The following is a 72,089-nucleotide window of genomic DNA, read 5'->3' as shown; positions in this document are numbered from 1 at the left end:
CGAACGCTTTCTCCAAGTCCACAAAACACATGTAGACTGGTTGGGCGAACTCCCATGCACCCTCCAGGATCCTGCCGAGGGTATAGAGCTGGTCCACTGTTCCACGGCCAGGACGAAAGCCACACTGCATCTCCTGAATCCGAGGCTCGATTATCCGACGGATCCTCCTCTCCAATACCCCCGAATAGACCTTACCAGGGAGGCTGAGGTGTGTGATACCCCTATAGTTGGAACACACCCTCCGGTCCCCCTTTTTAAAGAGGGGGACCACCACCCCAATCTGCCAGTCCAGAGGCACTGTCCCCGATGTCCACGCGATGCTGCAGAGGCGTGTCAGCCAAGACAGCCCTACAACATCCAGAGCCTTGAGAAACTCAGGACGGACCTCATCCACCCCCGGGGCCTTGCCACCGAGGAGCTTTTTGACCACCTCGGCAACCTCAGCCCCAGAAATGGGAGGCCCCGTCTCCGAGCTCTCCGACTCTGCCTCTTCCGAGCACGTGTTGGTAGGATTGAGGAGTTCCTCGAAGTACTCCCCCCACCGACTCACAACATCCCTAGTTGAGGTCAGCAAAGCCCCGTCCCCACTGTAAACAGTGTTGACTGTGAGCCGCTTCCCCCCCCTGAGACGCCGGATGGTGGACCAGAATCTCTTCGAGGCCGTCCGGAAATCGTTCTCCATGGTCTCACCGAACTCCTCCCAGGCCCGAGTTTTTGCCTCAGCAACCGCCGAAGCCGCGGCCCGTCTGGCCTGTCGGTACCTATCAGCTGCTTCCAGGGTCCCACTGGCCAAAAAGGCCCGATAGGACTCCTTCTTCAGCTTGACGGCTTCCCTCACCACTGGTGTCCACCAGCAGGTTCGAGGGTTGCCGCCACGACAGGCACTGACCACCTTACGGCCACAACTCCGATCAGCTGCCTCGGCAATGGAGTCACGGAACATGGCCCATTCGGACTCAATGTCCCCCACCTCCCCCGGGATATGGTTGAAGCTCTGCCGGAGGTGGGAGTTAAAGCTCCTTCTGACGGGGGATTCTGACAAACGCTCCCAGCAGACCCTCACAATACGTTTGGGCCTGCCAGGTCTGATCGGCATCCTCCCCCACCAGCGGAGCCAACTCACCACCAGGTGGTGATCAGTTGACAGCTCCGCCCCTCTCTTCACCCGAGTGTCCAGGACATACGGCCGCAAGTCCGATGATACAACCACAAAGTCGATCATCGAACTGCGGCCAAGGGTGTCCTGGTGCCAAGTGCACATATGGACACCCTTATGTCTGAACATGGTGTTCGTTATGGACAGTCCATGACCAGCACAGAAGTCCAACAACATAACACCACTCTGGTTCAGATCGGGGGGGCCGTTCCTCTCAATCACACCCCTCCAGGTCTCACTGTCATTGCCCACGTGAGCATTGAAGTCCCCCAGCAGAACGAGGGAGTCTCCGGTAGGAGCATTCTCCAGTGCCTCCCCCAGAGACTCCAAAAAGGGTGGGTACTCTGAACTGCTGTTTGGCGCATAGGCACAAACAACAGTCAGGACTCGTCCCCCCACCCGAAGGCGGAGGGAGGCTACCCTCTCGTTCACTGGGGTAAACCCCAATGTACTGGCACACAGCCGGGGGGCAATAAGTATGCCCACACCTGCTCTGCGCCTCTCACCACGGGCAACTCCAGAGTGGAAGAGAGTCCAACCCCTCTCAAGAGGACTGGTTCCAGAGCCCGAGCCGTGCGTCGAGGTGAGTCCGACTATATCTAGCCGGAACCGCTCAGCCTCGCGCACCAGCTCTGGCTCCTTCCCCAACAGAGAGGTGACATTCTAAAAAATAATTTGCTTTCTCAATTCAGAAATTTGTGTGTGTAAGTCACAACACCCGTGACACCAAAACGGCTTTCTTTTCTCTCTTTTCTCTACACTCTACACTGTGAGCACACACACCAAATCAGAAAGGCTTTTTTCTCTCTTTTCTACATTATGGACTGGGGGGACACAAAACCGCTCTCTCTTTTTTTTTTTGATTGTGTGCCAGGGCGTTGTCTCACGTATTAGATTATGCTTAAGATACGAATGGGTTTATCAGTCACATCAGAATCCATACATACTGATCCTCCCGTAATAAAATGGTCGGATCTTATCAAACACACTTTGTTTCTTGTGACAATCAAGTCAGCGAAACAGCGTATACACGTCAAGACCCTGAATCAAGTTTGCCACAAGAACTCATAAGTTTGGCAGTATTGCTCTGCCGTCAGCAATCATATACCCATTTTATTTTCGTGAGACATGTGCAGGCACCTGTTCATCTACTGTTCTATCACTATGAATTAGTTTATCTATTATCAATAAGGATACTTCTACAACTACTATCAAAGTATGTCCGGACTTCTTATGTTGTCAGTTGCTATATATGAATAAGTGGGTAGCTACTGACAAGCATTAAGCATGTCACACAGCCCAAACATATAACATTTCAGGACACACCACACAGTTAACAACCACAGTGAAGCGTGTCAAAGCCCAAACATGTAACATTCAACAGGACACTTACACAACACATTCAAATCAAACAGTCAGACAACATACAAGAACATATACCCCAGCCAGCATTGCTCCTTGCCTATTTTCCTACAGCTCACTATGTGTGTGCACACCTTTATTCACAAACTCTTCAACTTATACTCTTTTACCGAAGCTGCTACAGCTCGATTGGCCGAATACCCTTAGATCCTATTTCGGTGAATTTGACATCTGCCTTACATGTAACAGATTAGCGGTTTAGCAGTTTTAATTTAGTTTGAGTGAAGGAATTCATTTTATAGCAAAATCCGAAATCGTGAAGAACTCATGAAAGTAAGCTTATTCTCGGATTCCTGAAACTTTAGATTTGCTCTTTCTTTTACTGCAAAGTACAACGTTGTTTTTTTTTTTGACAGTTTTAACATAGTTTGAGTGAAGGAATTCATTTTATAGATAAAATCCCAAGAGTCTGCTGAGAAAAGAGAGTGAATGCGAAGTAGACTTTAACACGGCTCTGGGAGCGAGCAGAGTGTGGGCTAAGCGGGAGAATTGCTTGAAAGAAACGCGACACCGAATGAGCGGTCAGAACAAAGCCTCAATACGGTGTTCCCGTGGTGTTTTTGTTGCTGCCTTGTCTTTTGCACAGAGTAAAAGACAAGGCAACCATCGAATAGGGCCCGATTGTTCCTACTTGGTCAGCCGAGGAGCAAGGGGGGGGAGAAAGCGTCTCAATCAAGCAAAGCTCACCATGGGGAAGGTGGCTATGCCAACTAGCCTGATGCCCTGCTCCCGAAGTGACGGATAATCGTACTCTGGTTCCTCTTCATAACGTACAACTCTTTCGCCTTTTATTAAAGACTTCCGTGGAGAGCAGCACTAATGAGTTGTTTCTATTTTTGGCAGGATTAACCTGCGGGTGAAGCCCTTTCTGTCTGTGCAAAAAAAATCTTGTTACTGTGCAGAGTGACTTCTCTGAGTAGAGTCGCCTTACCTGTTGCGACTGTGCCGATGTTTGAAGCTGGAGTGCAAAGGTGTTGCTTGAATGGTGCTTGCTGGAGCGTGCGGGAGTGCAAAGTTATACCATTTAAAAGGGCTGAAGAGTGCTCATTGCAGCGGGTGGGCCATAGTAAAAAGCGGTTGAGAAAAGGTGCGAATGTCAAACAATACATGATCAAAATAGGGAGCGGAGGTGTTTGGCCGCGACAAGGTGTGAATGTCCACCCATAATTAATGAAAAGCGGGCAACAAGTAGGTTCGACTGCCCAACCATACATCATCAAAAGCAGGAGTGGATGTGTTCGGCTTCAAGAAGGTTTGAATGTCTGACCATAGTTTGTAAATGTGAGTAAGAAAAGGTTCGAATGCCCGAACATACACCATCAAAGGAGGGGGCGGAGGTGTTCCGCTGTAAGAAGGTGTGAATGTCCGACCATAGTTGGTAGAAAGCGGGTAAGAAAACGTTAAAATACCCGACTGTACACAATCAATAGCGGGAGCGGAGTTGTTCGGCTACTAACATGTGTGAAAGTCCGACCATGGTTTGTAAAAAGCGAGTAAGAAAAGGTGCGAATGCCCGACAATGTATGATCAAAAGCGGAAGCGGAGGTGTTCGGCTGGAAGAAGGTGTGAACGTCAGATCATAATTTGAAAAAAACTGATGAGAAAGGGTGAGAATGCCCGACTATAAACCATCAAATGCAGGAGCGGAGTTGTTCGGCTGTGAGTAGGTGTGAATCTCCGACCATAATTGCTGAAAAATGTGTTAGAAAAGGTAAGAATGCCGGTCCATACATCTGGCTGCAAAAAGGTTCGAATGTTCGACTAAAGTTTGTAAAAAGCTGGTAAGACAAGGTGCGAATGCCTGACAATGTATGATCAAAAGCAGGAGCGGAGGTGTTCAGCTGCAAGAAGGTCTAAATGTCCATCAATAATTGCTAGAAAACATGAAAGAAAATTTTCCAAAATCAAACCGCACATGATGATAAGTGGGAGAGGAGGTTTTCAGCTGCAAGAAGGTGTGAATGTCCACCTATAATTCCTGAAAAATGTGTAAAAAAAAGGTGCGAATGCCCAACCATACATCATCAAAAGTAGGAGTGGATGTGTTCGGCTACAAGAAGGTGTGAACGTCCAACCAAAGTTTGTAAAAAGTAGTTAAGAAAAGGTTAGAATATCCAGCCAAACTGTTTGACTGCAAGTAGGTGTGAATGTCAGATCATAATTTGCAAAAAGCTGATGAGAAAAGGTGAGAATGCCCGACTATACACCATCAAATGCGGGAGCGGAGTTGTTCGGCTGTGCGTAGGTGTGAATCTCCAACCATAATTGCTGAAAAATGTGTTAGAAAAGGTAAGAAATCCGGTCCATACATCATCAAAAGCGAGAGAGGTGGTGTTCGGCTGCAAGTAGGTGTGATTGTCCAGCCATACAAGTATGTTGGAGAGGAAGCTGTGAATAGCCGACCATAGTTTGCAAAAAGCGGGTGAGAAAAGGTGCGAATGTCCAGCCATACATGATCAAAACAGGGAGCGGAGGTGTTTGGCTGCGACAAGGTGTGAATGTCCACCCATAATTAATGAAAAGCGGGCAACAAGTAGGTTCGAATGCCCAACCATACATCATCAAAAGCAGGAGTGGATGTGTTCGGCTACAAGAAGGTTTGAATGTCCCAGCATAGATTGTAAAAAGCGGGTAAGAAAAGGTTTGAATGCCCAAACATACACCATCAAAAGAGGAAACGGAGGTGTTCCGCTGTAAGAAGGTGTGAATAGCCGACCATAGTTGGTAAAAAGCGGGTAAGAAAAGGTTAAAATACCCGAATGTACACAATCAATAGCGGGAGCGGATGTGTTCGGCTACAAGAAGGTGTGAAACTCCGAAAATGGTTTGTAAAAAGCGGGTAAGAAAAGGTGCGAATGCCCTACAATGTATGATCAAAAGAGGGAGCGGAGGTTTTCGGCTACAAGAAGGTGTGAAAGTCCACCCATGGTTTGTAAAAAGCGGGTAACAAAAGATTCGAATGCCCGACTATACACCATCAAAAACGGGAGCGGAGGTGTTCAGCTACAAGAAGGTGTGAAAGTCCACCCATGGTTTGTAAAAAGCGGGTAAGAAAAGGTTCGAATGCCCGAATATACACCATCAAAAGCGGAAGCGGAGATGTTCGGCTGCAAGAAGGTGTTAACGTCCAACCAAAGTTTGTAAAAAGCAGGGAAAAGCGATAAAAAGCTTTTCGTGAGTTCATGCATTTTATTTTGCTTATAAAATGCATTCCTTCACTCAAACTATGTTAAAACTTATTTGTCCTTCATATTTACCATGTCTAGAAAGATTTAAACAAAAAAACAACGTAGTACTTTGCAGTAAAAGAAAGAGCAAATCTAAAGTTTCAGGAATCCGAGTATAAGCTTGCTTTCATGAGTTCTGCAAGATTTCGGATTTTGCTGTGAAATTAATTGCTTTGCTCAAACCAAGTTAAAACTGCTTTGTACTTCCATATTTATCAATATCGAGATAGAGGAGTGGATGTGTTCGGCTACAAGAAGGTTTGAATGTCCGAGCATAGTTTGCAAAAAGCGGGTAAGAAAAGGTTCGAATGCCCGAACATACACCATCAAAAGAGGGAGCGGAGGTGTTCCACTGTAAGAAGATGTGGATGTCCAACCATAGTTGGTAAAAAGCGGGTAAGAAAAGGTTAAAATACCCGACTGTACACAATCAATAGCGGGAGCGGATGTGTTCGGCTACAAGAAGGTGTGAAAGTCCGACCATGGTTTGTAAAAAGCGGGTAAGAAAAGTTGCGAATGACCGACAATGTATGATCAAAAGAGGGAGCGGTGGTTTTTGGCTACAAGAAGGTTTGAATGTCCGACCATAGTTTGTAAAAAGTGGGTAAGAAAAGGGTGAGAATGCCCGAACATACACCATCAAAAGAGGGAGCGGAGGTGTTCCGCTCTAAGACGGTGTTAATGTCCGACCATAGTTGGTCAAAAGCGGGTAAGAAAAGGTTAAAATACACGACTGTACACAATCAATAGCGGGATTGGAGTTGTTCGGCTACAAGAAGGTGTGAAAGTCCGACCATGGTTTGTAAAAAGCGGGTAAGAAAAGGTTCGAATGCCCAAGTATATACCATCAAAAGCGGAAACGGAGGTGTTCGGCTGCAAGAAGGTGTGAACCTCCGACCAAAGTTTGTAAAAAGCAGTTAAGAAAAGGTTCGAATATCCAACCAAACATAATCAAAAAAGGGAGCAGAGCTGTTCGACTGCAAGTAGGTGTGAATGTCCAGCCATAATTACTCACAAACGGGTAAGAAAAGGTAGCATTGCCAGACCATACATGATCAAAACAGGGAGCGGAGGTGGTTCAGCTGCAAGAAGGTGTGAATGTCCGACTACAGTTTAAATATATTAACAAAAGCGGGAGGAGAGGTCTTCGGATTAGAGTGGTTGAGAATTTCCAACCATAATCTATAAAATGCGGTGAAAAAAAAGGTGTGATAGAACACTAAAAGGTGGAGTGGAAGTGTTCGGCTGCAAGAAGGTGTGAATGTCCGACCATAATTGCTGAAAAATGTGTTAGAAAAGGTAAGAATGCCGGACCATACATCATCAAAAGCGGGAGAGGTGGTGTTCGGCTGCAAAAAGGTGTGAATGTTCGACTAAAGTTTGTAAAAAGCGGGTAAGACAAGGTGCGAATGCCTGACAATGTATGATCAAAAGCAGGAGCGGAGGTGTTCAGCTGCAAGAAGGTCTAAATGTCCATCAATAATTGCTAGAAAACATGAAAGAAAATTTTCGAAAATCAAACCGCAAATGATCATAAGTGGGAGAGGAGGTGTTCAGCTGCAAAAAGGTGTGAATGTCCACCCATAATTCCTGAAAAATGGGTAAAAAAAAGGTGCGAATGCCCAACCATACATCATCAAAAGCAGGAGTGGATGTGTTCGGCTACAAGAAGGTGTGAAAGTCCGACCGTGGTTTGTAAAAAGCGGGTAAGAAAAGGTGCGAATGCCCGACAATGTATGATCAAAAGAGGGAGCGGAGGTGTTCGGCTGCAAGAAGGTGTGAACGTCCGACCAAAGTTTGTAAAAAGCAGTTAAGAAAAGGTTTGAATATCCAACCAAACATAATCAAAAGCGGGAGCAGAGCTGTTCGACTGCAAGTAGGTGTGAATGTCCTCCCGTAATTTCTGAAAAATGCGTAAAAAAAGGTGCGAATGCCCAACCATACATTATCAAAACAGGGAGCGGAGATGGTTCAGCTGCAAGGTGTAAATTTCTGACTAAAGTTTTTAAAAAGCGGTTTAAAAACTGATTTGTCCTTCATAGTTATCCATGTCTAAAAATGTTTGAAGCATAAACTTCCTCATATTACCCTGAATGAGAAAGAACCACACTTGTGATTAAGCCATACGTTCCTTTTGAGGAGTTCTGCATGATTTGGGATTTTGCTATTAAATAAATTCCTTCACTCAAACCGAGTGAAAACTGCTTTTACCTTCATATTTATGAATGTCTAGATCGACTTCAACAAAGAACAACATTGTATTTTGCAGTAGAAGAAGTTGAAATTGATCTAGACATTGATAAATATGAAGTTCAAAGCAGTTTCCACTTGGTTTGAGTGAAGGAATGAATTTTATAGCAAAATCGGAAATCCTGCACTCCTCAAAAGGAACGTATTGCTCAACCAAAGGGATGCTTCTTTCTCATTCAGGGTAATATGAGGAACTTTATGCTTGATACATTTTTAGACATGGATAATTATGAAGGACAAAGCAATTTTAACTTGGTTTGAGCAAAGCAATTCATTTACAGGAAAATCCGAAATCGTGCAGAACTCATGAAAGCAAGCTTTTTCTCGGATTCCTGATCCTCCAGTGTTGCTCTTTCCTATACTGTAAAATACAACGTTATTCTTTGTTGAAATTGATCTAGACATTGATAAATATGTAGGACAAAGCAGTTTTCACTTGGTTTGAGTGAAGGAATTAATTTTATACATAAAATCCCAAATCATGCAGAACGTATGAAAGCAAGCTTATTCTCGGATTCCTGATCCTTCAGTGCTGCTCTTTCTTCTACTGCAAAATACAACGTTGTTCTTTGTTTAAGTCGATGTAGACATTGATAAATATGAAGGACAAAGCAGTTTTAATTTGGTTTGAGTGAAGGAATTCATTTTATAGTAAAATCCCAAATCGTGCAGAACTCATGAAAATAAGCTTATTCTCGGATTCCTAAAACTTTTGATCTGCTCTTTCTTTTACTGCAAATTACAACGGTTTTTTTTTTTTAGATTTATCTAGACATTGATAAATATTAAGGTAATAGCCGTTTTAACATAGTTTGAGTGAAGGAATTAATTTTATAGATAAAATCCCAAATCATGCAGAACTCCTCAAAAGGGGCGTATGGCTTAATCACAAGTGTGGTTCTTTCTCATTCAGGGTAATATGAGAAAGTTTATGCTTGAAATATATGTAAAAATGGGTACATATGAAGGACAAAGCAGTTTTAACTTAGTTTGAGTGAAGGAATTTATTTTATAGCAAAATCCGAAATCGAGCAGAACTCATGAAAGCAAGCTTATACTCGGATTCCTGAAACTTTAGATTTGTTCTTTCTTTTACTGCAAAGTACAACGTTGTTTTTTGTGGAAATCTATCTAGACATTGATAAATACCAGCCGAACATCTCTGCTGTCGCTTTTGATAATTTATGGTTGGGCATTCTTACCTTTTCTTACCCGCATTTTATAAATTATGATCCGACATTCACACCTACTTGCAGTCGAACACCTTCTCTCCCGCTTTTGATGATGTATGGTTGGGCATTCGCACCTTTTTTTACCCATTTTTCAGTAATTATGGATGGACATTCAGCCCTTCTTACAGCCGAAAACCTCCGCTGCCGCTTTTGATGGTTTATAGTCTGGCTTTCGAGCCTTTTCTTCCCCAGTTTTTACAAATTATGGTTGGACATTCAGACCTTGCAGCCGAAAACCTCCGCTCCCACTCTTGATCATACATTGTCGGGCATTCGCACCTTGTCTTACCCGCTTTTTACAAACTTTAGTCGGACATTCACACCTTCTTGCAGCTGAACCACCTCCGCTCCCTGTTTTGATCATGTTTGGTCTGGCAATACTTCCTTTTCTTACCCGTTTGTGAGTAATTATGGCTGGACATTCACATCTTCTTGCAGCGGAACACCTCTCCCGCTTTTGATGATGAATGGTCCGGCATTCTTACCTTTTCTAACACATTTTTCAGCAATTATGGTCGGAGATTCACACCTACTCACAGCCGACCAACTCCGCTCCCGCATTTGATGGTGTATAGTCGGGTATTCTCACCCTTTCTCATCAGCTTTTTGCAAATTATGATCTGACATTCACACCTACTTTCAGTCGAACAGCTCTGCTCCCACTTTTGATTATGTTTTGTTGGATATTCGAACATTTTCTTAACTGCTTTTTACAAACTTTGGTCGGACGTTCACACCTTCTTGCAGCTGAACACCACCGCTTCCACTTTTGATGGTGTATATTCGGGCATACAAACCTTTTCTTACCCGCTTTTTGCAAAACTTGGTCAGACTTTCACACTTTGTTGCTGAACAACTCCGCTCCTTCTTTTGATTGTGTACAGTCGGGTATTTTCACCTTTTCTTACCCGCTTTTTACCAACTATGGTCCGGCATTCAAACCTTCTTGTAGCCGAACACCTCCACTCCTGCTTTTGATGATGTATAGTTGGGCATTCGCACCTTTTTTTACCCATTTTTCAGGAATTATGGGTGGACATTCAAACCTTCTTGCCGCTGAACCCCTCCTCTCCCACTTATGATCATTTGCGGTTTGATTTTCGAAAATTTTCTTTCATGTTTTCTAGCAATTATTGATGGACATTTAGACCTTCTTGCAGCTGAACACCTCCGCTCCTGCTTTTGATCATACATTGTCAGGCATTCGCACCTTTTCTAACACATTCTTCAGCAATTATGGTCGGACATTCACACCTTCTTGCAGCCGAACACTTCCGCTCCACCTTTTAGTGTTCTATCACACCTTTTTTTTCACCGCATTTTATAGATTATGGTTGGAAATTCTCAAGCACTCTCATCCGAAGACCTCTCCTCCCGCTTTTGTTAATATATTTAAACTTTAGTCGGACATTCACACCTTCTTGAAGCTGAACCACCTCCGCTCCCTGTTTTGATCATGTATGGTCTGGCAATGCTACCTTTTCTTACCCGTTTGTGAGTAATTATGGCTGGACATTCACACCTACTTGCAGCCGAACACCACCTCTCTCGCTTTTGATGATGTATGGACCGGCATTCTTACCTTTTCTAACACATTTTTCAGCAATTATGGTCGGAGATTCACACCTACTCACAGCCGAAACACTCCGCTCCCGCATTTGATGGTGTATAGTCGGGCATTCTCACCCTTTCTCATCAGCTTTTTGCAAATTATGATCTGACATTCACACCTACTTGCAGTCGAACAGCTCTGCTCCCGCTTTTGATGTTTAGTTGGATATTCGAACCTTTTCTTAATACACCTTTTCTTAGCCTAACACATCCGCTCCCGTAATTGATTGTGTACAGTCGGGTATTTTAACCTTTTCTTACCCGCTTTTTACCAACTATGGTCGGACATTCAAACCTTCTTGTAGCCGAACACATCCACTCCTGCTTTTGATGATGTGTGGTTGGGCATTCAAACCTACTTGTTTCCCACTTTTCATTAATTATGGGTGGACATTCACACCTTGTCGCATCCAAACACCTCCGCTCCCTGTTTTGATCATGTATGGTTTGACATTTGCAACTTTTCTCACCGGCTTTTTGCAAACTATGGTCGGCTATTCACAGATTCCTCTCTACCATACTTGTATGGTGGGATATTCACACCCACTTGCATCCGAAGACCTCCACCCCCACTTTTGTTAATATTTAGTCGGTCATTCGCACCTTACCCGCTTTTGGCAAACTATGGCCTTCTTGCAGCCAAACACCTCTGATCTCGCTTTTGATGATGTAAGGTTGGGCATTCAGACCTTGCTTCACCTGCTTTTCACCAAATATTGTCGGACATTCACACCTTCTTGCAGCCGAACACTTCCGCTCCACCTTTTAGTGTTCTATCACACCTTTTTTTTCACCGCATTTTATAGATTATGGTTTGAAATTCTCAACCACTCTCATCCGAAGACCTCTCCTCCCGCTTTTGTTAATATATTTGAACTTTAGTCGGACATTCACACCTTCTTGCAGCTGAACCACCTCTGCTCCCTGTTTTGATCATGTATGGTCTGGCAATGCTACCTTTTCTTACCCGTTTGTGAGTAATTATGGCTGGACATTCACACCTTTTTGCAGCCGAACACCACCTCTCCCGCTTTTGATGATGTATGGTCCGGCATTCTTACCTTTTCTAACACATTTTTCAGCAATTATGGTCGGACATTCACACCTTCTTGCAGCCGAACACTTCCGCTCCACCTTTTAGTGTTCTATCACACCTTTTTTTTCACCGCATTTTATAGATTATTGTTGGAAATTCTCATACACTCTCATCCGAAGACCTCTCCTCCTGCTTTTGTTAATATATTTGAACTTTAGTTGGACATTCACACCTTCTTGCAGCTGAACCACCTCCGCTCCCTGTTTTGATCATGTATGGTCTGGCAATGCTACCTTTTCTTACCCGTTTGTGAGTAATAATGACTGGACATTCACACCTACTTGCAGCCGAACACCACCTCTCTCGCTTTTGATGATGTATGGACCGGCATTCTTACCTTTTCTAACACATTTTTCAGCAATTATGGTCGGACATTCACACCTATTCAGAGCCGAACACCTCCGCTCCAGCATTTGATGGTGTATACTATACACTGTATAGTAAGGCATTCTCACCTTTTCTCATCAGCTTTTTGCAAATTATGATCTGACATTCACACCTGCTTTTGATAATGTATGGTTTGTCATTCGCACCTTTTTTTACCCATTTTTCATGAATTATGGGAGGACATTCACACCTTCTTGCAGCCGAACACCTCCTCTCCCGCTTATGATCATGTGCGGTTTGATATTCGAAAATTTTCTTTCATGTTTTCTAGCAATTATTGATGGACATTCAGACCTTCTTGCAGCTGAACACCTCCGCTCCCGCTTTTGATGGTGTATGTTCGGGCATTCAAACCTTTTCTTACCCACTTTTTACAAACTATGGTCGGATATTCAAACCTTCTTGTAGCCGAACACATCCACTCCTGCTTTTGATGATGTATGGTTGGGCATTCAAACCTACTTGTTGCCCGCTTTTTACTATGGTTGGCCATTCACAGCTTCCTCTCCACCATACTTGTATGATGGGATGTTCACACCCACTTGCATCCACTTTTGTTGATATTTAGTCGGTCATTCGCACCTTACCCGCTTTTGGCAAACTATGGCCTTCTTGCAGCCAAACACCTCTGATCTCGCTTTTGATGATGTAAGGTTGGGCATTCAGACCTTGCTTCACCTGCTTTTCACCAAATATAGTCGGACATTCACACCTTCTTGCAGCCGAACACTTCCGCTCCACCTTTTAGTGTTCTATGGGGCATTCACACCTTTTTTTTCACCGCATTTTATAGATTACGGTTGGAAATTCTCACCCACTCTCCTCCCGCTTTTTTTAATATACAGTCAGGCATTCGAACCTTTTCTTACCCGCTTTTTACAAATTATGGTCGGACATTCACACCTACTTGCAGCCGAATATTTCCGCTCCACCTTTTAGTGATGTATGGTTGGCATTTGCACCTTTTCTTACCCTCTTTTTATACTGATTGCTGAAGATTAAGTTGTTCTTTCTCAAACTACAAAATTTTTTTTATTGTTGAAACTTGATTTGAAGTGGATAAATAAAGAGGACAAACAGTTTTAAGTCAGGCTGATAGAAGGAATTAAATTTTTAGCAAAATCTGTACTTCGTCATATGTCGAGAGATGCTTATTGCTGAAGAAGTTCTTTCTCATTCTACAAAGTACAACGTTGTTTATCGTTGAAACTTGATTAGACATGAATAAATATGAAGGACAAAGCAGTCTTAACTTGGTTTAAGTTAAGGAATTCGTTTTATAGGAGAATCCGAATTCGTGCATAACTCGTAAAATAGAGCTTATTTTCGGATTCCTGAAGAATGAGTCTGGTTCTTTCTCATAATACAAAGTTTGTTGTTTATTGTTAAAACTTCATCAGAAGTGAAGAAATAAATGAATGCCTATCAACAAATGTGGGATCTAAACTCTAGTGCTTCCTCTAAAATAATTTCCATCCATCCATCATCTGCCGCTTATCCGGGGGTCGGGTCGCGGGGGCAGCAGCTTGAGTAGAGAAACCCAGACGTCTCTGTCCCCGGCCACTTCCTCCAGCTCTTCCGGGGGGACCCCGAGGCGTTCCCAGGCCAGCCGAGAGACATAGTCTCTCCAGCGTGTCCTGGGTCTTTCCCGGGGTCTCCTCCCAGTGGGACGTGCCCGGAACACCTCCCCAGGGAGGCGCCCAGGGGGCATCCTAACCAGATGCCCGAGCCACCTCATCTGACTCCTCTCAATGCGGAGGAGCAGCGGTTCTACTCCGAGCCCCTCCCGGATGACTGAGCTTCTCACCCTATCTCTAAGGGAGAGCCCAGACACCCTGCGGAGGAAATCCATTTCGGCCGCTTGTATTCGCGATCTTCTTCTTTCGGTCACTACCCACAACTCGTGACCATAGGTGAGGATGGGAACGTAGATTGACCAGTAAGTAGAGAGCTTTGCCTTCTGGCTCAGCTCCCTCTTCACAACGACGGGTCGGTGCAGAGCCCGCAACACTGCAGACGCCGCACCGATCCGCCCGTCAATCTCCCGCTCCATTCGTCCCTCACTCGTGAACAAGACCCCGAGATACTTGAACTCCTCCACTTGGGGAAGGATCTCATTCCCGACCCGGAGAGAGCATTCCACCCTTTTCCGGCTGAGAACCATAGTCTCGGATTTGGAGGTGCTGATTCTCATCCCAGCCGCTTCACACTCGGCTGCAAATCGCTCCAGTGAGAGCTGAAGGTCACGGCCTGACGACGCTAACAGAACCACATCATCTGCAAAAAGCAGAGACCCGATTCTGAGGTCGCCAAATCGGACACCCTCAACGCCCTGGCTGCGCCTAGAAATTCTGTCCATAAAAGTTAGGAACAGAATCGGTGACAAAGGGCAGCCCTGACGGAGTCCAACTCTCACCGGAAACGTATCCGACTTACTGCCGGCAATGCGGACCAAACTCTGGCACCGGTCATACAGAGACCGAACGGCCCCTATCAAGGGGTCCGGCACTCCATATTCCCGGAGCACCCCCCACAGGACTCCACGAGGGACACGGTCGAACGCTTTCTCCAAGTCCACAAAACACATGTAGACTGGTTGGGCGAACTCCCATGCACCCTCCAGGATCCTGCCGAGGGTATAGAGCTGGTCCACTGTTCCACGGCCAGGACGAAAGCCACACTGCATCTCCTGAATCCGAGGCTCGATTATCCGACGGATCCTCCTCTCCAATACCCCCGAATAGACCTTACCAGGGAGGCTGAGGTGTGTGATACCCCTATAGTTGGAACACACCCTCCGGTCCCCCTTTTTAAAGAGGGGGACCACCACCCCAATCTGCCAGTCCAGAGGCACTGTCCCCGATGTCCACGCGATGCTGCAGAGGCGTGTCAGCCAAGACAGCCCTACAACATCCAGAGCCTTGAGAAACTCAGGACGGACCTCATCCACCCCCGGGGCCTTGCCACCGAGGAGCTTTTTGACCACCTCGGCAACCTCAGCCCCAGAAATGGGAGGCCCCGTCTCCGAGCTCTCCGACTCTGCCTCTTCCGAGCACGTGTTGGTAGGATTGAGGAGTTCCTCGAAGTACTCCCCCCACCGACTCACAACATCCCTAGTTGAGGTCAGCAAAGCCCCGTCCCCACTGTAAACAGTGTTGACTGTGAGCCGCTTCCCCCCCCTGAGACGCCGGATGGTGGACCAGAATCTCTTCGAGGCCGTCCGGAAATCGTTCTCCATGGTCTCACCGAACTCCTCCCAGGCCCGAGTTTTTGCCTCAGCAACCGCCGAAGCCGCGGCCCGTCTGGCCTGTCGGTACCTATCAGCTGCTTCCAGGGTCCCACTGGCCAAAAAGGCCCGATAGGACTCCTTCTTCAGCTTGACGGCTTCCCTCACCACTGGTGTCCACCAGCAGGTTCGAGGGTTGCCGCCACGACAGGCACTGACCACCTTACGGCCACAACTCCGATCAGCTGCCTCGGCAATGGAGTCACGGAACATGGCCCATTCGGACTCAATGTCCCCCACCTCCCCCGGGATATGGTTGAAGCTCTGCCGGAGGTGGGAGTTAAAGCTCCTTCTGACGGGGGATTCTGACAAACGCTCCCAGCAGACCCTCACAATACGTTTGGGCCTGCCAGGTCTGATCGGCATCCTCCCCCACCAGCGGAGCCAACTCACCACCAGGTGGTGATCAGTTGACAGCTCCGCCCCTCTCTTCACCCGAGTGTCCAGGACATACGGCCGCAAGTCCGATGATACAACCACAAAGTCGATCATCGAACTGCGGCCAAGGGTGTCCTGGTGCCAAGTGCACATATGGACACCCTTATGTCTGAACATGGTGTTCGTTATGGACAGTCCATGACCAGCACAGAAGTCCAACAACATAACACCACTCTGGTTCAGATCGGGGGGGCCGTTCCTCTCAATCACACCCCTCCAGGTCTCACTGTCATTGCCCACGTGAGCATTGAAGTCCCCCAGCAGAACGAGGGAGTCTCCGGTAGGAGCATTCTCCAGTGCCTCCCCCAGAGACTCCAAAAAGGGTGGGTACTCTGAACTGCTGTTTGGCGCATAGGCACAAACAACAGTCAGGACTCGTCCCCCCACCCGAAGGCGGAGGGAGGCTACCCTCTCGTTCACTGGGGTAAACCCCAATGTACTGGCACACAGCCGGGGGGCAATAAGTATGCCCACACCTGCTCTGCGCCTCTCACCACGGGCAACTCCAGAGTGGAAGAGAGTCCAACCCCTCTCAAGAGGACTGGTTCCAGAGCCCGAGCCGTGCGTCGAGGTGAGTCCGACTATATCTAGCCGGAACCGCTCAGCCTCGCGCACCAGCTCCGGCTCCTTCCCCAACAGAGAGGTGACATTCTAAAATAATTTCCTTTCTCAATTCAGAAATTTGTGTGTGTAAGTCACAACACCCGTGACACCAAAACGGCTTTCTTTTCTCTCTTTTCTCTACACTCTACACTGTGAGCACACACACCAAATCAGAAAGGCTTTTTTCTCTCTTTTCTACATTATGGACTGGGGGGACACAAAACCGCTCTCTCTTTTTTTTTTTGATTGTGTGCCAGGGCGTTGTCTCACGTATTAGATTATGCTTAAGATACGAATGGGTTTATCAGTCACATCAGAATCCATACATACTGATCCTCCCGTAATAAAATGGTCGGATCTTATCAAACACACTTTGTTTCTTGTGACAATCAAGTCAGCGAAACAGCGTATACACGTCAAGACCCTGAATCAAGTTTGCCACAAGAACTCATAAGTTTGGCAGTATTGCTCTGCCGTCAGCAATCATATACCCATTTTATTTTCGTGAGACATGTGCAGGCACCTGTTCATCTACTGTTCTATCACTATGAATTAGTTTATCTATTATCAATAAGGATACTTCTACAACTACTATCAAAGTATGTCCGGACTTCTTATGTTGTCAGTTGCTATATATGAATAAGTGGGTAGCTACTGACAAGCATTAAGCATGTCACACAGCCCAAACATATAACATTTCAGGACACACCACACAGTTAACAACCACAGTGAAGCGTGTCAAAGCCCAAACATGTAACATTCAACAGGACACTTACACAACACATTCAAATCAAACAGTCAGACAACATACAAGAACATATACCCCAGCCAGCATTGCTCCTTGCCTATTTTCCTACAGCTCACTATGTGTGTGCACACCTTTATTCACAAACTCTTCAACTTATACTCTTTTACCGAAGCTGCTACAGCTCGATTGGCCGAATACCCTTAGATCCTATTTCGGTGAATTTGACATCTGCCTTACATGTAACAGATTAGCGGTTTAGCAGTTTTAATTTAGTTTGAGTGAAGGAATTCATTTTATAGCAAAATCCGAAATCGTGAAGAACTCATGAAAGTAAGCTTATTCTCGGATTCCTGAAACTTTAGATTTGCTCTTTCTTTTACTGCAAAGTACAACGTTGTTTTTTTTTTTTTGACAGTTTTAACATAGTTTGAGTGAAGGAATTCATTTTATAGATAAAATCCCAAGAGTCTGCTGAGAAAAGAGAGTGAATGCGAAGTAGACTTTAACACGGCTCTGGGAGCGAGCAGAGTGTGGGCTAAGCGGGAGAATTGCTTGAAAGAAACGCGACACCGAATGAGCGGTCAGAACAAAGCCTCAATACGGTGTTCCCGTGGTGTTTTTGTTGCTGCCTTGTCTTTTGCACAGAGTAAAAGACAAGGCAGCCATCGAATAGGGCCCGATTGTTCCTACTTGGTCAGCCGAGGAGCAAGGGGGGGAGAAAGCGTCTCAATCAAGCAAAGCTCACCATGGGGAAGGTGGCTATGCCAACTAGCCTGATGCCCTGCTCCCGCAGTGACGGATAATCGTACTCTGGTTTCTCTTCATAACGTACAACTCTTTCGCCTTTTATTAAAGACTTCCGTGGAGAGCAGCACTAATGAGTTGTTTCTATTTTTGGCAGGCTTTACCTGCGGGTGAAGCCCTTTCTGTTTGTGCAAAAAAAATCTTGTTACTGTGCAGAGTGACTTCTCTGAGTAGAGTCGCCTTACCTGTTGCGACTGTGCCGATGTTTGAAGCTGGAGTGCAAAGGTGTTGCTTGAATGGTGCTTGCTGGAGCGTGCGGGAGTGCAAAGTTATACCATTTAAAAGGGCTGAAGAGTGCTCATTGCAGCGGGTGGGCCATAGTAAAAAGCGGTTGAGAAAAGGTGCGAATGTCAAACAATACATGATCAAAATAGGGAGCGGAGGTGTTTGGCCGCGACAAGGTGTGAATGTCCACCCATAATTAATGAAAAGCGGGCAACGAGTAGGTTCGAATGCCCAACCATACATCATCAAAAGCAGGAGTGGATGTGTTCGGCTACAAGAAGGTTTGAATGTCTGACCATAGTTTGTAAAAAGCGGGTAAGAAAAGGTTCGAATGCCCGAACATACACCATCAAAGGAGGGAGCGGAGGTGTTCCGCTGTAAGAAGGTGTGAATGTCCGACCATAGTTGGTAAAAAGCGGGTAAGAAAAGGTTAAAATACCCGACTGTACACAATCAATAGCGGGAGCGGAGTTATTCGGCTACTAAAAGGTGTGAAAGTCCGACCATGGTTTGTAAAAAGCGGGTAAGAAAAGGTTCGAATGCCCGACAATGTATGATCAAAAGAGGGAGCAGAGGTTTTCGGTTGAAAGAAGGTCTGAATGTCCAACCATAATTTGTAAAAACTGGGGAAGAAAACGCTCGAAAGCCCGACTATACACCATCAACAGCTGGAGCGGAGGTGTTCAGCTGCAAGAAGGTCTGAATGTCCATCAATAATTGCTAGAAAACATGAAAGAGAATTTTCGAATATCAAACCAAACATGATCATAAGCGGGAGAGGAGGTGTTCAGCTGCAAGAAGGTGTGAATGTCCACCCATAATTCCTGAAAAATCGGTAAAAAAAGGGTGCGAATGCCCAACCATACATCATCAAAAGCGGAAGCGGAGGTGTTCGGCTTCAAGAAGACATGAACGTCCAACCAAAGTTGGTAAAAAGCAGTTAAGAAAAGGTTTGAATATCTAACCAAACATAATCAAAAGCGGGAGCAGAGCTTTTCGACTGCAAGTAGGTGTGAATATCCAGCCATAATTACTCACAAACGGGTAAGAAAAGGTAGCATTGCCAGACCATACATGATCAAAACAGGGAGCGGAGGTGGTTCAGCTGCAAGAAGGTGTGAATGTCCGACTACAGTTTAAATATATTAACAAAAGCGGGAGGAGAGGTCTTCGGATTAGAGTGGTTGAGAATTTCCATACATAATCTATAAAATGCGGTGAAAAAAAAGGTGTGATAGAACACTAAAAGGTGGAGTGGAAGTGTTCGGCTGCAAGAAGGTGTGAATGTCCGACCATAGTTGGTAAAAAGCGGGTAAGAAAAGGTTAAAATACCCGACTGTACACAATCAATAGCGGGAGCGGAGTTATTCGGCTACTAAAAGGTGTGAAAGTCCGACCATGGTTTGTAAAAAGCGGGTAAGAAAAAGTTCGAATGCCCGACAATGTATGATCAAAAGAGGGAGCAGAGGTTTTCGGTTGAAAGAAGGTCTGAATGTCCAACCATAATTTGTAAAAACTGGGGAAGAAAACGCTCGAAAGCCCGACTATACATCATCAACAGCTGGAGCGGAGGTGTTCAGCTGCAAGAAGGTCTGAATGTCCATCAATAATTGCTAGAAAACATGAAAGAGAATTTTCGAATATCAAACCAAACATGATCATAAGCGGGAGAGGAGGTGTTCAGCTGCAAGAAGGTGTGAATGTCCACCCATAATTCCTGAAAAATCGGTAAAAAAAGGGTGCGAATGCCCAACCATACATCATCAAAAGCGGAAGCGGAGGTGTTCGGCTTCAAGAAGACATGAACGTCCAACCAAAGTTGGTAAAAAGCAGTTAAGAAAAGGTTTGAATATCTAACCAAACATAATCAAAAGCGGGAGCAGAGCTTTTCGACTGCAAGTAGGTTTGAATGTCAGATCATAATTTGCAAAAAGCTGATGAGAAAGGGTGAGAATGCCCGACTATACACAATCAAATGCGGGAGCGGAGTTGTTCGGCTGTGAGTAGGTGTAAATCTTCGACCATAATTGCTGAAAAATGTGTTAGAAAAGGTAAGAATGCCGGTCCATACATCATCAAAAGCGGGAGAGGTGGTGTTCGGCTGCAAGTAGGTGTGAATGTGCGACTTAAGTTTATAACAAGCGTGTAAGACAAGATACTATTGCCAGACCATACATGATCAAAACAGGTAGCGGAGGTGGTTCGGCTGCAAGAAGGTGTGAATGTGCGACTAAAGTTTATAAGAAGCGGGTAAGACAAGGTGCGAATGCCCGACAATGTATGATCAAAAGAGGGAGCGGAGGTTTTCGGCTGCAAGGTCTGAATGTCCAACCATAATTTGTAAAAACCAGGGAAGAAAAGGCTCGAAAGCCCGACTATACACCATCAAAAGCGGGAGCGGAGGTGTTCAGCTGCAAGTAGGTGTGAATTTCAGATCATAATTTGCAAAAAGCTGATGAGAAAGGGTGAGAATGCCCGACTGTACACCATCAAATTTGGGAGCGGAGGTGTTCGAAAGTGAGTAAGTGTGAATGTCCGACCATAATTGCTGAAAAATGTGTTAGAAAAGTAAGAATGCAGGACAATTCATCACTCAAAAGCGGGAGAGGTGTTTGGCTGCAAGAACCAGTGAATGTCCAGCCATAATTACTCACAAACGGGTAAGAAAAGGTAGTATTGCCAGACCATACATGATCGAAACATGGAGCGGAGGTGGTTCAGCTGCAAGGTGTGAATGTCTGACTATAGTTTGTAAAAAGCGGGTAAGACAAGGTGCGAATGCCCGACAATGTATGATCAAAAGCGGGAGCGGAGTTGTTCAGCTGCAAGAAGGTCTGAATGTCCAACCATAATTGCTAGAAAACATGAAAGAAAATTTTCGAAAATCAAACCGCACATGATCATAAGTGGGAGAGGAGGTGTTCAGCTGCAAGAAGGTGTGAATGTCCACCCATAATTCTTGAAAAATGGGTAAAAAAAAGGTGCGAATGCCCAACCATACATCATCATAAGCAGGAGTGGATATGTTCGGCTACAAGAAGGTGTGAACGTCCAACCAAAGTTTTTTAAAAAGCAGTTAAGAAAAGGTTCGAATATCCAACCAAACATAATCAAAAGTGGGAGCAGAGCTGTTCGACTTCAAGTAGGTGTGAATGTCAGATCATAATTTGCAAAAAAGCTGATGAGAAAGGATGAGAATGCCCGACTATACACCATCAAATGCGGGAGCGGAGTTGTTCGGCTGTGAGTAGGTGTGAATCTCCAATCATAATTGCTGAAAAATGTGTTAGAAAAGGTAAGAATGCCAGTCCATACATCATCAAAAGCGAGAGAGGTGGTGTTCGGTTGCAAGTAGGTGTGAATGTCCAGCCATAATTACTCACAAACGGGTAAGAAAAGGTAGTATTGCCAGACCATACATGATCAAAACAGGGAGCGGAGTTGGTTCAGCTGCAAGAAAGAGTAAATGTCTGCCTAAAGTTCAAATATATTCACAATAGCGGTAGAAGAGGTCTTCGGATGAGAGTGGTTGAGAATTTCCAACCATAATCTATAAAATGCGGTGAAAAAAAAGGTGTGATAGAACACTAAAAGGTGGAGCGGAAGTGTTCGGCTGCAAGAAGGTGTGAATGTCCGACTATATTTGGTGAAAAGCAGGTGAAGCAAGGTCTGAATGCCCAACCTCACATCATCAAAAGCTAGATCAGAGGTGTTTGGCTGCAAGAAGGCCATAGTTTGCCAAAAGCGGGTAAGGTGCGAATGACCGACTAAATATCAACAAAATTTGGGGCGGAGGTCTTCGGATGCAAGTGGGTGTGAATATCCCACCATACAAGAATGGTGGAGAGGAAGCTGTGAATGGCCGACCATAGTAAAAAGCGGGTGAGAAAAGGTGCGAATGTCAAACCATACATGATCAAAATAGGGAGCGGAGGTGTTTTGCTGCGACAAGGTGTGAAAATCCACCCATAATATATGAAAAGCGGGCAACAAGTAGGTTCGACTGCCCAGCCATACATCATCAAAAGCAGGAGTGGATGTGTTCGGCTACAAGAAGGTTTGAATGTCTGACCATAGTTTGTAAATGTGGGTAAGAAAAGGTTCGAATGCCCGAACATACACCATCAAAGGAGGGGGCGGAGGTGTTCCGCTGTAAGAAGGTGTGAATGTCCGACCATAGTTGGTAGAAAGCGGGTAAGAAAAGGTTAAAATACCCGACTGTACACAATCAATAGCGGGAGCGGAGTTGTTCGGCTACTAACAGGTGTGAAAGTCCGACCATGGTTTGTAAAAAGCGAGTAAGAAAAGGTGCGAATGCCCGACAATGTATGATCAAAAGCGGAAGCGGAGGTGTTCGGCTGGAAGAAGGTGTGAACGTCAGATCATAATTTGAAAAAAACTGATGAGAAAGGGTGAGAATGCCCGACTATACACCATCAAATGCAGGAGCGGAGTTGTTCGGCTGTGAGTAGGTGTGAATCTCCGACCATAATTGCTGAAAAATGTGTTAGAAAAGGTAAGAATGCCGGTCCATACATCTGGCTGCAAAAAGGTGTGAATGTTCGACTAAAGTTTGTAAAAAGCTGGTAAGACAAGGTGCGAATGCCTGACAATGTATGATCAAAAGCAGGAGCGGAGGTGTTCAGCTGCAAGAAGGTCTAAATGTCCATCAATAATTGCTAGAAAACATGAAAGAAAATTTTCCAAAATCAAACCGCACATGATGATAAGTGGGAGAGGAGGTTTTCAGCTGCAAGAAGGTGTGAATGTCCACCTATAATTCCTGAAAAATGTGTAAAAAAAAGGTGCGAATGCCCAACCATACATCATCAAAAGTAGGAGTGGATGTGTTCGGCTACAAGAAGGTGTGAACGTCCAACCAAAGTTTGTAAAAAGTAGTTAAGAAAAGGTTCGAATATGCAGCCAAACTGTTTGACTGCAAGTAGGTGTGAATGTCAGATCATAATTTGCAAAAAGCTGATGAGAAAAGGTGAGAATGCCCGACTATACACCATCAAATGCGGGAGCGGAGTTGTTCGGCTGTGCGTAGGTGTGAATCTCCAACCATAATTGCTGAAAAATGTGTTAGAAAAGGTAAGAAATCCGGTCCATACATCATCAAAAGCAAGAGAGGTGGTGTTCGGCTGCAAGTAGGTGTGAATGTCCAGCCATACAAGTATGTTGGAGAGGAAGCTGTGAATAGCCGACCATAGTTTGCAAAAAGCGGGTGAGAAAAGGTGCGAATGTCCAGCCATACATGATCAAAACAGGGAGCGGAGGTGTTTGGCTGCGACAAGGTGTGATTGTCCACCCATAATTAATGAAAAGCGGGCAACAAGTAGGTTCGAATGCCCAACCATACATCATCAAAAGCAGGAGTGGATGTGTTCGGCTACAAGAAGGTTTGAATGTCCCAGCATAGATTGTAAAAAGCGGGTAAGAAAAGGTTTGAATGCCCGAACATACACCATCAAAAGAGGAAACGGAGGTGTTCCGCTGTAAGAAGGTGTGAATAGCCGACCATAGTTGGTAAAAAGCGGGTAAGAAAAGGTTAAAATACCCGAATGTACACAATCAATAGCGGGAGCGGATGTGTTCGGCTACAAGAAGGTGTGAAACTCCGACAATGGTTTGTAAAAAGCGGGTAAGAAAAGGTGCGAATGCCCTACAATGTATGATCAAAAGAGGGAGCGGAGGTTTTCGGCTACAAGAAGGTGTGAAAGTCCACCCATGGTTTGTAAAAAGCGGGTAACAAAAGATTCGAATGCCCGACTATACACCATCAAAAACGGGAGCGGAGGTGTTCAGCTACAAGAAGGTGTGAAAGTCCACCCATGGTTTGTAAAAAGCGGGTAAGAAAAGGTTCGAATGCCCGAATATACACCATCAAAAGCGGAAGCGGAGATGTTCGGCTGCAAGAAGGTGTTAACGTCCGACCAAAGTTTGTAAAAAGCAGGGAAAAGCGATAAAAAGCTTTTCGTGAGTTCATGCATTTTATTTTGCTTATAAAATGCATTCCTTCACTCAAACTATGTTAAAACTTATTTGTCCTTCATATTTACCATGTCTAGAAAGATTTAAACAAAAAAACAACGTAGTACTTTGCAGTAAAAGAAAGAGCAAATCTAAAGTTTCAGGAATCCGAGTATAAGCTTGCTTTCATGAGTTCTGCAAGATTTCGGATTTTGCTGTGAAATTAATTGCTTTGCTCAAACCAAGTTAAAACTGCTTTGTCCTTCCATATTTATCAATATCGAGATAGAGGAGTGGATGTGTTCGGCTACAAGAAGGTTTGAATGTCCGAGCATAGTTTGCAAAAAGCGGGTAAGAAAAGGTTCGAATGCCCGAACATACACCATCAAAAGAGGGAGCGGAGGTGTTCCACTGTAAGAAGATGTGGATGTCCAACCATAGTTGGTAAAAAGCGGGTAAGAAAAGGTTAAAATACCCGACTGTACACAATCAATAGCGGGAGCGGATGTGTTCGGCTACAAGAAGGTGTGAAAGTCCGACCATGGTTTGTAAAAAGCGGGTAAGAAAAGTTGCGAATGACCGACAATGTATGATCAAAAGAGGGAGCGGTGGTTTTTGGCTACAAGAAGGTTTGAATGTCCGACCATAGTTTGTAAAAAGTGGGTAAGAAAAGGGTGAGAATGCCCGAACATACACCATCAAAAGAGGGAGCGGAGGTGTTCCGCTCTAAGACGGTGTTAATGTCCGACCATAGTTGGTCAAAAGCGGGTAAGAAAAGGTTAAAATACACGACTGTACACAATCAATAGCGGGATTGGAGTTGTTCGGCTACAAGAAGGTGTGAAAGTCCGACCATGGTTTGTAAAAAGCGGGTAAGAAAAGGTTCGAATGCCAAAGTATATACCATCAAAAGCGGAAACGGAGGTGTTCGGCTGCAAGAAGGTGTGAACCTCCGACCAAAGTTTGTAAAAAGCAGTTAAGAAAAGGTTCGAATATCCAACCAAACATAATCAAAAAAGGGAGCAGAGCTGTTTGACTGCAAGTAGGTGTGAATGTCCAGCCATAATTACTCACAAACGGGTAAGAAAAGGTAGCATTGCCAGACCATACATGATCAAAACAGGGAGCGGAGGTGGTTCAGCTGCAAGAAGGTGTGAATGTCCGACTACAGTTTAAATATATTAACAAAAGCGGGAGGAGAGGTCTTCGGATTAGAGTGGTTGAGAATTTCCAACCATAATCTATAAAATGCGGTGAAAAAAAAGGTGTGATAGAACACTAAAAGGTGGAGTGGAAGTGTTCGGCTGCAAGAAGGTGTGAATGTCCGACCATAATTGCTGAAAAATGTGTGAGAAAAGGTAAGAATGCCGGACCATACATCATCAAAAGCGGGAGAGGTGGTGTTCGGCTGCAAAAAGGTGTGAATGTTCGACTAAAGTTTGTAAAAAGCGGGTAAGACAAGGTGCGAATGCCTGACAATGTATGATCAAAAGCAGGAGCGGAGGTGTTCAGCTGCAAGAAGGTCTAAATGTCCATCAATAATTGCTAGAAAACATGAAAGAAAATTTTCGAAAATCAAACCGCAAATGATCATAAGTGGGAGAGGAGGTGTTCAGCTGCAAAAAGGTGTGAATGTCCACCCATAATTCCTGAAAAATGGGTAAAAAAAAGGTGCGAATGCCCAACCATACATCATCAAAAGCAGGAGTGGATGTGTTCGGCTACAAGAAGGTGTGAAAGTCCGACCGTGGTTTGTAAAAAGCGGGTAAGAAAAGGTGCGAATGCCCGACAATGTATGATCAAAAGAGGGAGCGGAGGTGTTCGGCTGCAAGAAGGTGTGAACGTCCGACCAAAGTTTGTAAAAAGCAGTTAAGAAAAGGTTTGAATATCCAACCAAACATAATCAAAAGCGGGAGCAGAGCTGTTTGACTGCAAGTAGGTGTGAATGTCAGATCATAATTTGTAAAAAGCTGATGAGAAAGGGTGAGAATGCCCGACTATACACCATCAAATGCGGGAGCGGAAGTGTTCGGCTGTGAGTAGGTGTGAATCTCCGACCATAATTGCTGATAAATGTGTTAGAACAGACTAGAATGCCGGACCATACATCATCAAAAGCGGGAGAATTTGTGTTCGGCTGCAAGTAGGTGTGAATGTCCAGCCATAATTACTGACAAATGGGTAAGAAAAGGTTGTATTGCCAGACCATACATGATCAAAACAGGGAGCGGAGGTGGTTCAGCTGCAAAGTGTAAATTTCTGACTAAAGTTTATAAAAAGCGGGTAAGACAAGGTGCGAATGCCCGACAATGTATGATCAAAAGTGGGAGCGGAGGTTTTCGGCTGAAAGGTCTGAATGTCCAACCATAATTTGTAAAAACCGGGGAAGAAAAGGCTTGAAAGCCCGACTATACACCATCAAAAGCGGGAGCTTAGGTGTTCCGCTGTAAGGTGTGAATGTCCGACCATAGTTGGTAAAAAGCGGGTAATAAAAGGTTAAAATACCCGAATGTACACAATCAAAAGACGGAGCGGAGTTGTTCAGCTAAGAGAAGGTGTGAAAGTCCGACCATGGTTTGTAAAAAGCGGGTAAGAAAAGGTTCGTATGCCCGAATATACACCATCAAAAGAGGGGGTGGAGGTGTTCGGCTGCAAGAAAGTGTGAACGTCCGACCAAAGTTTGTAAAAAGCAGTTAAGAAATGGTTCGAATATCTAACCAAACATAATAAAAAGCGGGAGCAGAGCTGTTCGACTGCAAGTACGTGTGAATGTCAGATCATAATTTGCAAAAAGCTGATGAGAAAGGGTGAGAAGTCCCAACTTTACAACATCAAATGCGGTAGCGGGGTTGTTCGGCATTAAGTAGGTGTGAATCTCCGACCATAATTGCTGAAAAATGTGTTAGAAAAGGTAAGAATGCCGGTCCATACATCATCAAAAGCGGGAGAGGTGGTGTCCGGCTGCAAGTAGGTGTGAATGTGCGACTAAAGTTTATAACAAGCGTGTAAGACAAGATACTATTGCCAGACCATACATGATCAAAACAGGGAGCGGAGGTGGTTCAGCTGCAAGAAGGTGTGAATGTGCGACTAAAGTTTATAAGAATCGGGTAAGACAAGGTGCGAATGCCCGACAATTTATGATCAAAAGAGGGAGCGGAGGTTTTCGGCTGCAAGGTCTGAATGTCCAACCATAATTTGTAAAAACCAGGGAAGAAAAGGCTCGAAAGCCCGACTATACACCATCAAAAGCGGGAGCGGAGGTGTTCAGCTGCAAGTAAGTGTGAATGTCAGATCATAATTTGCAAAAAGCTGATGAGAAAGGGTGAGAATGCCCGACTGTACACCATCAAATTTGGGAGCGGAGGTGTTCGGCTGTGAGTAAGTGTGAATGTCCGACCATAATTGCTGAAAAATGTGTTAGAAAAGTAAGAATGCAGGACAATTCATCATCAAAAGCGGGAGAGGTGTTTGGCTGCAAGAATCTGTGAATGTCCAGCCATAATTACTCTCAAACGGGTAAGAAAAGGTAGTATTGCCAGACCATACATGATCAAAACAGGGAGCGGAGGTGGTTCAGCTGCAAGGTGTGAATGTCTGACTAAAGTTTGTAAAAAGCGGGTAAGACAAGGTGCGAATGCCTGACAATGTATGATCAAAAGAGGGAGCGGAGGTTTTCGGCTGCAAGGTCTGAATGTCCAACCATAATTTGTAAAAACCGGGGAAGAAAAGGCTCGAAAGCCCGACTATACAGCATCAAAAGCGGGAGCGGAGGTGTTCAGCTGCAAGAAGGTCTAAATGTCCACCAATAATTACTGAAAAATGGTTAAGAAAAGGTGCGAATGCCCAACCATACATCATCAAAAGCAGGAGAGGTGTTTGGCTGCAAGAACCTGTGAATGTCCAGCCATAATTACTCACAAACGGGTAAGAAAAGGTAGTATTGCCAGACCATACATGATCAAAAGAGGGAGCGGAGGTGGTTCAGCTGCAAGGTGTGAATGTCTGACTATAGTTTGTAAAAAGCGGGTAAGACAAGGTGCGAATGCCCGACAATGTATGATCAAAAGCGGGAGCGGAGTTGTTCAGCTGCAAGAAGGTCTGAATGTCCAACCATAATTGCTAGAAAACATGAAAGAAAATTTTCCAAAATCAAACCGCACATGATCATAAGTGGGAGAGGAGGTGTTCAGCTGCAAGAAGGCGTGAATGTCCACCTATAATTCTTGAAAAATGGGTAAAAAAAAAGGTGCGAATGCCCAACCATACATCATCATAAGCAGGAGTGGATATGTTCGGCTACAAGAAGGTGTGAACGTCCAACCAAAGTTTTTAAAAAGCAGTTAAGAAAAGGTTCGAATATCCAACCAAACATAATCAAAAGCAGGAGCAGAGCTGTTCGACTGCAAGTAGGTGTGAATGTCAGATCATAATTTGAAAAAAACTGATGAGAAAGGGTGAGAATGCCCGACTATACACCATCAAATGCAGGAGCTGAGTTGTTCGGCTGTGAGTAGGTGTGAATCTCCGACCATAATTGCTGAAAAATGTGTTAGAAAAGGTAATATTGCCGGTCCATACATCTGGCTGCAAAAAGGTGTGAATGTTCGACTAAAGTTTGTAAAAAGCTGGTAAGACAAGGTGCGAATGCCTGACAATGTATGATCAAAAGCAGGAGCGGAGGTGTTCAGCTGCAAGAAGGTCTAAATGTCCATCAATAATTGCTAGAAAACATGAAAGAAAATTTTCCAAAATCAAACCGCACATGATCATAAGTGGGAGAGGAGGTTTTCAGCTGCAAGAAGGTGTGAATGTCCACCTATAATTCCTGAAAAATGGGTAAAAAAAAGGTGCGAATGCCCAACCATACATCATCAAAAGTAGGAGTGGATGTGTTAGGCTACAAGAAGGTGTGAACGTCCAACCAAAGTTTGTAAAAAGTAGTTAAACTATGTTAAAACTTATTTGTCCTTCATATTTACCATGTCTAGAAAGATTTAAACAAAAAAACAACGTAGTACTTTGCAGTAAAAGAAAGAGCAAATCTAAAGTTTCAGGAATCCGAGTATAAGCTTGCTTTCATGAGTTCTGCACGATTTCGGATTTTGCTGTGAAATTAATTGCTTTGCTCAAACCAAGTTAAAACTGCTTTGTCCTTCCATATTTATCAATATCGAGATAGAGGAGTGGATGTGTTCGGCTACAAGAAGGTTTGAATGTCCGAGCATAGTTTGCAAAAAGCGGGTAAGAAAAGGTTCGAATGCCCGAACATACACCATCAAAAGAGGGAGCGGAGGTGTTCCACTGTAAGAAGATGTGGATGTCCAACCATAGTTGGTAAAAAGCGGGTAAGAAAAGGTTAAAATACCCGACTGTACACAATCAATAGCGGGATTGGAGTTGTTCGGCTACAAGAAGTTGTGAAAGTCCGACCATGGTTTGTAAAAAGCGGGTAAGAATAGGTTCAAATGCCAAAGTATATACCATCAAAAGCGGAAACGGAGGTGTTCGGCTGCAAGAAGGTGTGAACTTAAGACCAAAGTTTGTAAAAAGCAGTTAAGAAAAGGTTCGAATATCCAACCAAACATAATCAAAAAAGGGAGCAGAGCTGTTCGACTGCAAGTAGGTGTGAATGTCCAGTCATAATTACTCACAAACGGGTAAGAAAAGGTAGTATTGCCAGACCATACATGATCAAAACAGGGAGCGGAGGTGGTTCAGCTGCAAGAAGGTGTGAATGTCCGACTAAAGTTTAAATATATTAACAAAAGCGGGAGGAGAGGTCTTCGGATTAGAGTGGTTGAGAATTTCCAACCATAATCTATAAAATGCGGTGAAAAAAAAGGTGTGATAGGACACTAAAAGGTGGAGCGGAAGTGTTCGGCTGCAAGAAGGTGTGAATGTCCGACCATAATTGCTGAAAAATGTGTTAGAAAAGGTAAGAATGCCGGACCATACATCATCAAAAGCGGGAGAGGTGGTGTTCGGCTGCAAAAAGGGGTGAATGTTCGACTAAAGTTTGTAAAAAGCGGGTAAGACAAGGTGCGAATGCCTGACAATGTATGATCAAAAGCAGGAGCGGAGGTGTTCAGCTGCAAAAAGGTCTAAATGTCCATCAATAATTGCTAGAAAACATGAAAGAAAATTTTTGAAAATCAAACCACAAATGATCATAAGTGGGAGAGGAGGTGTTCAGCTGCAAGAAGGTTTGAATGTTCACCCATAATTCCTGAAAAATGGGTAAAAAAAAGGTGCGAATGCCCAACCATACATCATCAAAAGCAGGAGTGGATGTGTTCGGCTACAAGAAGGTGTGAATGTCCGACCAAAGTTTGTAAAAAGCAGTTAAGAAAAGGTTCGAATATCCAACAAAACATAATCAAAAGCGGGAGCAGAGCTGTTCGACTGCAAGTAGGTGTGAATATCAGATCATAATTTGCAAAAAGCTGATGAGAAAGGGTGAGAATGCCCGATTATACACCATCAAATGCGGGAGCGGAGTTGTTCGGCTGTGAGTAGGTGTGAATCTCCGACCATAATTGCTGAAAAATGTGTTAGAAAAGGTAAAAATGCCGGACCATACATCATCAAAAGCGGGAGAGGAAGTGTTCGGCTGCAAGTAGGTGTGATTGTCCAGCCATAATTACTCACAAACGGGTAAGAAAAGGTAGTATTGCCAGACCATACATGATCAAAACAGGGAGCGGAGGTGGTTCAGCTGCAAGAAGGTGTGAATGTCCATCAATAATTGCTTTAAAACATGAAAGAAAATTTTCGAATATCAAACCGCACATGATCATAAGCGGGAGAGGAAGTGTTCGGCTGCAAGAAGGTGTGAATGTCCTCCCATAATTCCTGAAAAATGGGTAAAAAAAGGTGCGAATGCCGGACCATACATTATCAAAAGCAGGAGTGGATGTGTTCGGCTACAAGAAGGTGTGAACGTCCAACCAAAGTTTGTAAAAAGCAGTTAAGAAAAGGTTTGAATATCCAACCAAACATAATCAAAAGCGGGAGCAGAGCTGTTCGACTGCAAGTAGGTGTGAATGTCCTCCCGTAATTTCTGAAAAATGGGTAAAAAAAGGTGCGAATGCCCAACCATACATTATCAAAACAGGGAGCGGAGATGGTTCAGCTGCAAGGTGTAAATTTCTGACTAAAGTTTTTAAAAAGCGGTTTAAAAACTGATTTGTCCTTCATAGTTATCCATGTCTAAAAATGTTTGAAGCATAAACTTCCTCATATTACCCTGAATGAGAAAGAACCACACTTGTGATTAAGCCATACGTTCCTTTTGAGGAGTTCTGCATCATTTGGGATTTTGCTATTAAATAAATTCCTTCACTCAAACCGAGTAAAAACTGATTTTACCTTCATATTTATGAATGTCTAGATCGACTTCAACAAAGAACAACATTGTATTTTGCAGTAGAAGAAGTTGAAATTGATCTAGACATTGATAAATATGAAGTTCAAAGCAGTTTCCACTTGGTTTGAGTGAAGGAATGAATTTTATAGCAAAATCGGAAATCCTGCACTCCTCAAAAGGAACGTATTGCTCAACCAAAGGGATGCTTCTTTCTCATTCAGGGTAATATGAGGAACTTTATGCTTGATACACTTTTAGACATGGATAATTATGAAGGACAAAGCAATTTTAACTTGGTTTGAGCAAAGCAATTCATTTACAGGAAAATCCGAAATCGTGCAGAACTCATGAAAGCAAGCTTTTTCTCGGATTCCTGATCCTCCAGTGTTGCTCTTTCCTATACTGTAAAATACAACGTAATTCTTTGTTGAAAATGATCTAGACATTGATAAATATGTAGGACAAAGCAGTTTTCACTTGGTTTGAGTGAAGGAATTAATTTTATACATAAAATCCCAAATCATGCAGAACGTATGAAAAGAAGCTTATTCTCGGATTCCTGATCCTTCAGTGCTGCTCTTTCTTCTACTGCAAAATACACTGTTGTTAATTATTGAAGTCGATCTAGACATTGATAAATATGAAGGACAAAGCAGTTTTCACTTGGTTTGAGTGAAGGAATTAATTTTATACATAAAATCCCAAATCGTGCAGAACTCATGAAAATAGGCTTATTCTCGGATTCCTAAAACTTTTGATCTGCTCTTTCTTTTACTGCAAATTACAACGTTTTTTTTAAATCTATCTAGACATTGATAAATATTAAGGTAATAGCCGTTTTAACATAGTTTGAGTGAAGGAATTCATTTTATAGATAAAATCCCAAATGATGCAGAACTCCTCAAAATGGGCGTATGGCCTTATCACAAGTGTGGTTCTTTCTCATTCAGGGTAATATGAGGAAGTTTATGCTTGAAATATATGTAGAAATGGGTACATATGAAGGACAAAGCAGTTTTAACTTAGTTTGAGTGAAGGAATTTATTTTATAGCAAAATCCGAAATCGTGCAGAACTCATGAAAGCAAGCTTATTCTCGGATTCCTGATCCTTCAGTGCTGCTCTTTCTTCTACTGCAAAATACAACGTTGTTCTTTGTTTAAGTCGATGTAGACATTGATAAATATGAAGGACAAAGCAGTTTTAATTTGGTTTGAGTGAAGGAATTCATTTTATAGTAAAATCCCAAATCGTGCAGAACTCATGAAAATAAGCTTATTCTCGGATTCCTAAAACTTTTGATCTGCTCTTTCTTTTACTGCAAATTACGTTTTTTTTTTAAATCTATCTAGACATTGATAAATATTAAGGTAATAGCCGTTTTAACATAGTTTGAGTGAAGGAATTCATTTTATAGATAAAATCCCAAATCATGCAGAACTCCTCAAAAGGGGCGTATGGCCTTATCACAAGTGTGGTTCTTTCTCATTCAGGGTAATATGAGGAAGTTTATGCTTGAAATATATGTAGAAATGGGTACATATGAAGGACAAAGCAGTTTTAACTTAGTTTGAGTGAAGGAATTTATTTTATAGCAAAATCCGAAATCGTGCAGAACTCATGAAAGCAAGCTTATTCTCGGATTCCTGATCCTTCAGTGCTGCTCTTTCTTCTACTGCAAAATACAACGTTGTTCTTTGTTTAAGTCGATGTAGACATTGATAAATATGAAGGACAAAGCAGTTTTAATTTGGTTTGAGTGAAGGAATTCATTTTATAGTAAAATCCCAAATCATGCAGAACTCATGAAAATAAGCTTATTCTCGGATTCCTAAAACTTTTGATCTGCTCTTTCTTTTACTGGAAATTACAACGTTTTTTTTTTTTAAATCTATCTAGACATTGATAAATATTAAGGTAATAGCCGTTTTAACATAGTTTGAGTGAAAGAATTCATTTTATAGATAAAATCCCAAATCATGCAGAACTCCTCAAAAGGGGCGTATGGCCTTATCACAAGTGTGGTTCTTTCTCGTTCAGGGTAATATGAGGAAGTTTATGCTTGAAATATATGTAGAAATGGGTACATATGAAGGACAAAGCAGTTTTAACTTAGTTTGAGTGAAGGAATTTATTTTATAGCAAAATCCGAAATCGTGCAGAACTCATGAAAGCAAGCTTATTCTCGGATTCCTGATCCTTCAGTGCTGCTCTTTCTTCTACTGCAAAATACAACGTTGTTCTTTGTTTAAGTCGATGTAGACATTGATAAATATGAAGGACAAAGCAGTTTTAATTTGGTTTGAGTGAAGGAATTCATTTTATAGTAAAATCCCAAATCATGCAGAACTCATGAAAATAAGCTTATTCTCGGATTCCTAAAACTTTTGATCTGCTCTTTCTTTTACTGGAAATTACAACGTTTTTTTTTTTTAAATCTATCTAGACATTGATAAATATTAAGGTAATAGCCGTTTTAACATAGTTTGAGTGAAAGAATTCATTTTATAGATAAAATCCCAAATCATGCAGAACTCCTCAAAAGGGGCGTATGGCCTTATCACAAGTGTGGTTCTTTCTCATTCAGGGTAATATGAGGAAGTTTATGCTTGAAATATATGTAGAAATGGGTACATATGAAGGACAAAGCAGTTTTAACTTAGTTTGAGTGAAGGAATTTATTTTATAGCAAAATCCGAAATCGTGCAGAACTCATGAAAGCAAGCTTATTCTCGGATTCCTGATCCTTCAGTGCTGCTCTTTCTTCTACTGCAAAATACAACGTTGTTCTTTGTTTAAGTCGATGTAGACATTGATAAATATGAAGGACAAAGCAGTTTTAATTTGGTTTGAGTGAAGGAATTCATTTTATAGTAAAATCCCAAATCGTGCAGAACTCATGAAAATAAGCTTATTCTCGGATTCCTAAAACTTTTGATCTGCTCTTTCTTTTACTGCAAATTACAACGGTTTTTTTTTTCTTAAATCTATCTAGACATTGATAAATATTAAGGTAATAGCCGTTTTAACATAGTTTGAGTGAAGGAATTCATTTTATAGATAAAATCCCAAATCATGCAGAACTCCTCAAAAGGGGCGTATGGCTTAATCACAAGTGTGGTTCTTTCTCATTCAGGGTAATATGAGGAAGTTTATGCTTGAAATATATGTAGAAATGGGTACATATGAAGGACAAAGCAGTTTTAACTTAGTTTGAGTGAAGGAATTTATTTTATAGCAAAATCCGAAATCGTGCAGAACTCATGAAAGCAAGCTTATACTCGTATTCCTGAAACTTTAGATTTGTTCTTTCTTTTACTGCAAAGTACAACGTTGTTTTTTGTGGAAATCTATCTAGACATTGATAAATACCAGCCGAACATCTCTGCTGTCGCTTTTGATAATTTATGGTTGGGCATTCTTACCTTTTCTTACCCGCTTTTTATAAATTATAATCCGACATTCACACCTACTTGCAGTCGAACACCTTCTCTCCCGCTTTTGATGATGTATGGTTGGGCATTCGCACATTTTTTTACCCATTTTTCAGTAATTATGGATGGACATTCAGACCTTCTTACAGCCGAAAACCTCCGCTGCCGCTTTTGTTGGTTTATAGTCTGGCTTTCGAGCCTTTTCTTCCCCGGTTTTTACAAATTATGGTTGGACATTAAGACCTTGCAGCCGAAAACCTCCGCTCCCTCTTTTGATCATACATTGTCGGGCGTTCGCACCTTGTCTTACCCGCTTTTTACAAACTTTAGTCGGACATTCACACCTTCTTGCAGCTGAACCACCTCCGCTCCCTGTTTTGATCATGTTTGGTCTGGCAATACTTCCTTTTCTTACCCGTTTGTGAGTAATTATGGCTGGACATTCACATCTTCTTGCAACTGAACACCTCTCCCGCTTTTGATGATGAATGGTCCGGCATTCTTACCTTTTCTAACACATTTTTCAGCAATTATGTTCGGAGATTCACACCTACTCACAGCCGACCAACTCCGCTCCCGCATTTGATGGTGTATAGTCGGGTATTCTCACCCTTTCTCATCAGCTTTTTGCAAATTATGATCTGACATTCACACCTTCTTGCAGACGAACAACTCCTTCCCGCTATTGACTGTGTACAGTCGGTATTGTAACCTTTTCTTACCCGCTTTTTACCAACTATGGTTTGACGTTCTTACCTTCTTACAACGGAACACCTCCGCTCCCTCTTTTGATGGTGTATTTTCGGGCATTCGAACCTTTTCTTACCCGCCTTTTATCTATGGTCGGACATTCAGACCATCTTGCAGCTGAACACCTCCGCTCCCACTTTTGATGGTGTATAGTCGGGCTTTCGAGCTTTTCTTCCCCGGTTTTTACAAATTATGGCTGGACATTCAGACCTTGCAGCCGAAAACCTCCACTCCCTCTTTTGATCATACATTGTCAGGCATTCGCACCTTGTTTTACCTGCTTTTTACAAACTTTAGTCAGAAATTCACACCTTGCAGCTGAACCACCTCCACTCCCAGTTTTGATCATGTATGGTCTGGCAATACTACCTTTTCTTACCCGTTTGTGAGTAATTATGGCTGGACATTCACACCTACTTGCAGCCGAACACCACCTCTCCCGCTTTTGATGATGTATGGACCGGCATTCTTACCTTTTCTAACACATTTTTCAGCAATTATGGTCGGAGATTCACACCTACTCACAGCCGACCAACTCCGCTCCTGCATTTGATGGTGTATAGTCGGGTATTCTCACCCTTTCTCATCAGCTTTTTGCAAATTATGATCTGACATTCACACCTACTTTCAGTCGAACAGCTCTGCTCCCACTTTTGATTATGTTTGGTTAGATATTCGAACATTTTCTTAACTGCTTTTTACAAACTTTGGTCGGACGTTCACACCTTCTTGCAGCTGAACACCACCGCTTCCACTTTTGATGGTGTATATTCGGGCATACAAACCTTTTCTTACCCGCTTTTTGCAAAACTTGGTCAGACTTTCACACTTTGTTGCTGAACAACTCCGCTCCCTCTTTTGATTGTGTACAGTCGGGTATTTTCACCTTTTCTTACCCGCTTTTTACCAACTATGGTCCGGCATTCAAACCTTCTTGTAGCCGAACACCTCCACTCCTGCTTTTGATGATGTATAGTTGGGCATTCGCACCTTTTCTTAACTACTTTTTACAAACTTTGGTCGGACATTCACAACTTCTTGTAGCCGAACACATCCACTCCTGCTTTTGATGATGTATGGTTGGGCATTCGCACCTTTTTTTACCCATTTTTCAGGAATTATGGGTGGACATTCAAACCTTCTTGCAGCTGAACCCCTCCTCTCCCACTTATGATCATTTGCGGTTTGATTTTCGAAAATTTTCTTTCATGTTTTCTAGCAATTATTGATGGACATTTAGACCTTCTTGCAGCTGAACACCTCCGCTCCTGCTTTTGATCATACATTGTCAGGCATTCGCACCTTTTCTAACACATTCTTCAGCAATTATGGTCGGACATTCACACCTTCTTGCAGCCGAACACTTCCGCTCCACCTTTTAGTGTTCTATCACACCTTTTTTTTCACCGCATTTTATAGATTATGGTTGGAAATTCTCAACCACTCTCATCCGAAGACCTCTCCTCCCGCTTTTGTTAATATATTTAAACTTTAGTCGGACATTCACACCTTCTTGAAGCTGAACCACCTCCGCTCCCTCTTTTGATCATGTATGGTCTGGCAATGCTACCTTTTCTTACCCGTTTGTGAGTAATTATGGCTGGACATTCACACCTACTTGCAGCCGAACACCACCTCTCTCGCTTTTGATGATGTATGGACCGGCATTCTTACCTTTTCTAACACATTTTTCAGCAATTATGGTCGGAGATTCACACCTACTCACAGCCGAAACACTCCGCTCCCGCATTTGATGGTGTATAGTCGGGCATTCTCACCCTTTCTCATCAGCTTTTTGCAAATTATGATCTGACATTCACAACTACTTGCAGTCGAACAGCTCTGCTCCCGCTTTTGATGTTTGGTTGGATATTCAAACCTTTTCTTAATACACCTTTTCTTAGCCGAACACATCCGCTCTCGTAATTGATTGTGTACAGTCGGGTATTTTAACCTTTTCTTACCCGCTTTTTACCAACTATGGTCGGACATTCAAACCTTCTTGTAGCCGAACACATCCACTCCTGCTTTTGATGATGTGTGGTTGGGCATTCAAACCTACTTGTTTCCCACTTTTCATTAATTATGGGTGGACATTCACACCTTGTCGCATCCAAACACCTCCGCTCCCTGTTTTGATCATGTATGGTTGGACATTCGCACCTTTTCTCACCGGCTTTTTGCAAACTATGGTCGGCTATTCACAGATTCCTCTCCACCATACTTGTATGGTGGGATATTCACACCCACTTGCATCCGAAGACCTCCACCCCCACTTTTGTTAATATTTAGTCGGTCATTCGCACCTTACCCGCTTTTGGCAAACTATGGCCTTCTTGCAGCCAAACACCTCTGATCTCGCTTTTGATGACGTAAGGTTGGGCATTCAGACCTTGCTTCACCTGCTTTTCACCAAATATTGTCGGACATTCACACCTTCTTGCAGCCGAACACTTCCGCTCCACCTTTTAGTGTTCTATCACACCTTTTTTTTCACCGCATTTTATAGATTATGGTTGGAAATTCTCAACCACTCTCATCCGAAGACCTCTCCTCCCGCTTTTGTTAATATATTTGAACTTTAGTCGGACATTCACACCTTCTTGCAGCTGAACCACCTCTGCTCCCTGTTTTGATCATGTATGGTCTGGCAATGCTACCTTTTCTTACCCGTTTGTGAGTAATTATGGCTGGACATTCACACCTTTTTGCAGCCGAACACCACCTCTCCCGCTTTTGATGATGTATGGTCCGGCATTCTTACCTTTTCTAACACATTTTTCAGCAATTATGGTCGGACATTCACACCTTCTTGCAGCCGAACACTTCCGCTCCACCTTTTAGTGTTCTATCACATCTTTTTTTTCACCGCATTTTATAGATTATTGTTGGAAATTCTCATACACTCTCATCCGAAGACCTCTCCTCCTGCTTTTGTTAATATATTTGAACTTTAGTTGGACATTCACACCTTCTTGCAGCTGAACCACCTCCGCTCCCTGTTTTGATCATGTATGGTCTGGCAATGCTACCTTTTCTTACCCGTTTGTGAGTAATTATGGCTGGACATTCACACCTACTTGCAGCCGAACACCACCTCTCTCGCTTTTGATGATGTATGGACCGGCATTCTTACCTTTTCTAACACATTTTTCAGCAATTATGGTCGGACATTCACACCTATTCAGAGCCGAACACCTCCGCTCCCGCATTTGATGGTGTATAGCAGTGGTTCTCAAACTTTTTCGTTCATTCTCCACTTTGGACAAGCGGGACTTTTCAAGCCCCACCTGGCCCCATCGTCCCAACACAATGCCAGTGAAATACGCCAAGCTGAACATTTTCAAGTAACATCATACTGTATCTAAATTCTAACTCAATAACATCAAGACAAGGTTGACAAGACAGGTGAGCAAGTAACCACAGCAAAGCTACAAGCTTAAAATGTTTCAATTTATTAAAGTAACATCAAGTAACATCATGTTGTATCTAAATTCTAACAACATCAAATAACCGCAAGTTCAAAAATAAAGAAAAAAAGTGCCACTTTGCAATCTGTTAAAAAAAGAAAAGAAGAGAAATACATTTGGCAAACAGGTGAACAAGTGAGCATATGATTGTTATCCCTGCATTAGTGGCTGCAGTGAGCCTGTTTTGCATTGCACATCTTTTCAAAGCGGGGTTGCAGGCTTGATACTGCCACTCTCAAGTCATGCTCAATGTTCAGCTGAGATCTGTATTTTGTCTTCAGTGAAGCAACAGCTGAAAAGCCCATCTCACAGAGATATGATGTTGCAAAGGGAAGCAGAATGCACGCAGCTCTCTGCCCGATGAGTGGATACTCCCTCTCCACTCCAAACCAGAATTCACTCAGAGTCTGAGCCTTAAACCTCAGTCTCAGGGTGAAGTCAGATGTCATCTCAATAAACTGGTCCTCCTCAGCAGAGCTAAAATCAGCAGGTGCTGCAGGCAGAATATATATTAAATGAGCTTACTTGTCATTGCATAATAAACACAAATCTGATTGCCAACATTCCATTCCAGTTAGTTGGTAGAAAACATCATAAATAAAATGTCAAAATACCAACCTGCTGCATTGAATGGATCCATAACCCAGGCATACTGAGCACTGTTGATTGGGAAGTATTTTTGAAACAATCCTCTCAGGGAAGAGATGTGCTGCTTAATACATGGGATCACTGTGGTGGCTCCAGAATCAGTGGTTTCAGCAACTTCACTCAGGTTCTCAAAGACATCTATGTTTGGCTGATCGAGGCGCCTGCCCCATACCTCGAGCTTTCGGGAGAATGCTGTGATCTTGTCTGCCAGGTGAGGTAGGTGCTTGTCTTTGCCTTGAAGCTGAAGATTTAATTCATTCAGCTTGCCAAACACATCGCTGAGGTAGGCCAGTTTAAGCAGAAATTGTTCATCACAGAACTTGCTTGCAGCCTCATACATGTGCTCCTCCTCCAAGAACATCCGAATCTCTGCCCTGAGCTCAAAGACGCGCGACAGCACTTTACCCCGGGAGAGCCACCTTGCTTCACTGTGAAACAGCACAGATGTGTGATCGGCTCCCATTTCCTCACAAAGTGCGGAGAACAGTCGTGCTTTCAGGGGTCGGATTTTGATAAAATTCACCACGCTCACAACTTCTGTCAAAACCTCATTTAGTTCAGGGCTGAGCTGTCTTGACGCGAGCGCTTCCCTGTGAATAACACAGTGCGCATCTGGCGCAACCCTCTTTATTAGCGCCTGCAGCCCTTTTCTTGACCCTGCCATGGTCTGTGCGCCATCAGAGAAAAAGCCCACACAGTTTTCCCATTTAAGATGGTGTTCTTTGAGGTAACTGTCCATGATCTTAAACAGCTCATCAGCTGTGGCTCTATTTTTTATGTATTTGCAAAAGAGCAACTCCTCGCACAGTGACTCGCAATTCACAAAGCGCACGTACGAGATGAACAGGCAGTCTTTATTGCTGTCAGTAGCTTCGTCCACTTGTAATGCAAAACGACTTTCTTTTAATTTTTCTATGAGTTGTTCCTCAAGATCACTTGAAATGTCCCCTATACGTCTCGCAATTGTGTCGTTTGACAGTGGGACAGCTTTTAATTTTGCTGCGCTTGTCTCGTCAAGCATAACTGACACCATGTCTAAAGCAGCGGGGAGAATGAGCTGCTCAGCAATTGTGTGTGGTTTTTTGCATTGTGCAATTCTGTATGCAACTCTATATGAAGCCATCTGTGCTTTACCGTTTACTGATGCAGCTTTTATCATGCGATTCTCCTGTTGACGGTATTCTGCGAGTTTTCTTTGAAAGAAATCAATGGGCTTATTGACGTGACTGGGGTGTGTGGTCTCTAGGTGTCTTCTTAATTTGTTGGGTCTCATGCTGTCTGCTGCTAGCGGTTTAAGACACAGAACACACATGGGTCTCTCCTCTGCCCCCACCGCCGTTGCCGTGAATCCAAGAGCAAGATATCCTTCATCATATTTCCTTTTTGGTTGGCTTTTTGGTTGATGAAGCCCGTCTGGTTTGTGTCTCTCTGCTGGCGCTGGTTCAACAACTTTTGTGGTCCGTGTCACAAATTTATCCATGTTGTTATTGCCTCCGCTCGTCTGCTATCCATCGGCGCGAAAGTTTCCCTCCCAAAAACGGCTTCTGTCCAATCCTACGTTAGCAACCGTAACTATGCACAAGAGTCCAGTCAAGCTTTCGGCAAATGTTGAGTTCCTTTCGTTTGAACTTCGCCAACATTTAATCTGGTGAATGTATCTTTCAAAAAGCTTATTGTAAAAAAAAATATAAAGATAGGCATAAAAGGGAAATATTTCCTCCCGTTTGGTGCGCCCCACCTGTCACGTCTCTATTCCCCACCAGTGGGGCGCGCCCCACACTTTGAGAACCGCGGGTGTATAGTAAGGCATTCTCACCTTTTCTCATCAGCTTTTTGCAAATTATGATCTGACATTCACACCTGCTTTTGATAATGTATGGTTTGTCATTCGCACCTTTTTTTACCCATTTTTCAGGAATTATGGGAGGACATTCACACCTTCTTGCAGCCGAACACCTCCTCTCCCGCTTATGATCATGTGCGGTTTGATATTCGAAAATTTTCTTTCATGTTTTCTAGCAATTATTGATGGACATTCAGACCTTCTTAAAGCTGAACACCTCCGCTCCCGCTTTTGATGGTGTATAGTCGGGCTTTCCAGCCTTTTCTTCCCCGGTTTTTACAAATTGTTGTTGGACATTCAGACCTTCTTGCAGCTGAACACCTCCGCTCCCTCTTTTGATGGTGTATGTTCGGGCATTCAAACCTTTTCTTACCCACTTTTTACAAACTATGGTCTGATATTCAAACCTTCTTGTAGCCGAACACATCCACTCCTGCTTTTGATGATGTATGGTTGGGCATTCAAACCTACTTGTTGCCCGCTTTTTACTATGGTCGGCCATTCACAGCTTCCTCTCCACCATACTTGTATGATGGGATGTTCACACCCACTTGCATCCACTTTTGTTGATATTTAGTCGGTCATTCGCACCTTACCCGCTTTTGGCAAACTATGGCCTTCTTGCAGCCAAACACCTCTGATCTCGCTTTTGATGATGTAAGGTTGGGCATTCAGACCTTGCTTCACCTGCTTTTCACCAAATATAGTCGGACATTCACACCTTCTTGCAGCCGAACACTTCCGCTCCACCTTTTAGTGTTCTATGGGGCATTCACACCTTTTTTTTCACCGCATTTTATAGATTACGGTTGGAAATTCTCACCAACTCTCCTCCCGCTTTTTTTAATATACAGTCAGGCATTCGAACCTTTTCTTACCCGCTTTTTACAAATTATGGTCGGACATTCACACCTACTTGCAGCCGAATATTTCCGCTCCACCTTTTAGTGATGTATGGTTGGCATTTGCACCTTTTCTTACCCTCTTTTTATACTGATTGCTGAAGATTAAGTTGTTCTTTCTCAAACTACAAAATATTTTTTATTGTTGAAACTTGATTTGAAGTGGATAAATAAAGAGGACAAACAGTTTTAAGTCAGGCTGATGGAAGGAATTAATTTTTTAGCAAAATCTGTACTTCGTCATATGTCGAGAGATGCTTATTGCTGAAGAAGTTCTTTCTCATTCTACATTCTCATTCTACAAAGTACAACGTTGTTTATCGTTGAAACTTGATTAGACATGAATAAATATGAAGGACAAAGCAGTCTTAACTTGGTTTAAGTTAAGGAATTCGTTTTATAGGAGAATCCGAATTCGTGCATAACTCGTAAAATAGAGCTTATTTTTGGATTCCTGAAGAATGAGTCTGGTTCTTTCTCATAATACAAAGTTTGTTGTTTATTGTTGAAACTTCATCAGAAGTGAAGAAATAAATGAATGCCTATCAACAAATGTGGGATCTAAACTCTAGTGCTTCCTCTAAAATAATTTCCATCCATCCATCATCTGCTGCTTATCCGGGGGTCGGGTCGCGGGGGCAGCAGCTTGAGTAGAGAAACCCAGACGTCTCTGTCCCCGGCCACTTCCTCCAGCTCTTCCGGGGGGACCCCGAGGCGTTCCCAGGCCAGCCGAGAGACATAGTCTCTCCAGCGTGTCCTGGGTCTTTCCCGGGGTCTCCTCCCAGTGGGACGTGCCCGGAACACCTCCCCAGGGAGGCGCCCAGGGGGCATCCTAACCAGATGCCCGAGCCACCTCATCTGACTCCTCTCAATGCGGAGGAGCAGCGGTTCTACTCCGAGCCCCTCCCGGATGACTGAGCTTCTCACCCTATCTCTAAGGGAGAGCCCAGACACCCTGCGGAGGAAATCCATTTCGGCCGCTTGTATTCGCGATCTTCTTCTTTCGGTCACTACCCACAACTCGTGACCATAGGTGAGGATGGGAACGTAGATTGACCAGTAAGTAGAGAGCTTTGCCTTCTGGCTCAGCTCCCTCTTCACAACGACGGGTCGGTGCAGAGCCCGCAACAATGCAGACGCCGCACCGATCCGCCCGTCAATCTCCCGCTCCATTCGTCCCTCACTCGTGAACAAGACCCCGAGATACTTGAACTCCTCCACTTGGGGAAGGATCTCATTCCCGACCCGGAGAGAGCATTCCACCCTTTTCTGGCTGAGAACCATAGTCTCGGATTTGGAGGTGCTGATTCTCATCCCAGCCGCTTCACACTCGGCTGCAAATCGCTCCAGTGAGAGCTGAAGGTCACGGCCTGACGACGCTAACAGAACCACATCATCTGCAAAAAGCAGAGACCCGATTCTGAGGTCGCCAAATCGGACACCCTCAACGCCCTGGCTGCGCCTAGAAATTCTGTCCATAAAAGTTAGGAACAGAATCGGTGACAAAGGGCAGCCCTGACGGAGTCCAACTCTCACCGGAAACGTATCCGACTTACTGCCGGCAATGCGGACCAAACTCTGGCACCGGTCATACAGAGACCGAACGGCCCCTATCAAGGGGTCCGGCACTCCATATTCCCGGAGCACCCCCCACAGGACTCCACGAGGGACACGGTCGAACGCTTTCTCCAAGTCCACAAAACACATGTAGACTGGTTGGGCGAACTCCCATGCACCCTCCAGGATCCTGCCGAGGGTATAGAGCTGGTCCACTGTTCCACGGCCAGGACGAAAGCCACACTGCATCTCCTGAATCCGAGGCTCGATTATCCGACGGATCCTCCTCTCCAATACCCCCGAATAGACCTTACCAGGGAGGCTGAGGTGTGTGATACCCCTATAGTTGGAACACACCCTCCGGTCCCCCTTTTTAAAGAGGGGGACCACCACCCCAATCTGCCAGTCCAGAGGCACTGTCCCCGATGTCCATGCGATGCTGCAGAGGCGTGTCAGCCAAGACAGCCCTACAACATCCAGAGCCTTGAGAAACTCAGGACGGACCTCATCCACCCCCGGGGCCTTGCCACCGAGGAGCTTTTTGACCACCTCGGCAACCTCAGCCCCAGAAATGGGAGGCCCCGTCTCCGAGCTCTCTGACTCTGCCTCTTCCGAGCACGTGTTGGTAGGATTGAGGAGTTCCTCGAAGTACTCCCCCCACCGACTCACAACATCCCTAGTTGAGGTCAGCAAAGCCCCGTCCCCACTGTAAACAGTGTTGACTGTGAGCCGCTTCCCCCCCCTGAGACGCCGGATGGTGGACCAGAATCTCTTCGAGGCCGTCCGGAAATCGTTCTCCATGGTCTCACCGAACTCCTCCCAGGCCCGAGTTTTTGCCTCAGCAACCGCCGAAGCCGCGGCCCGTCTGGCCTGTCGGTACCTATCAGCTGCTTCCAGGGTCCCACTGGCCAAAAAGGCCCGATAGGACTCCTTCTTCAGCTTGACGGCTTCCCTCACCACTGGTGTCCACCAGCAGGTTCGAGGGTTGCCGCCACGACAGGCACCGACCACCTTACGGCCACAACTCTGATCAGCTGCCTCGGCAATGGAGTCACGGAACATGGCCCATTCGGACTCAATGTCCCCCACCTCCCCCGGGATATGGTTGAAGCTCTGCCGGAGGTGGGAGTTAAAGCTCCTTCTGACGGGGGATTCTGACAAACGCTCCCAGCAGACCCTCACAATACGTTTGGGCCTGCCAGGTCTGATCGGCATCCTCCCCCACCAGCGGAGCCAACTCACCACCAGGTGGTGATCAGTTGACAGCTCCGCCCCTCTCTTCACCCGAGTGTCCAGGACATACGGCCGCAAGTCCGATGATACAACCACAAAGTCGATCATCGAACTGCGGCCAAGGGTGTCCTGGTGCCAAGTGCACATATGGACACCCTTATGTCTGAACATGGTGTTCGTTATGGACAGTCCATGACCAGCACAGAAGTCCAACAACATAACACCACTCTGGTTCAGATCGGGGGGGCCGTTCCTCTCAATCACACCCCTCCAGGTCTCACTGTCATTGCCCACGTGAGCATTGAAGTCCCCCAGCAGAACGAGGGAGTCTCCGGTAGGAGCATTCTCCAGTGCCTCCCCCAGAGACTCCAAAAAGGGTGGGTACTCTGAACTGCTGTTTGGCGCATAGGCACAAACAACAGTCAGGACTCGTCCCCCCACCCGAAGGCGGAGGGAGGCTACCCTCTCGTTCACTGGGGTAAACCCCAATGTACTGGCACACAGCCAGGGGGCAATAAGTATGCCCACACCTGCTCTGCGCCTCTCACCACGGGCAACTCCAGAGTGGAAGAGAGTCCAACCCCTCTCAAGAGGACTGGTTCCAGAGCCCGAGCCGTGCGTCGAGGTGAGTCCGACTATATCTAGCCGGAACCGCTCAGCCTCGCGCACCAGCTCCGGCTCCTTCCCCAACAGAGAGGTGACATTCTAAAATAATTTCCTTTCTCAATTCAGAAATTTGTGTGTGTAAGTCACAACACCCGTGACACCAAAACGGCTTTCTTTTCTCTCTTTTCTCTACACTCTACACTGTGAGCACACACACCAAATCAGAAAGGCTTTTTTCTCTCTTTTCTACATTATGGACTGGGGGGACACAAAACCGAGTAAAAGACAAGGCAACCATCGAATAGGGCCCGATTGTTCCTACTTGGTCAGCCGAGGAGCAAGGGGGGGGAGAAAGCGTCTCAATCAAGCAAAGCTCACCATGGGGAAGGTGGCTATGCCAACTAGCCTGATGCCCTGCTCCCGCAGTGACGGATAATCGTACTCTGGTTTCTCCTCATAACGTACAACTCTTTCGCCTTTTATTAAAGACTTCCGTGGAGAGCAGCACTAATGAGTTGTTTCTATTTTTGGCAGGCTTTACCTGCGGGTGAAGCCCTTTCTGTCTGTGCAAAAAAAATCTTGTTACTGTGCAGAGTGACTTCTCTGAGTAGAGTCGCCTTACCTGTTGCGACTGTGCTGATGTTTGAAGCTGGAGTGCAAAGGTGTTGCTTGAATGGTGCTTGCTGGAGCGTGCGGGAGTGCAAAGTTATACCATTTAAAAGGGCTGAAGAGTGCTCATTGCAGCGGGTGGGCCATAGTAAAAAGCGGTTGAGAAAAGGTGCGAATGTCAAACAATACATGATCAAAATAGGGAGCGGAGGTGTTTGGCCGCGACAAGGTGTGAATGTCCACCCATAATTAATGAAAAGCGGGCAACGAGTAGGTTCGAATGCCCAACCATACATCATCAAAAGCAGGAGTGGATGTGTTCGGCTACAAGAAGGTGTGAATGTCCGACCACAGTTGGTAAAAAGCGGGTAAGAAAAGGTTAAAATACCCGACTGTACACAATCAATAGCGGGAGCGGAGTTATTCGGCTACTAAAAGGTGTGAAAGTCCGACCATGGTTTGTAAAAAGCGGGTAAGAAAAGGTTCGAATGCCCGACAATGTATGATCAAAAGAGGGAGCAGAGGTTTTCGGTTGAAAGAAGGTCTGAATGTCCAACCATAATTTGTAAAAACTGGGGAAGAAAACGCTCGAAAGCCCGACTATACACCATCAACAGCTGGAGCGGAGGTGTTCAGCTGCAAGGTCTGAATGTCCATCAATAATTGCTAGAAAACATGAAAGAGAATTTTCGAATATCAAACCAAACATGATCATAAGCGGGAGAGGAGGTGTTCAGCTGCAAGAAGGTGTGAATGTCCACCCATAATTCCTGAAAAATCGGTAAAAAAAGGGTGCGAATGCCCAACCATACATCATCAAAAGCGGAAGCGGAGGTGTTCGGCTTCAAGAAGACATGAACGTCCAACCAAAGTTGGTAAAAAGCAGTTAAGAAAAGGTTTGAATATCTAACCAAACATAATCAAAAGCGGGAGCAGAGCTTTTCGACTGCAAGTAGGTGTGAATGTCAGATCATAATTTGCAAAAAGCTGATGAGAAAGGGTGAGAATGCCCGACTATACACAATCAAATGCGGGAGCGGAGTTGTTCGGCTGTGAGTAGGTGTAAATCTCCGACCATAATTGCTGAAAAATGTGTTAGAAAAGGTAAGAATGCCGGTCCATACATCATCAAAAGCAGGAGAGGTGGTGTTCGGCTGCAAGTAGGTGTGAATGTGCGACTAAAGTTTATAACAAGCGTGTAAGACAAGATACTATTGCCAGACCATACATGATCAAAACAGGGAGCGGAGGTGGTTCGGCTGCAAGAAGGTGTGAATGTGCGACTAAAGTTTATAAGAAGCGGGTAAGACAAGGTGCGAATGCCCGACAATGTATGATCAAAAGAGGGAGCGGAGGTTTTCGGCTGCAAGGTCTGAATGTCCAACCATAATTTGTAAAAACCAGGGAAGAAGAGGCTCGAAAGCCCGACTATACACCATCAAAAGCGGGAGCGGAGGTGTTCAGCTGCAAGTAGGTGTGAATGTCAGATCATAATTTGCAAAAAGCTGATGAGAAAGGGTGAGAATGCCCGACTGTACACCATCAAATTTGGGAGCGGAGGTGTTCGAAAGTGAGTAAGTGTGAATGTCCGACCATAATTGCTGAAAAATGTGTTAGAAAAGTAAGAATGCAGGACAATTCATCACTCAAAAGCGGGAGAGGTGTTTGGCTGCAAGAACCAGTGAATGTCCAGCCATAATTACTCACAAACGGGTAAGAAAAGGTAGTATTGCCAGACCATACATGATCGAAACATGGAGCGGAGGTGGTTCAGCTGCAAGGTGTGAATGTCTGACTATAGTTTGTAAAAAGCAGGTAAGACAAGGTGCGAATGCCCGACAATGTATGATCAAAAGCGGGAGCGGAGTTGTTCAGCTGCAAGAAGGTCTGAATGTCCAACCATAATTGCTAGAAAACATGAAAGAAAATTTTCGAAAATCAAACCGCACATGATCATAAGTGGGAGAGGAGGTGTTCAGCTGCAAGAAGGTGTGAATGTCCACCCATAATTCTTGAAAAATGGGTAAAAAAAAGGTGCGAATGCCCAACCATACATCATCATAAGCAGGAGTGGATATGTTCGGCTACAAGAAGGTGTGAACGTCCAACCAAAGTTTTTTAAAAAGCAGTTAAGAAAAGGTTCGAATATCCAACCAAACATAATCAAAAGTGGGAACAGAGCTGTTCGACTTCAAGTAGGTGTGAATGTCAGATCATAATTTGCAAAAAAGCTGATGAGAAAGGATGAGAATGCCCGACTATACACCATCAAATGCGGGAGCGGAGTTGTTCGGCTGTGAGTAGGTGTGAATCTCCAATCATAATTGCTGAAAAATGTGTTAGAAAAGGTAAGAATGGCAGTCCATACATCATCAAAAGCGAGAGAGGTGGTGTTCGGTTGCAAGTAGGTGTGAATGTCCAGCCATAATTACTCACAAACAGGTAAGAAAAGGTAGTATTGCCAGACCATACATGATCAAAACAGGGAGCGGAGTTGGTTCAGCTGCAAGAAAGAGTAAATGTCTGCCTAAAGTTCAAATATATTCACAATAGCGGTAGGAGAGGTCTTCGGATGAGAGTGGTTGAGAATTTCCAACCATAATCTATAAAATGCGGTGAAAAAAAAGGTGTGATAGAACACTAAAAGGTGGAGCGGAAGTGTTCGGCTGCAAGAAGGTGTGAATGTCCGACTATATTTGGTGAAAAGCAGGTGAAGCAAGGTCTGAATGCCCAACCTCACATCATCAAAAGCTAGATCAGAGGTGTTTGGCTGCAAGAAGGCCATAGTTTGCCAAAAGCGGGTAAGGTGCGAATGACCGACTAAATATCAACAAAAGTGGGGGCGGAGGTCTTCGGATGCAAGTGGGTGTGAATATCCCACCATACAAGAATGGTGGAGAGGAAGCTGTGAATGGCCGACCATAGTAAAAAGCGGGTGAGAAAAGGTGCGAATGTCAAACCATACATGATCAAAACAGGGAGCGGAGGTGTTTTGCTGCGACAAGTTGTGAGTATCCACCCATAATATATGAAAAGCGGGCAACAAGTAGGTTCGACTGCCCAGCCATACATCATCAAAAGCAGGAGTGGATGTGTTCGGCTACAAGAAGGTTTGAATGTCTGACCATAGTTTATAAATGTGGGTAAGAAAAGGTTCGAATGCCCGAACATACACCATCAAAGGAGGGGGCGGAGGTGTTCCGCTGTAAGAAGGTGTGAATGTCCGACCATAGTTGGTAGAAAGCGGGTAAGAAAACGTTAAAATACCCGACTGTACACAATCAATAGCGGGAGCGGAGTTGTTCGGCTACTAACAGGTGTGAAAGTCCGACCATGGTTTGTAAAAAGCGAGTAAGAAAAGGTGCGAATGCCCGACAATGTATGATCAAAAGCGGAAGCGGAGGTGTTCGGCTGGAAGAAGGTGTGAACGTCAGATCATAATTTGAAAAAAACTGATGAGAAAGGGTGAGAATGCCCGACTATAAACCATCAAATGCAGGAGCGGAGTTGTTCGGCTGTGAGTAGGTGTGAATCTCCGACCATAATTGCTGAAAAATGTGTTAGAAAAGGTAAGAATGCCGGTCCATACATCTGGCTGCAAAAAGGTGTGAATGTTCGACTAAAGTTTGTAAAAAGCTGGTAAGACAAGGTGCGAATGCCTGACAATGTATGATCAAAAGCAGGAGCGGAGGTGTTCAGCTGCAAGAAGGTCTAAATGTCCATCAATAATTGCTAGAAAACATGAAAGAAAATTTTCCAAAATCAAACCGCACATGATGATAAGTGGGAGAGGAGGTTTTCAGCTGCAAGAAGGTGTGAATGTCCACCTATAATTCCTGAAAAATGTGTAAAAAAAAGGTGCGAATGCCCAACCATACATCATCAAAAGTAGGAGTGGATGTGTTCGGCTACAAGAAGGTGTGAACGTCCAACCAAAGTTTGTAAAAAGTAGTTAAGAAAAGGTTCGAATATCCAGCCAAACTGTTTGACTGCAAGTAGGTGTGAATGTCAGATCATAATTTGCAAAAAGCTGATGAGAAAAGGTGAGAATGCCTGACTATACACCATCAAATGCGGGAGCGGAGTTGTTCGGCTGTGCGTAGGTGTGAATCTCCAACCATAATTGCTGAAAAATGTGTTAGAAAAGGTAAGAAATCCGGTCCATACATCATCAAAAGCGAGAGAGGTGGTGTTCGGCTGCAAGTAGGTGTGAATGTCCAGCCATACAAGTATGTTGGAGAGGAAGCTGTGAATAGCCGACCATAGTTTGCAAAAAGCGGGTGAGAAAAGGTGCGAATGTCCAGCCATACATGATCAAAACAGGGAGCGGAGGTGTTTGGCTGCGACAAGGTGTGAATGTCCACCCATAATTAATGAAAAGCGGGCAACAAGTAGGTTCGAATGCCCAACCATACATCATCAAAAGCAGGAGTGGATGTGTTCGGCTACAAGAAGGTTTGAATGTCCCAGCATAGATTGTAAAAAGCGGGTAAGAAAAGGTTTGAATGCCCGAACATACACCATCAAAAGAGGAAACGGAGGTGTTCCGCTGTAAGAAGGTGTGAATAGCCGACCATAGTTGGTAAAAAAGCGGGTAAGAAAAGGTTAAAATACCCGAATGTACACAATCAATAGCGGGAGCGGATGTGTTCGGCTACAAGAAGGTGTGAAACTCACACAATGGTTTGTAAAAAGCGGGTAAGAAAAGGTGCGAATGCCCTACAATGTATGATCAAAAGAGGGAGCGGAGGTTTTCGGCTACAAGAAGGTGTGAAAGTCCACCCATGGTTTGTAAAAAGCGGGTAACAAAAGATTCGAATGCCCGACTATACACCATCAAAAACGGGAGCGGAGGTGTTCAGCTACAAGAAGGTGTGAAAGTCCACCCATGGTTTGTAAAAAGCGGGTAAGAAAAGGTTCGAATGCCCGAATATACACCATCAAAAGCGGAAGCGGAGATGTTCGGCTGCAAGAAGGTGTTAACGTCCAACCAAAGTTTGTAAAAAGCAGGGAAAAGCGATAAAAAGCTTTTCGTGAGTTCATGCATTTTATTTTGCTTATAAAATGCATTCCTTCACTCAAACTATGTTAAAACTTATTTGTCCTTCATATTAACCATGTCTAGAAAGATTTAAACAAAAAAACAACGTAGTACTTTGCAGTAAAAGAAAGAGCAAATCTAAAGTTTCAGGAATCCGAGTATAAGCTTGCTTTCATGAGTTCTGCAAGATTTCGGATTTTGCTGTGAAATTAATTGCTTTGCTCAAACCAAGTTAAAACTGCTTTGTCCTTCCATATTTATCAATATCGAGATAGAGGAGTGGATGTGTTCGGCTACAAGAAGGTTTGAATGTCCGAGCATAGTTTGCAAAAAGCGGGTAAGAAAAGGTTCGAATGCCCGAACATACACCATCAAAAGAGGGAGCGGAGGTGTTCCACTGTAAGAAGATGTGGATGTCCAACCATAGTTGGTAAAAAGCGGGTAAGAAAAGGTTAAAATACCCGACTGTACACAATCAATAGCGGGAGCGGATGTGTTCGGCTACAAGAAGGTGTGAAAGTCCGACCATGGTTTGTAAAAAGCGGGTAAGAAAAGTTGCGAATGACCGACAATGTATGATCAAAAGAGGGAGCGGTGGTTTTTGGCTACAAGAAGGTTTGAATGTCCGACCATAGTTTGTAAAAAGTGGGTAAGAAAAGGGTGAGAATGCCCGAACATACACCATCAAAAGAGGGAGCGGAGGTGTTCCGCTCTAAGACGGTGTTAATGTCCGACCATAGTTGGTCAAAAGCGGGTAAGAAAAGGTTAAAATACACGACTGTACACAATCAATAGCGGGATTGGAGTTGTTCGGCTACAAGAAGGTGTGAAAGTCCGACCATGGTTTGTAAAAAGCGGGTAAGAAAAGGTTCGAATGCCCAAGTATATACCATCAAAAGCGGAAACGGAGGTGTTCGGCTGCAAGAAGGTGTGAACCTTCGACCAAAGTTTGTAAAAAGCAGTTAAGAAAAGGTTCGAATATCCAACCAAACATAATCAAAAAAGGGAGCAGAGCTGTTCGACTGCAAGTAGGTGTGAATGTCCAGCCATAATTACTCACAAACGGGTAAGAAAAGGTAGCATTGCCAGACCATACATGATCAAAACAGGGAGCGGAGGTGGTTCAGCTGCAAGAAGGTGTGAATGTCCGACTACAGTTTAAATTTATTAACAAAAGCGGGAGGAGAGGTCTTCGGATTAGAGTGGTTGAGAATTTCCAACCATAATCTATAAAATGCGGTGAAAAAAAAGGTGTGATAGAACACTAAAAGGTGGAGTGGAAGTGTTCGGCTGCAAGAAGGTGTGAATGTCCGACCATAATTGCTGAAAAATGTGTTAGAAAAGGTAAGAATGCCGGACCATACATCATCAAAAGCGGGAGAGGTGGTGTTCGGCTGCAAAAAGGTGTGAATGTTCGACTAAAGTTTGTAAAAAACGGGTAAGACAAGGTGCGAATGCCTGACAATGTATGATCAAAAGCAGGAGCGGAGGTGTTCAGCTGCAAAAAGGTCTAAATGTCCATCAATAATTGCTAGAAAACATGAAAGAAAATTTTCGAAAATCAAACCGCAAATGATCATAAGTGGGAGAGGAGGTGTTCAGCTGCAAAAAGGTGTGAATGTCCACCCATAATTCCTGAAAAATGGGTAAAAAAAAGGTGCGAATGCCCAACCATACATCATCAAAAGCAGGAGTGGATGTGTTCGGCTACAAGAAGGTGTGAAAGTCCGACCGTGGTTTGTAAAAAGCGGGTAAGAAAAGGTGCGAATGCCCGACAATGTATGATCAAAAGAGGGAGCGGAGGTGTTCGGCTGCAAGAAGGTGTGAACGTCCGACCAAAGTTTGTAAAAAGCAGTTAAGAAAAGGTTTGAATATCCAACCAAACATAATCAAAAGCGGGAGCAGAGCTGTTTGACTGCAAGTAGGTGTGAATGTCAGATCATAATTTGTAAAAAGCTGATGAGAAAGGGTGAGAATGCCCGACTATACACCATCAAATGCGGGAGCGGAAGTGTTCGGCTGTGAGTAGGTGTGAATCTCCGACCATAATTGCTGATAAATGTGTTAGAACACACTAGAATGCCGGACCATACATCATCAAAAGCGGGAGAATTTGTGTTCGGCTGCAAGTAGGTGTGAATGTCCAGCCATAATTACTGACAAACGGGTAAGAAAAGGTTGTATTGCCAGACCATACATGATCAAAACAGGGAGCGGAGGTGGTTCAGCTGCAAAGTGTAAATTTCTGACTAAAGTTTATAAAAAGCGGGTAAGACAAGGTGCGAATGCCCGACAATGTATGATCAAAAGTGGGAGCGGAGGTTTTCGGCTGAAAGGTCTGAATGTCCAACCATAATTTGTAAAAACCGGGGAAGAAAAGGCTTGAAAGCCCGACTATACACGATCAAAAGCGGGAGCGGAGGTGTTCCGCTGTAAGGTGTGAATGTCCGACCATAGTTGGTAAAAAGCGGGTAATAAAAGGTTAAAATACCTGAATGTACACAATCAATAGCGGGAGCGGATGTGTTCGGCTACAAGAAGGTGTGAAAGTCCACCCATGGTTTGTAAAAAGCGGGTAACAAAAGATTCGAATGCCCGACTATACACCATCAAAAACGGGAGCGGAGGTGTTCAGCTACAAGAAGGTGTGAAAGTCCACCCATGGTTTGTAAAAAGCGGGTAAGAAAAGGTTCGAATGCCCAAATATACACCATCAAAAGCGGAAGCGGAGATGTTCGGCTGCAAGTAGGTGTTAACATCCGACCAAAGTTTGTAAAAAGCAGGGAAAAGCGATAAAAAGCTTTTCGTGAGTTCATGCATTTTATTTTGCTTATAAAATGCATTCCTTCACTCAAACTATGTTAAAACTTATTTGTCCTTCATATTTACCATGTCTAGAAAGATTTAAACAAAAAAACAACGTAGTACTTTGCAGTAAAAGAAAGAGCAAATCTAAAGTTTCAGGAATCCGAGTATAAGCTTGCTTTCATGAGTTCTGCACGATTTCGGATTTTGCTGTGAAATTAATTGCTTTGCTCAAACCAAGTTAAAACTGCTTTGTCCTTCCATATTTATCAATATCGAGATAGAGGAGTGGATGTGTTCGGCTACAAGAAGGTTTGAATGTCCGAGCATAGTTTGCAAAAAGCGGGTAAGAAAAGGTTCGAATGCCCGAACATACACCATCAAAAGAGGGAGCGGAGGTGTTCCACTCTAAGAAGATGTGGATGTCGAACCATAGTTGGTAAAAAGCGGGTAAGAAAAGGTTAAAATACCCGACTGTACACAATCAATAGCGGGAGCGGATGTGTTCGGCTACAAGAAGGTGTGAAACTCCGACAATGGTTTGTAAAAAGCGGGTAAGAAAAGGTGCGAATGCCCTACAATGTATGATCAAAAGAGGGAGCGGAGGTTTTCGGCTACAAGAAGGTTTGAAAGTCCACCCATGGTTTGTAAAAAGCGGGTAACAAAAGATTCGAATGCCCGACTATACACCATCAAAAACGGGAGCGGAGGTGTTCAGCTACAAGAAGGTGTGAAAGTCCACCCATGGTTTGTAAAAAGCGGGTAAGAAAAGGTTCGAATGCCCAAATATACACCATCAAAAGCGGAAGCGGAGATGTTTGGCTGCAAGAAGGTGTTAACATCCGACCAAAGTTTGTAAAAAATAGGGGAAAAGCGATGAAAAGCTTTTCGTGAGTTCATGCATTTTATTTTGCTTATAAAATGCATTCCTTCACTCAAACTATGTTAAAACTTATTTGTCCTTCATATTTACCATGTCTAGAAAGATTTAAACAAAAAAACAACGTAGTACTTTGCAGTAAAAGAAAGAGCAAATCTAAAGTTTCAGGAATCCGAGTATAAGCTTGCTTTCATGAGTTCTGCACGATTTCGGATTTTGCTGTGAAATTAATTGCTTTGCTCAAACCAAGTTAAAACTGCTTTGTCCTTCCATATTTATCAATATCGAGATAGAGGAGTGGATGTGTTCGGCTACAAGAAGGTTTGAATGTCCGAGCATAGTTTGCAAAAAGCGGGTAAGAAAAGGTTCGAATGCCCGAACATACACCATCAAAAGAGGGAGCGGAGGTGTTCCACTCTAAGAAGATGTGGATGTCGAACCATAGTTGGTAAAAAGCGGGTAAGAAAAGGTTAAAATACCCAACTGTACACAATCAATAGCGGGAGCGGATGTGTTCGGCTACAAGAAGGTGTGAAAGTCCGACCATGGTTTGTAAAAAGCGGGTAAGAAAAGTTGCGAATGACCGACAATGTATGATCAAAAGAGGGAGCGGAGGTTTTTGGCTACAAGAAGGTTTGAATGTCCGACCATAGTTTGTAAAAAGTGGGTAAGAAAAGGGTGAGAATGCCCGAACATACACCATCAAAAGAGGGAGCGGAGGTGTTCCGCTCTAAGACGGTGTTAATGTCCGACCATAGTTGGTCAAAAGCGGGTAAGAAAAGGTTAAAATACCCGACTGTACACAATCAATAGCGGGATTGGAGTTGTTCGGCTACAAGAAGGTTTGAATGTCTGACCATAGTTTGTAAAAAGCGGGTAAGAAAAGGTTCGAATGCCCGAACATACACCATCAAAGGAGGGAGCGGAGGTGTTCCGCTGTAAGAAGGTGTGAATGTCCGACCATAGTTGGTAAAAAGCGGGTAAGAAAAGGTTAAAATACCCGACTGTACACAATCAATAGCGGGAGCGGAGTTATTCGGCTACTAAAAGGTGTGAAAGTCCGACCATGGTTTGTAAAAAGCGGGTAAGAAAAGGTTCGAATGCCCGACAATGTATGATCAAAAGAGGGAGCAGAGGTTTTCGGCTGAAAGAAGGTCTGAATGTCCAACCATAATTTGTAAAAACTGGGGAAGAAAAGGCTCGAAAGCCCGACTATACACCATCAACAGCTGGAGCGGAGGTGTTCAGCTGCAAGAAAGTCTGAATGTCCATCACTAATTGCTAGAAAACATGAGAGAGAATTTTCGAATATCAAACCAAACATGATCATAAGCGGGAGAGGAGGTGTTCAGCTGCAAGAAGGTGTGATTATCCAGCCATAATTACTGAAAAATGGGTAATAAAAGTTGCGAATGCCCAACCATACATCATCAAAAGCAGGAGTGGATGTGTTCGGCTACAAGAAGGTTTGAATGTCCGACCATAGTTTGTAAAAAGCGGGTAAGAAAAGGTTCGAATGCCCGAACATACACCATCAAAAGAGGGAGCGGAGGTGTTCTGCTGTAAGAAGGTGTGAATGTCCGACCATAGTTGGTAAAAAGCGGATAAAAAAAGGTGAAAATTCCCGACTGTACACAATCAATAGTGGGAGCAGAGTTGTTCAGCTACAAGAAGGTGTGAAAGTTCGACCATGGTTTGTAAAAAGCGGGTGAGAAAAGGCTCGTATGCCCGGATATACACCATCAAAAGCGGAAGCGGAGTCGTTCGGCTTCAAGAAGACATGAACGTCCAACCAAAGTTTGTAAAAAGCAGTTAAGAAAAGGTTTGAATATCCAACCAAACATAATCAAAAGCGGGAGCAGAGCTGTTCAACTGCAAGTAGGTGTGAATGTCAGATCATAATTTGCAAAAAGCTGATGAGAAAGGGTGAGAATGCCCGACTATACACAATCAAATGCGGGAAAGGAGTTGTTCGGCTGTGAGTAGGTGTAAATATCCGACCATAATTGCTGAAAAATGTGTTAGAAAAGGTAAGAATGCCGGTCCATACATCATCAAAAGCGGGAGAGGTGGTGTTCGGCTGCAAGTAGGTGTGAATGTGCGACTAAAGTTTATAACAAGCGTGTAAGACAAGATACTATTGCCAGACCATACATGATCAAAACAGGGAGCGGAGGTGGTTCAGCTGCAAGAAGGTGTGAATGTGCGACTAAAGTTTATAAGAATCGGGTAAGACAAGGTGCGAATGCCCGACAATGTATGATCAAAAGAGGGAGCGGAGGTTTTCGGCTGCAAGGTCTGAATGTCCAACCATAATTTGTAAAAACCAGGGAAGAAAAGGCTCGAAAGCCCGACTATACACCATCAAAAGCGGGAGCGGAGGTGTTCAGCTGCAAGTAGGTGTGAATGTCAGATCATAATTTGCAAAAAGCTGATGAGAAAGGGTGAGAATGCCCGACTGTACACCATCAAATTTGGGAGCGGAGGTGTTCGGCTGTGAGTAAGTGTGAATGTCCGACCATAATTGCTGAAAAATGTCTTAGAAAAGTAAGAATGCAGGACAATTCATCATCAAAAGCGGGAGAGGTGTTTGGCTGCAAGAATCTGTGAATGTCCAGCCATAATTACTCACAAACGGGTAAGAAAAGGTAGTATTGCCAGACCATACATGATCAAAACAGGGAGCGGAGGTGGTTCAGCTGCAAGGTGTGAATGTCTGACTAAAGTTTGTAAAAAGCGGGTAAGACAAGGTGCGAATGCCTGACAATGTATGATCAAAAGAGGGAGCGGAGGTTTTCGGCTGCAAGGTCTGAATGTCCAACCATAATTTGTAAAAACCGGGGAAGAAAAGGCTCGAAAGCCCGACTATACACCATCAAAAGCGGGAGCGGAGGTGTTCAGCTGCAAGAAGGTCTGAATGTCCAACAATAATTACTGAAAAATGGTTAAGAAAAGGTGCGAATGCCCAACCATACATCATCAAAAGCAGGAGAGGTGTTTGGCTGCAAGAACCTGTGAATGTCCAGCCATAATTACTCACAAACGGGTAAGAAAAGGTAGTATTGCCAGACCATACATGATCAAAACAGGGAGCGGAGGTGGTTCAGCTGCAAGGTGTGAATGTCTGACTATAGTTTGTAAAAAGCGGGTAAGACAAGGTGCGAATGCCCGACAATGTATGATCAAAAGCGGGAGCGGAGTTGTTCAGCTGCAAGAAGGTCTGAATGTTCAACCATAATTGCTAGAAAACATGAAAGAAAATTTTCGAAAATCATACCGCACATGATCATAAGTGGGAGAGGAGGTGTTCAGCTGCAAGAAGGCGTGAATGTCCACCTATAATTCTTGAAAAATGGGTAAAAAAAAAGGTACGAATGCCCAACCATACATCATCATAAGCAGGAGTGGATATGTTCGGCTACAAGAAGGTGTGAACGTCCAACCAAAGTTTTTAAAAAGCAGTTAAGAAAAGGTTCGAATATCCAACCAAACATAATCAAAAGCAGGAGCAGAGCTGTTCGACTGCAAGTAGGTGTGAATGTAAGATCATAATTTGAAAAAAACTGATGAGAAAGGGTGAGAATGCCCGACTATACACAATCAAATGCAGGAGCGGAGTTGTTCGGCTGTGAGTAGGTGTGAATCTCCGACCATAATTGCTGAAAAATGTGTTAGAAAAGGTAATATTGCCGGTCCATACATCTGGCTGCAAAAAGGTGTGAATGTTCGACTAAAGTTTGTAAAAAGCTGGTAAGACAAGGTGCGAATGCCTGACAATGTATGATCAAAAGCAGGAGCGGAGGTGTTCAGCTGCAAGAAGGTCTAAATGTCCATCAATAATTGCTAGAAAACATGAAAGAAAATTTTCCAAAATCAAACCGCACATGATCATAAGTGGGAGAGGAGGTTTTCAGCTGCAAGAACGTGTGAATGTCCACCTATAATTCCTGAAAAATGGGTAAAAAAAAGGTGCGAATGCCCAACCATACATCATCAAAAGAAGGAGTGGATGTGTTCGGCTACAAGAAGGTGTGAACGTCCAACCAAAGTTTGTAAAAAGTAGTTAAGAAAAGGTTCGAATATCCAACCAAATTGTTTGACTGCAAGTAGGTGTGAATGTCAGATCATAATTTGCAAAAAGCTGATGAGAAAAGGTGAGAATGCCCGACTATACACCATCAAATGCGGGAGCGGAGTTGTTCGGCTGTGCGTAGGTGTGAATCTCCAACCATAATTGCTGAAAAATGTGTTAGAAAAGGTAAGAAATCCGGTCCATACATCATCAAAAGCGAGAGAGGTGGTGTTCGGCTGCAAGTAGGTGTGAATGTCCAGCCATACAAGTATGTTGGAGAGGAAGCTGTGAATAGCCGACCATAGTTTGCAAAAAGCGGGTGAGAAAAGGTGCGAATGTCCAGCCATACATGATCAAAACAGGGAGCGGAGGTGTTTGGCTGCGACAAGGTGTGAATGTCCACCCATAATTAATGAAATGTGGGCAACAAGTAGGTTCGAATGCCCAACCATACATCATCAAAAGCAGGAGTGGATGTGTTCCGCTACAAGAAGGTTTGAATGTCCGAGCATAGATTGTAAAAAGCGGGTAAGAAAAGGTTTGAATGCCCGAACATACACCATCAAAAGAGGGAACGGAGGTGTTCCGCTGTAAGAAGGTGTGAATAGCTGACCATAGTTGGTATAAAGCGGGTAAGAAAAGGTTAAAATACCCGAATGTACACAATCAATAGCGGGAGCGGATGTGTTCGGCTACAAGAAGGTGTGAAACTCCGACAATGGTTTGTAAAAAGCGGGTAAGAAAAGGTGCGAATGCCCTACAATGTATGATCAAGAGAGGGAGCGGAGGTTTTCGGCTACAAAAAGGTGTGAAAGTCCACCCATGGTTTGTAAAAAGCGGGTAACAAAAGATTCGAATGCCCGACTATACACCATCAAAAACGGGAGCGGAGGTGTTCAGCTACAAGAAGGTGTGAAAGTCCACCCATGGTTTGTAAAAAGCGGGTAAGAAAAGGTTCGAATGCCCAAATATACACCATCAAAAGCGGAAGCGGAGATGTTCGGCTGCAAGAAGGTGTTAACGTCCGACCAAAGTTTGTAAAAAGCAGGGAAAAGCGATAAAAAGCTTTTCGTGAGTTCATGCATTTTATTTTGCTTATAAAATGCATTCCTTCACTCAAACTATGTTAAAACTTATTTGTCCTTCATATTTACCATGTCTAGAAAGATTTAAACAAAAAAACAACGTAGTACTTTGCAGTAAAAGAAAGAGCAAATCTAAAGTTTCAGGAATCCGAGTATAAGCTTGCTTTCATGAGTTCTGCACGATTTCGGATTTTGCTGTGAAATTAATTGCTTTGCTCAAACCAAGTTAAAACTGCTTTGTCCTTCCATATTTATCAATATCGAGATAGAGGAGTGGATGTGTTCGGCTACAAGAAGGTTTGAATGTCCGAGCATAGTTTGCAAAAAGCGGGTAAGAAAAGGTTCGAATGCCCGAACATACACCATCAAAAGAGGGAGCGGAGGTGTTCCACTGTAAGAAGATGTGGATGTCCAACCATAGTTGGTAAAAAGCGGGTAAGAAAAGGTTAAAATACCCGACTGTACACAATCAATAGCGGGAGCGGATGTGTTCGGCTACAAGAAGGTGTGAAAGTCCGACCATGGTTTGTAAAAAGCGGGTAAGAAAAGTTGCGAATGACCGACAATGTATGATCAAAAGAGGGAGCGGTGGTTTTTGGCTACAAGAAGGTTTGAATGTCCAACCATAGTTTGTAAAAAGTGGGTAAAAAAAGGGTGAGAATGCCCGAACATACACCATCAAAAGAGGGAGCGGAGATGTTCCGCTCTAAGACGGTGTTATTGTCCGACCATAGTTGGTCAAAAGCGGGTAAGAAAAGGTTAAAATACCCGACTGTACACAATCAATAGCGGGATTGGAGTTGTTCGGCTACAAGAAGGTGTGAAAGTCCGACCATGGTTTGTAAAAAGCGGGTAAGAAAAGGTTCGAATGCCAAAGTATATACCATCAAAAGCGGAAACGGAGGTGTTCGGCTGCAAGAAGGTGTGAACTTAAGACCAAAGTTTGTAAAAAGCAGTTAAGAAAAGGTTCGAATATCCAACCAAAAATAATCAAAAAAGGGAGCAGAGCTGTTCGACTGCAAGTAGGTGTGAATGTTCAGCCATAATTACTCACAAACGGGTAAGAAAAGGTTAAAATACCCGACTGTACACAATCAATAGCGGGATTGGAGTTGTTCGGCTACAAGAAGGTGTGAAAGTCCGACCATGGTTTGTAAAAAGCGGGTAAGAAAAGGTTCGAATGCCAAAGTATATACCATCAAAAGCGGAAACGGAGGTGTTCGGCTGCAAGAAGGTGTGAACTTAAGACCAAAGTTTGTAAAAAGCAGTTAAGAAAAGGTTCGAATATCCAACCAAAAATAATCAAAAAAGGGAGCAGAGCTGTTCGACTGCAAGTAGGTGTGAATGTTCAGCCATAATTACTCACAAACGGGTAAGAAAAGGTAGTATTGCCAGACCATACATGATCAAAACAGGGAGCGGAGGTGGTTCAGCTGCAAGAAGGTGTGAATGTCCGACTAAAGTTTAAATATATTAACAAAAGCGGGAGGAGAGGTCTTCGGATTAGAGTGGTTGAGAATTTCCAACCATAATCTATAAAATGCGGCGAAAAAAAAGGTGTGATAGGACACTAAAAGGTGGAGCGGAAGTGTTCGGCTGCAAGAAGGTGTGAATGTCCGACCATAATTGCTGAAAAATGTGTTAGAAAAGGTAAGAATGCCGGACCATACATCATCAAAAGCGGGAGAGGTGGTGTTCGGCTGCAAAAAGGGGTGAATGTTCAACTAAAGTTTGTAAAAAGCGGGTAAGACAAGGTGCGAATGCCTGACAATGTATGATCAAAAGCAGGAGCGGAGGTGTTCAGCTGCAAAAAGGTCTAAATGTCCATCAATAATTGCTAGAAAACATGAAAGAAAATTTTTGAAAATCAAACCACAAATGATCATAAGTGGGAGAGGAGGTGTTCAGCTGCAAGAAGGTTTGAATGTTCACCCAAAATTCCTGAAAAATGGCTAAAAAAAAGGTGCGAATGCCCAACCATACATCATCAAAAGCAGGAGTGGATGTGTTCGGCTACAAGAAGGTGTGAATGTCCGACCAAAGTTTGTAAAAAGCAGTTAAGAAAAGGTTCGAATATCCAACAAAACATAATCAAAAGCGGGAGCAGAGCTGTTCGACTGCAAGTAGGTGTGAATATCAGATCATAATTTGCAAAAAGCTGATGAGAAAGGGTGAGAATGCCCGATTATACACCATCAAATGCGGGAGCGGAGTTGTTCGGCTGTGAGTAGGTGTGAATCTCCGACCATAATTGCTGAAAAATGTGTTAGAAAAGGTAAAAATGCCGGACCATACATCATCAAAAGCGGGAGAGGAAGTGTTCGGCTGCATGTAGGTGTGAATGTCCAGCCATAATTACTCACAAACGGGTAAGAAAAGGTAGTATTGCCAGACCATACATGATCAAAACAGGGACCGGAGGTGGTTCAGCTGCAAGAAGGTGTGAATGTCCATCAATGATTGCTTTAAAACATGAAAGAAAATTTTCGAATATCAAACCGCACATGATCATAAGCGGGAGAGGAAGTGTTCGGCTGCAAGAAGGTGTGAATGTCCTCCCATAATTCCTGAAAAATGGGTAAAAAAAGGTGCGCATGCCAAACCATACATTATCAAAAGCAGGTGTGAATGTCTGACCATAATTGCTGAAAAATGTGTTAGAAAAGGTAAGAATGCCGGACCATACATCATCAAAAGCGGGAGAGGTGGTGTTCGGCTGCAAGAAGGTGTGAACGTCCGACCAAAGTTTGTAAAAAGCAGTTAAGAAAAGGTTTGAATATCCAACCAAACATAATCAAAAGCGGGAGCAGAGCTGTTCGACTGCAAGTAGGTGTGAATGTCCTCCCGTAATTTCTGAAAAATGCGTAAAAAAAGGTGCGAATGCCCAACCATACATTATCAAAACAGGGAGCGGAGATGGTTCAGCTGCAAGGTGTAAATTTCTGACTAAAGTTTTTAAAAAGCGGTTTAAAAACTGATTTGTCCTTCATAGTTATCCATGTCTAAAAATGTTTGAAGCATAAACTTCCTCATATTACCCTGAATGAGAAAGAACCACACTTGTGATTAAGCCATACGTTCCTTTTGAGGAGTTCTGCATGATTTGGGATTTTGCTATTAAATAAATTCCTTCACTCAAACCGAGTGAAAACTGCTTTTACCTTCATATTTATGAATGTCTAGATCGACTTCAACAAAGAACAACATTGTATTTTGCAGTAGAAGAAGTTGAAATTGATCTAGACATTGATAAATATGAAGTTCAAAGCAGTTTCCACTTGGTTTGAGTGAAGGAATTAATTTTATAGCAAAATCGGAAATCCTGCACTCCTCAAAAGGAACGTATTGCTCAACCAAAGGGATGCTTCTTTCTCATTTAGGGTAATATGAGGAACTTTATGCTTGATACATTTTTAGACATGGATAATTATGAAGGACAAAGCAATTTTAACTTGGTTTGAGCAAAGCAATTCATTTACAGGAAAATCCGAAATCGTGCAGAACTCATGAAAGCAAGCTTTTTCTCGGATTCCTGATCCTCCAGTGTTGCTCTTTCCTATACTGTAAAATACAACGTTATTCTTTGTTGAAATTGATCTAGACATTGATAAATATGTAGGACAAAGCAGTTTTCACTTGGTTTGAGTGAAGGAATTAATTTTATACATAAAATCCCAAATCATGCAGAACGTATGAAAAGAAGCTTATTCTCGGATTCCTGATCCTTCAGTGTTGCTCTTTCTTCTACTGCAAAATACACTGTTGTTATTTTTTGAAGTCGATCTAGACATTGACAAATATGAAGGACAAAGCAGTTTTCACTTGGTTTGAGTGAAGGAATTAATTTTATACATAAAATCCCAAATCGTGCAGAACTCATGAAAATAAGCTTATTCTCGGATTCCTAAAACTTTTGATCTGCTCTTTCTTTTACTGCAAATTACAACGTTTTTTTTAAATCTATCTAGACATTGATAAATATTAAGGTAATAGCCGTTTTAACGTAGTTTGAGTGAAGGAATTCATTTTATAGATAAAATCCCAAATCATGCAGAACTCCTCAAAAGGGGCGTATGGCCTTATCACAAGTGTGGTTCTTTCTCATTCAGGGTAATATGAGGAAGTTTATGCTTGAAATATATGTAGAAATGGGTACATATGAAGGACAAAGCAGTTTTAACTTAGTTTGAGTGAAGGAATTTATTTTATAGCAAAATCCGAAATCGTGCAGAACTCATGAAAGCAAGCTTATTCTCGGATTCCTGATCCTTCAGTGCTGCTCTTTCTTCTACTGCAAAATACAACGTTGTTCTTTGTTTAAGTCGATGTAGACATTGATAAATATGAAGGACAAAGCAGTTTTAATTTGGTTTGAGTGAAGGAATTCATTTTATAGTAAAATCCCAAATCGTGCAGAACTCATGAAAATAAGCTTATTCTCGGATTCCTAAAACTTTTGATCTGCTCTTTCTTTTACTGCAAATTACAACGTTTTTTTAAAAAAAATCTATCTAGACATTGATAAATATTAAGGTAATAGCCGTTTTAACATAGTTTGAGTGAAGGAATTCATTTTATAGATAAAATCCCAAATCATGCAGAACTCCTCAAAAGGGGCGTATGGCCTTATCACAAGTGTGGTTCTTTCTCATTCAGGGTAATATGAGGAAGTTTATGCTTGAAATATATGTAGAAATGGGTACATATGAAGGACAAAGCAGTTTTAACTTAGTTTGAGTGAAGGAATTTATTTTATAGCAAAATCCGAAATCGTGCAGAACTCATGAAAGCAAGCTTATTCTCGGATTCCTGATCCTTCAGTGCTGCTCTTTCTTCTACTGCAAAATACAACGTTGTTCTTTGTTTAAGTCGATGTAGACATTGATAAATATGAAGGACAAAGCAGTTTTAATTTGGTTTGAGTGAAGGAATTCATTTTATAGTAAAATCCCAAATCGTGCAGAACTCATGAAAATAAGCTTATTCTCGGATTCCTAAAACTTTTGATCTGCTCTTTCTTTTACTGCAAATTACAACGGTTTTTTTTTTCTTAAATCTATCTAGACATTGATAAATATTAAGGTAATAGCCGTTTTAACATAGTTTGAGTGAAGGAATTCATTTTATAGATAAAATCCCAAATGATGCAGAACTCCTCAAAAGGGGCGTATGGCTTAATCACAAGTGTGGTTCTTTCTCATTCAGGGTAATATGAGGAAGTTTATGCTTGAAATATATGTAGAAATGGGTACATATGAAGGACAAAGCAGTTTTAACTTAGTTTGAGTGAAGGAATTTATTTTATAGCAAAATCCAAAATCGTGCAGAACTCATGAAAGCAAGCTTATACTCGGATTCCTGAAACTTTAGATTTGTTCTTTCTTTTACTGCAAAGTACAACGTTGTTTTTTGTGGAAATCTATCTAGACATTGATAAATTCCAGCCGAACATCTCTGCTGTCGCTTTTGATAATTTATGGTTGGGCATTCTTACCTTTTCTTACCCGCTTTTTATAAATTATGATCCGACATTCACACCTACTTGCAGTCGAACACCTTCTCTCCCGCTTTTGATGATGTATGGTTGGGCATTCGCACCTTTTTTTACCCATTTTTCAGTAATTATGGATGGACATTCAGACCTTCTTACAGCCGAAAACCTCCGCTGCCGCTTTTGTTGGTTTATAGTCTGGCTTTCGAGCCTTTTCTTCCCCGGTTTTTACAAATTATGGTTGGACATTAAGACCTTGCAGCCGAAAACCTCCGCTCCCTCTTTTGATCATACATTGTCGGGCATTCGCACCTTGTCTTACCCGCTTTTTACAAACTTTAGTCGGACATTCACACCTTCTTGCAGCTGAACCACCTCCGCTCCCTGTTTTGATCATGTTTGATCTGGCAATACTTCCTTTTCTTACCCGTTTGTGAGTAATTATGGCTGGACATTCACATCTTCTTGCAACTGAACACCTCTCCCGCTTTTGATGATGAATGGTCCGGCATTCTTACCTTTTCTAACACATTTTTCAGCAATTATGTTCGGAGATTCACACCTACTCACAGCCGACCAACTCCGCTCCCGCATTTGATGGTGTATAGTCGAGTATTCTCACCCTTTCTCATCAGCTTTTTGCAAATTATGATCTGACATTCACACCTTCTTGCAGACGAACAACTCCTTCCCGCTATTGACTGTGTACAGTCGGTATTGTAACCTTATCTTACCCGCTTTTTACCAACTATGGTTTGACGTTCTTACCTTCTTACAACGGAACACCTCCGCTCCCTCTTTTGATGGTGTATTTTCGGGCATTCGAACCTTTTCTTACCCGCCTTTTATCTATGGTCGGACATTCAGACCTTCTTGCAGCTGAACACCTCCGCTCCCACTTTTGATGGTGTATAGTCGGGCTTTCGAGCCTTTTCTTCCCCGGTTTTTACAAATTATGGCTGGACATTCAGACCTTGCAGCCGAAAACCTCCACTCCCTCTTTTGATCATACATTGTCAGGCATTCGCACCTTGTTTTACCTGCTTTTTACAAACTTTAGTCAGAAATTCACACCTTGCAGCTGAACCACCTCCACTCCCAGTTTTGATCATGTATGGTCTGGCAATACTACCTTTTCTTACCCGTTTGTGAGTAATTATGGCTGGACATTCACACCTACTTGCAGCCGAACACCACCTCTCCCGCTTTTGATGATGTATGGACCGGCATTCTTACCTTTTCTAACACATTTTTCAGCAATTATGGTCGGAGATTCACAACTACTCACAGCCGAACAACTCCGCTACCGCATTTGATGGTGTATAGTCAGGACTTCTCACCCTTTCTCATCAGCTTTTTGCAAATTATGATCTGACATTCACACCTACTTGCAGTCGAACAGCTCTGCTTCCGCTTTTGATTATGTTTGGTTGGATATTCGAACCTTTTCTTAAATGCTTTTTACAAACTTTGGTCGGACATTCACACCTTCTTGTAGCCGGACACATCCACTCCTGCTTTTGATGATGTATGGTTGGGAATTCGCTCCCTTTTTTTTACCCATTTTTCAGGAATTATGGGTGGACATTCAAACCTTCTTGCAGCTGAACACCTCCTCTCCCACTTATGATCATTGGCGGTTTGATTTTCGAAAATTTTCTTTCATGTTTTCTAGCAATTATTGATGGACATTTAGACCTTCTTGCAGCTGAACACCTCCGCTCCTGCTTTTGATCATACATTGTCAGGCATTCGCACCTTGTCTTACCAGCTTTTTACAAACTTTAGTCGAACATTCACACCTTATTGCAGCCGAACACCACCTCTCCCGCTTTTGATGATGTATGGTCCGGCATTCTTAACTTTTCTAACACATTTTTCAGCAATTATGGTCGGACATTCACACCTTCTTGCAGCCGAACACTTCCGCTCCACCTTTTAGTGTGTTCTATCACACCTTTTTTTTCACCGCATTTTATAGATTATGGTTGGAAATTCTCAACCACTCTCATCCGAAGACCTCTCCTCCCGCTTTTGTTAATATATTTAAACTTTAGTCGGACATTCACACCTTCTTGCAGCTGAACCACCTCCGCTCCCTGTTTTGATCATGTATGGTCTGGCAATACTACCTTTTTTACCCGTTTGTGAGTAATTATGGCTGGACATTCACACCTACTTGCAGCCGAACACCACCTCTCTCACTTTTGATGATGTATGGACCGGCATTCTTACCTTTTCTAACACATTTTTCAGCAATTATGGTCGGAGATTCACACCTACTCACAGCCGAAACACTCCGCTCCCGCCTTTGATGGTGTATAGTCGGGCATTCTCACCCTTTCTCATCAGCTTTTTGCAAATTATGATCTGACATTCACACCTACTTGCAGTCGAACAGCTCTGCTCCCGCTTTTGATTATGTTTGGTTGGATATTCGAACCTTTTCTTAACTGCTTTTTACAAACTTTGGTCGGACATTCACACCTTCTTGTAGCCGAACACATCCACTCCTGCTTTTGATGATGTATGGTTTGGCATTCGCACCTTTTTTTTACCCATTTTTCTGGAATTATGGGTGGACATTCAAACCTTCTTGCAGCTGAACACCTCCTCTCCCACTAATGATCATTTGCGGTTTGACTTTCGAAAATTTTCTTTCATGTTTTCTAGCAATTATTGATGGACATTTAGACCTTCTTGCAGCTGAACACCTCCGCTCCTGCTTTTGTTCATACATTGTCAGGCATTCGCACCTTGTCTTACCCGCTTTTTACAAACTTTAGTCGAACATTCACACCTTCTTGCAGCCGAACACCACCTCTCCCGCTTTTGATGATGTATGGTCCGGCATTCTTTCCTTTTCTAACACATTTTTCAGCAATTATGGTCGGACATTCACACCTTCTTGCAGCTGAACACTTCCGCTCTACCTTTTAGTGTTCTATCACACCTTTTTTTTCACCGCATTTTATAGATTATGGTTGGAAATTCTCATCCACTCTAATCCGAAGACCTCTCCTCCCGCTTTTGTTAATATATTTAAAATTTAGTCGGACATTCACACCTTCTTGCAGCTGAACCACCTCCGCTCCCTGTTTTGATCATGTATGGTCTGGCAATGCTACCTTTTCTTACCCGTTTGTGAGTAATTATGGCTGGACATTCACACCTTTTTGCAGCCGAACACCACCTCTCCCGCTTTTGATGATGTATGGTCCGGCATTCTTACCTTTTCTAACACATTTTTCAGCAATTATGGTCGGACATTCACACCTTCTTGCAGCCGAACACTTCCGCTCCACCTTTTTGTGTTATATCACACCTTTTTTTTCACCGCATTTTATAGATTATTGTAGGAAATTCTCATACACTCTCGTCCGAAGACCTTTCCTCCTGCTTTTGTTAATATATTTGAACTTTAGTTGGACATTCACACCTTCTTGCAGCTGAACCACATCCGCTCCCTGTTTTGATCATGTATGGTCTGGCAATGCTACCTTTTCTTACCCGTTTGTGAGTAATTATGGCTGGACATTCACACCTACTTGCAGCCGAACACCACCTCTCTCGCTTTTGATGATGTATGGACCGGCATTCTTACCTTTTCTAACACATTTTTCAGCAATTATGGTCGGACATTCACACCTACTCAGAGCCGAACACCTCCGCTCCCGGAATTGATGGTGTATAGTCGGGCATTCTCACCTTTTCTCATCAGCTTTTTGCAAATTATGATCTGACATTCACACCTGCTTTTGATAATGTATGGTTTGTCATTCGCACCTTTTTTTACCCATTTTTCATGAATTATGGGTGGACATTCACACCTTCTTGCAGCCGAACACCTCCTCTCCCGCTTATGATCATGTGCGGTTTGATATTCGAAAATTTTCTTTCATGTTTTCTAGCAATTATTGATGGACATTCAGACCTTCTTGCAGCTGAACACCTCCGCTCCCGCTTTTGATGGTGTATAGTCGGGCTTTCCAGCCTTTTCTTCCCCGGTTTTTACAAATTGTGGTTGGACATTCAGACCTTCTTGCAGCCGAAAACCTCCGCTCCCTCTTTTGATCATACATTGTCGGGCATTCACACCTTTTCTTACCCGCTTTTTACAAACTTGCACCTTCTTACAGCGGAACACCTCCGCTCCCTCTTTTGATGGTGTATGTTCGGGCATTCAAACCTTTTCTTACCCACTTTTTACAAACTATGGTCGGATATTCAAACCTTCTTGTAGCCGAACACATCCACTCCTGCTTTTGATGATGCATGGTTGGGCATTCAAACCTACTTGTTGCCCGCTTTTTACTATGGTCGGCCATTCACAGCTTCCTCTCCACCATACTTGTATGGTGGGATGTTCACACCCACTTGCATCCACTTTTGTTGATATTTAGTCGGTCATTCGCACCTTACCCGCTTTTGGCAAACTATGGTCTTCTTGCAGCCAAACACCTCTGATCTCGCTTTTGATGATGTAAGGTTGGGCATTCAGACCTTGCTTCACCTGCTTTTCACCAAATATAGTCGGACATTCACACCTTCTTGCAGCCGAACACTTCCGCTCCACCTTTTAGTGTTCTATGGGGCATTCACACCTTTTTTTTCACCGCATTTTATTGATTATGGTTGGAAATTCTCACCCACTCTCATCCAAAGACCTCTCCTCCCGCTTTTGTTAATATACAGTCAAGCATTAGAACCTTTTCTTACCCGCTTTTTACAAATTATGGTCGGACATTCACACCTACTTGCAGCCGAATATTTCCGCTCCACCTTTTAGTGATGTATGGTTGGCATTTGCACCTTTTCTTACCCTCTTTTTATACTGATTGCTGAAGATTAAGTTGTTCTTTCTCAAACTACAAAATTTTTTTTATTGTTGAAACTTGATTTGAAGTGGATAAATAAAGAGGACAAACAGTTTTAAGTCAGGCTGATAGAAGGAATTAATTTTTTAGCAAAATCTGTACTTCGTCATATGTCGAGAGATGCTTATTGCTGAAGAAGTTCTTTCTCATTCTACAAAGTACAACGTTGTTTATCGTTGAAACTTGATTAGACATGAATAAATATGTAGGACAAAGCAGTCTTAACTTGGTTTAAGTTAAGGAATTCGTTTTATAGGAGAATCCGAATTCGTGCATAACTCGTAAAATAGAGCTTATTTTCGGATTCCTGAAGAATGAGTCTGGTTCTTTCTCATAAAACAAATGTTGTTTATTGTTGAAACTTCATCAGAAGTGAAGAAATAAATGAATGCCTATCAACAAATGTGGGATCTAAACTCTAGTGCTTCCTCTAAAATAATTTCCATCCATCCATCATCTGCCGCTTATCCGGGGGTCGGGTCGCGGGGGCAGCAGCTCTAGTAGAGAAACCCAGACGTCTCTATCCCCGGCCACTTCCTCCAGCTCTTCCGGGGGGACCCCGAGGCGTTCCCAGGCCAGCCGAGAGACATAGTCTCTCCAGCGTGTCCTGGGTCTTTCCCGGGGTCTCCTCCCAGTGGGACGTGCCCGGAACACCTCCCCAGGGAGGCGCCCAGGGGGAATCCTAACCAGATGCCCGAGCCACCTCATCTGACTCCTCTCAATGCGGAGGAGCAGCGGTTCTACTCCGAGCCCCTCCCGGATGACTGAGCTTCTCACCCTATCTCTAAGGGAGAGCCCAGACACCCTGCGGAGGAAACCCATTTCGGCCGCTTGTATTCGCGATCTTCTTCTTTCGGTCACTACCCACAACTCGTGACCATAGGTGAGGATGGGAACGTAGATTGACCAGTAAGTAGAGAGCTTCGCCTTCTGGCTCAGCTCCCTCTTCACAACGACGGG

The 72,089-nt window shown here is 43.5% G+C and overlaps 1 protein-coding gene and 3 non-coding genes across 4 annotated transcripts; 3 read left to right on the top strand and 1 right to left on the bottom strand.

Annotated features, from left to right (window-relative positions):
- The first annotated feature begins 3,325 nt into the window (after positions 1–3,325).
- LOC140282429 (U5 spliceosomal RNA) lies at positions 3,326–3,440 on the top strand. Its single transcript, XR_011909865.1, has one exon. It is a non-coding gene; the product is annotated as a U5 spliceosomal RNA (small nuclear RNA).
- A 14,821-nt stretch (positions 3,441–18,261) lies between these two features.
- LOC140282499 (U5 spliceosomal RNA) lies at positions 18,262–18,376 on the top strand. Its single transcript, XR_011909927.1, has one exon. It is a non-coding gene; the product is annotated as a U5 spliceosomal RNA (small nuclear RNA).
- Positions 18,377–39,641: 21,265 nt separating this feature from the next.
- LOC140281731 (zinc finger BED domain-containing protein 5-like) lies at positions 39,642–41,608 on the bottom strand. Its single transcript, XM_072376220.1, has 2 exons — positions 40,099–41,608; positions 39,642–39,973 (listed from the first exon to the last, which is right to left on the bottom strand). Exons 1-2 carry the CDS (start codon positions 41,606–41,608, stop codon positions 39,642–39,644), a joined length of 1,842 nt encoding a protein of 613 aa, XP_072232321.1.
- A 5,099-nt stretch (positions 41,609–46,707) lies between these two features.
- On the top strand, positions 46,708–46,822 carry LOC140282434 (U5 spliceosomal RNA). Its single transcript, XR_011909870.1, has one exon. It is a non-coding gene; the product is annotated as a U5 spliceosomal RNA (small nuclear RNA).
- Positions 46,823–72,089: the final 25,267 nt, after the last annotated feature.

Source organism: Leuresthes tenuis, unplaced genomic scaffold, assembly GCF_036924035.1.
Source record: "Leuresthes tenuis unplaced genomic scaffold, fLeuTen1.0.hap1 SCAF_22, whole genome shotgun sequence".
In the NCBI taxonomy this organism is placed as follows: domain Eukaryota; kingdom Metazoa; phylum Chordata; class Actinopteri; order Atheriniformes; family Atherinopsidae; genus Leuresthes; species Leuresthes tenuis.
The sequence above is the reverse complement of the archived record's forward strand: the minus strand, read 5'-3'. Positions and strand labels throughout refer to the sequence as shown.

Excerpts from the sequence above, each read along its gene's own strand:
- LOC140281731 (XM_072376220.1), bottom strand. The coding sequence starts at position 41,608 with ATGGATAAATTTGTGACACGGACCACAAAAGTTGTTGAACCAGCGCCA. Across the intron at positions 39,974-40,098 it reads GGATCCATTCAATGCAGCAG|CACCTGCTGATTTTAGCTCT; the intron begins GTTGGTATTTTG and ends TTCTGCCTGCAG.